Genomic DNA, 72,089 nt, shown 5'->3' with positions numbered 1-72,089 from the left:
GCATGGTCACGTTCAACTCCATCACATGCAAACCCTCCGGCTTCTCAGCAAAATTAGATAAACCACTTATCCGCTTAGGTGGCCACCGAGAAATATTAGCTTCAAAAATCGCAATGCGCGGACCAATTCTACATTTCAGACAGAATTTGTGCGAATGCGTTATTCCAAAACGAACACTTTCCCTCACTGAAAATAAGTTCAGGATGAACAGCCAGACGTGGCCAAAAGCGGATAAAAGGGATGTTGTTTTATTTGACATTTGCCATGGGTGCATTTCTCTCTCTCCATATTTCTATGAAGTGTCAACAAGGACAACTGAATAAGCACCATATTCGGATTTAGTGCAGGTTGAGATGTTTTTAAAAAATAGTCTTAGTTTAGCGAGGGTTATATTCATTGAAGAACAACCAATAAAGTGCATTTTATTTCGGCACACTATCTCCGTGTAGCAATCTTTATGATTCAAATACACGCGACGCGCCTTGCGAGGAATCCTGATGTGTCGAAAAGAATGGGACTGTAGAAAAAAGCTGAAGTTAAACTTTGCCTTAGGATTGGTCACAAATTAGCTTTTTGATGTTCCAAAAACAACTGTGCAGCGCCAAAACAAACAGGTTTCCTGGGAAAAAAGGACCTTTGCCATCAACATTTGCCAAGAAGACCTTCCATGTAAATTAAATTCCACGCAGTTTAAAAAAATTCTGCACTAGGAACATTATTGGGTAAGGAGTTGACAATTTAATCTTGCTTTTCCAACTCTTTCGTTACATAGAAACCAATGAGATGTAAAGTCTTCAAAGTTCCTGCATCAAATATCTTATTCATTTTTCTAACCTACTTTAACTGAATTCAAACGCTATAAAAATAAAGCCAGCGCCCAATTCAACAATTTTAGACCCCGAAACCACTGAGAATATTACTATAATTTGATATCAGCACATTATTTTATAATCAGGCTTTGTAATATGCATTATAGAGATTATTATGCAGTGCAGCCATCGTTCATTACACTGACCTATAGAATTTGCATGGCCTCACTCCTAGTTATTTAAAATCTCGTTAGAAAATACATTTATTTGTACTAAACAGATTGGCACAGGAAATGCATAACACGTGAGTCGCTGCAAATTTAAATGTTTAAGAATAAGATATAATTCAAATAGTGCATTATGGTTTTGTAACTGAATAGGTACACTGAGCGAACTTCGTGTTCAGAATTACTGCAGGGCGATGCAGGATTTGTTTGAAGGTTTGGGATTTTTGGGGAGAAAGAACATCCGAAAGGCAGTGGCACCATCTGTCGCTGTACGAATGGCCAAATTCCGACACATGTACAGTTGTCTTCATAATATAATTAAATACAAGGCGCCTCTGAGAACCAAGAGCGGGCGGTTTAGTTTGACCTGCGGTTTTGTCAGCAGCTTTGACAACCAGCTTCACCAGAACCCCGCAATAGACATTATAGCGGACCAGGGGTAAGCTGAAGACGCCACCTACATGGAATCCCTGACATTCCCAGCTAACGCGAGCAACCAGGCGCCCCCCAAAAGAGACAGGGACGCGGCTTTGTTTTGATAAAACCAGGCTGACTTTTAGGAAGAGTAAGGCTTATTTTTTTCTAACTGTGCATTGCGTCTTTGCTGCGCGTTCAGCAAAATCTAGTTTCTTGCCTCCGTCCTCTCGCTCCCACACGGGTGCACTCTCAGTAAATATGTCGCGGTGTGTTCTATCTAGTTTGCCGCTGATGTTTCAAAGGCAATAAGAGAAAGGGACGCGTGCATCGATTTAATAGCCACCCAAAACGAAAAGGCAAGCCGGCGATGGCGCTTTCGATTAAATAAAAGCCGATACATTAGCCCAGATCTCTTCACTACCTTAATGGCTTCGCCATTTTCTATCCATCTGCATTTCCCAATTAACAACCCTCTATTCAAGGTTCGCTTTTTTAATATACTGTGACTCTCAAATACCGCTTCTGGATCAAATTGACTCGTGTCGTCATTTTTAGCCTTCACTCGTATACTTATTTCCAAGAGTGGGTCATGTAAAACTAAAAGAGATGTTTCCAAAGATGTAATGGCCTACCTTGTTGCTGTAAGATCAGGCATGCATTGCAGACATTCGGTTGATATTCGATGTGAATCAAATGTAATGTAAATACAGACGTTTAAGGAGATAGTGAATTATTGCGACGCAGGCTATTTTCCTGCAGGAGTCCAACTCCACGGGAGGGCTGAGACCCGGATGAAGCAGAATTTCTGCACACTGATCTGTACTTCGAAGCCTGGTCGCTAAAAAAAAAATCAGAAACGCAATCGGATATAAAACTATTCTTAAAGTTTGAAAAATAAAAAAAAACAAGCATTAAAATAAGATTGTTGTCAGAGAAATCCTTCACTTGAGTTATTTGACAGATTTGCAGTTTAAGGGCGTACAGCCTGCTTAACATTGAACTTCAACTCGGCAAACTGCTGCACAAGCCTAAGAAATGTACTTTAAAAAAAAATGAAAGCTGTATCGTGTGAACTCAAATTGAAGCCACATTGAAGCTTCAGTCAAATGTTCATCCAAGAAAAAAAGATAAACATTTGGACGAGCCCAGTCGACATTTGCTAAGTCGATCGTGTCATTAATTGTAATGTAATGAAGCAGTGAATTAAAATATAATTGGTCGTGCATGGATTCATTCATTCTAAACTATCACTATCCACCAGTTAGAAGTTGATAACTATATTTGTGGCCAATAGATGTTTTTATTGTCACCCAATAGGTAATCAATACGGCATGAAAACGGCCAGCCATATTGTTCTTTGCACATTTTTGCAGGAATTTGTATTTGTATTAGTTCTTACCAGGAATTGCACTGCACATTGTTTATCGCAGTGCAAATGAAGGCACATACGTCTCAATTGCCTGAAAATGCAAAGGCACTTAACTGTAGTACCCCCAAGCCAATTTTCTAACGTGGAATTATTTAACTCATTGCTACACCATCACTTTTTGAGGGGAAAAGATTGCAAATGAGAAGACCATCTCCATGGATAAGTGAACATAGACATTTCCTGATCAAGCCTCTAAATATAATATGGGAAATTCCACTGGGGTTATTGTTACATAGCAGTTGCTGCCCTTTAACGGAACCCCTCCACATTGTTGCAATACTTTATCACAATTATCAATTCAAACATTGGTTGACTTTGAAACTAGTACGGCTGCGAGTATTGAAACATTCATATATTTTCGAGGCGACATCATTCCACGTTTTGAAATCAATGGTGTGAAATAAAATAAACTGCAAACTAAAAGCCTTGGAGGCGTTGATCGTGGGGGTGGGGGAGCGCTAGTTATGTGTTGATGTGGGGGGGGGGGGCTCTGCAATGATTTGATTTTCCCCTGATTACCCCTCAAAATATTCACGAATCTCAGAATCCAAACTGCAAATATTGGCCTCAGCAAAGTGCGTGTCTTTTAACGAAATCCCTGCGTTTGTTTTATGTGGGTGGCTGTTTAGTAGCCCTGCTCAGTGGTAAGGACAAGACAACGATTGCTTGTCGGCCATTTTTATGCCGAGTGTCTCGGAAATTTCGCAGAAAGTTCATTCAAGAGAAAGTACTTCAAGAAACGAGCACCTTACTGAAATAAGAAGGCCTTGTAATGATCAAGAGCGTGTTTCTAATAAGAATGAAAGGACACCCCAAGTAATAATAGGGATCGCCTTCAAATGAGTCACATTTGAAGATGGAAACTAATGCCAGAGTTGTATCTTATTGTTCCATTGTTATATTCTTTACTGGGCCACAACAAATGAATCAAAATGATCCTGAAATGAGAGATTCTACATGAAGCACTGTGATTTACAACTAAGCCAAATTAATACTTTAAATTTGTTTTTCTGATACTCCCTTTGTGCCCCATAGCTCAGTAGCAGTCTCGCAGGGGAATGCGTATTTAGTAAGGACTGGCATGAATGTAACACGGTTTGTAAATTATAAGCGAACATTTTACACCTTTGAGAAATTTGAGAGGACCGATCCTTCTTTCTCTCTGAAATGAGATACCAGACTACAAGTATATGCCAGGATAGTTGTCTGTGTCTGTATGTAGGCATGTGCAACTAGGAATGGGCCACATTTGTTATTGTCAGTATGTACTCCTTCCATTCCTGCTTCTTTTTAGCTGCTGCACATCTTCCCAATAAAAATTGTTGACATTATTTCGGGTATTTTATTACAAAGTTTGGTGCAACCATTTCAATAATTTCCGCAATCTGGAGCCCAAAATGTTAAGCTGCCCAACATGTCACGTGGAACACGGGGCGTCAGTGCCTTTTTAACACACTGCATGACCAAATAGACGAGACATTAATTAATCCTGAGCCTACCCCTCTGAATAATTTAGGCTTGGCCTTCCTAATACCGGTGTTTTGTTTACAAATGCTCATGAACAATGCTCCACTTCCCGGCATTTTTGAGGCAATTGCGTGCGGTTTCATTTCGAGCCGAAAATCCCGTTCACACTTTTATACGAAATGTCAATTTGAAGATAAATTGGGAGTTCAGGTCATGTTTTTGAACTTGGTGTGCACTATGATAAAAATAAAATGGAGCTATACCCTTCACTGCGGCAACTCAGGGCCGGGATTCAAAGAAACAGAATATCAGATTGGAACAAACCCAGTCATAGTCAGATGGTGTTTTCGGCGGTGTTTCCTTTCATGAAAACAGACACTAAAATACGGTTGTATGTTAGTAGGACCCTCTCCTCGAATGAAATGAGCGGCAGGCCAAGCAAAAACGAACATTGCATTAGCGAGAAAGGATGCAGAGATTCACTCGAAAGGGCCGCTTTTGAACTTGGAAGATCTTTACTTTGAACTTGGCTCGAAGAACACAGCTTGGAATTTCAGAATGATCGTCAGTAAAATATGCTGTACTCACCTCCAAAGATAGCAAACATTGCTACCGGAGCAGGCGAACTATTTTCCTGCATGTTTCGGATAGATTCTTCCAGCTTTCTAACCCTGAATCTTGCAGAAACAGCCGCTGCTGCAAAATGCACAGGTGCGGTGTGTTCCTAAAGACTTTAAAAAAAATCTTTTCAGTGCCCTGTGGGCGCACTCACATGAACGCAAAAGCGGCAGTCTTCTAATTGCACCCAATCTCTGTCAGGTTAGCATATCCCAAGCCGTGGTGTGATGCCGTTGTCTCCCAGATGAACATTCAGGACCCACACACGTCGCATGTGTGCGCACTAAACTTGCAATGTGACAATATGACTGAACCCCTTTCAGCTGAAAGAGCATATGGAATAACAATGCAATACTGAATTTGTGTTCAATGTCAACAAGAAAACTAACCGCGACTGTGTGCCAGAGGAGACAGCGAGAATTGCATTTTAATGAAAGTTACAATTAATGAATTGCATGCGCGTCCTTTCTGATACTTTATTAATGAGTTATGTAAATTGCTTTGGATGACAGTGACTCAGAATGCGGTTACATATATTTTATGATTGTGGGACTTAATAAATGTTTTGAGGTCAATGGGCAAAGTTCAGGTGGCGATATGCTGCTTTATTTTTTAAGAGTGTGTTTTCACATAACTGTCAAAGAATTTGCCACTGGAACGTATATTGTGTCTGCTTATATCTGCCCATGTAGAGCCGGAAAACTAACGTTTTACTTCTAATTCATTAACTATTAGAAACAAATCACATTAACACAGGAGCAACATCCATTCTATGATATTGCGTTCTGCAGGCAGAGAAATAAATAAGAAATTAAGCGTGCTCCATTGAAGAATGAAAATGTATATTTTTTGCTTTCGTGATACACAATCATTATTGCAATCTCAGACTTGGAGGTGTAATTACATATGATGTTTGACTTTATGTCTACATAGAAAGTCCGGTAAGTGAAATGGATGGATGTATAATTTTAAGGAAGTCTCAAGTTCTATATTATACAAAGTGTATTAGGTTGCATTCAAGGATATTTTTAGACGTGTGATATTATATGTTAAGTGGAATTATAGTGGTATATATATGCACAGTTACCTAGAATATACTCAAGAATCTTTGCAAATACTCGCAGTTATTTTTTTTTAGATTTAGATTCAGATCTAAAATTTAGATTTTAGGTTTTTAGACTTAGAAATGAAATATATTTCCCCGCGAAATGCAACAAACTCTAATAGATAATACTTTAATTATCCTTTGTTTTATTTTGTAAATTTAAGACTAATTACTCAGATAAAAGTGAAACATTGCATACACAAAATGTCCCGTGGCACAACCTGCCCTAAATATTATCTCAATTGTTATTAGCTTAATGTCGTGTGTGTGTTTGTGAATATACGTATGTATATAAATATTTAAACAATCTATGTGGCAATGCGAAATGAAACCGTTTATTACATATAATATACAAGCATGTATTTTGCCTGTTTACTTTATGTATATGTAAATGCACATATATATCAAAAGATATTTATATACATCAATTAATATGCACACACAACGTTAATATTCGCAAATATACGTTGGCGGGTATGTGTAAATTCAATGTTTGAGGCTGCATTAATGGCCTTAGTTTTTTTTAACATTTCCGCATTTGTGCTTTATTTTGGACACACATCTAAGTAGGTCACCTGTGCTATATGCATTCCTACATATCTAATTTCTGAAGGGTTAACTTTTCCGACCCATGATGTCTTATCTAGTGTACTCTATTATTGTATTGCAGGTATATTCTATTCTTCATGCCAGGAAAGCAACGAGTCAATTACAAATGTACATCCAAGCAGATCTGATTTAAATGGAACCAGATATATTACGAAGAAAATCACTCCATTTAATAAGATATGTTCGATGCGGCTAAATAGCATTTGGTTACATATTTTAAAGTAAATTCACCAATTGCATAAGTTGTCTGGCGAAATTTTGTTTTAAAAATGATAAAAAGCCTTTTTACAAACGTGTATGTGCTGTTATTTGGGGGGCGGGGAGAGGTGGTGGGTGCGGATAGTATTAAACATTCACTTTAAGCAGCCCGTGGTTCATCCTCGAAGTCAGGTCAGGACATTTCGCTAAATGTTGGTTTGCAGTAATCGCACTAATCATTAAATGCAGACTTCCATGTTTCCGATTATTAAGAATATCAGGTTTTGAATAAATGTATAATATAATACGAAGTTAACATGAAACGCAAACACATAATCCGTGTTTTGCAGTATATATATTACAGTATCCTACAATGATTGATTTTCAACCTCTGAAATGAATGTATGACGGCAACCGCGTGAAAAGAAGCAAAATAAATCAAATGAACTATTTTTTAATCACGATAAATAAACACATCAACTACAAATTAAACAATCACTCCAACTTCATTTACTGGAAACAAAGGCACATGGATGTGAATATTTTTATTTTTGTTTCTAAGGAACTGGAGTTAAAACTAGCGAAATGGAATTCAAAACGACACAGAAAGGCACTTCCAGGTCTTAAACGCCTGTCGACAGTGACTTCTTTGTTTCTTTTTCTAATGTTGACTGATACACCAATAAATAATAGGTAATACTATAATTATAGATAATTCAGTGCATACATTTAGTCCCTAAAAGTTAGCTTAATAATGTTTCATTTGGTGTATTTGTATCGCAATATGATGTATCTTATAACATTCTAAAGTGACATATGCTGGCTTGTCGGCGAGTGCGGCACAGGAGACCATTACTGAGGCCGTTTCCAGAGCGAATTCAATGATCCAAATGCATTATTGTTTTTACAATAAACTTGTTTAATCGCTCATGATCGCCACTGTACTCATAAAAGGTACGTTTATTTACTGTAAATAGAGATTCACAGTTCAGGATGGATGCATTGGCACAGAACGATTGGCAGAATCGAAAGCTCAATGATTATGTTCGAGAATGTCTGTTCCAATTGATTGCACTTTCTGCTTTGCTGCCCTTACATCATGAGGGTAACATTGACAATATGATTAATTTCACTCGAACCGTTATCTTGCAATAAATTAATAACACGAAATGACTCTAGTAATCGGAGATGTGCCGTTGACTGCTCAGTCTCATCTTTTACCTTTAGCTTATTTGATCTAAAGCCCAAGAACGACAAAAAAAACAGGCTGAGAGAAGGTTCTGCACTGGATGAGCCTCTTTGGAAAGCATTGATAATTGCCAGCTCCATCTATAAAACCAATCAACAATGGTTACCCCTAACTAATGAACACTGGTTAACTACTTTTCTTCAATTTCCGTGCAAATAGAAATCTTACGATATACTTCGACTCGGTGGATCTAGAAAACAACGATATTGGACCATTAGACCTGCCTTGAACAGAGAGAATGTGGGTGGTTCTCCTCAAATACTTTCCAACAAATATTTCAACGGATTTTACTAGAGGGTGGCCTGATTGGCTCGAATGCATCATGTGATGAATGTAGAATTTTTTAATCCCACCACATTTTGACAAATCAGCTTTCATTTTTGGGATTGACATCTCCCAGTTTGCGGTTTGGGCTGTATTAAGAACACAAGGGAGAATAAATGAGTTAGCAGTGATTAGAAATAAATGGAACAAAAAATCTATTGTTTCCATAAGCAACTCGCTTAAGCTGGTCGCAACTAATAAGTGCAAAGAACGCATTTTTACAACATCCACGCTTAACACAGCACTGTTTGCACGTCTGTGGGATTTATCTGTAATTATGTATTTTTAAACGAATGTTTGTTTGATGCAAATATACAAATGCAGATGGAGGGGTGGCTAATTTCTCCAGAAAGAAAACGTTTTGGAATTTCGCATTCAGTTACCCACACGTTATATTTGCGATGATGTATACTTCATAAATATCTAGGTACAGTTCTTAAGATCTCGGCTTATTCCCAGCCAAATTCCATGATACCACTGGCAGGAGAGAGAAAAACAACTAAGATACTGCCTGTGAAGTGCAGCATGCTGAAATATGCAACTTAATGATCAGGAGAGTGTATAGGAGTATGAACGTTAATTAATAAACCCGACCAACAGATTATCAGGAGCAGACAAACGAGATGCAGATAAAGACAGAGAGGTAAAGTGATGAAAGAATGAATGTGGACGGGTACGTATATAGGCTGATCAAATATATATTTCTAAAACGTCGTTAAAGTAAAACTATGCATTTCACAAATATGATCGTGGTCAACTTCATCTGATCAGTTTGGTTACTCTTAGCTATCTTAGAGGCTGAAATTTAAACCAACATTAAACCATTAATGTGCAAACACGTCACCCTAGCCCCTTATTTATATTGATTCTACACCTTCGGGCTTGTGATCCTAGTGCACCACCAGAAGTTGGTGATTATTTTTGAAGGTTTTATTATTTATGATAAGCAAATGATTCCTGACGAGCCGTTGAAATGGGAACATTTTAAATAATTTCTCTGAGCGTTTCCACAATTTAGACAATGGATAATTAATTGTTAGTGTCACTGACCTACATGTGACGGTCCCAGTTCACCCGTTGCTCTTTTATTGTTGAAACAATTATGTTTGGTTTCTTGCTTGTTCAAAGCCCGTATATATGAATATCCTCAGATTTAACAGTAGATGGCGCGCTTGCTCTACCAATACACCCCATGACTATTCATGAGCTGTTAATAGTCAAGGTCAAAGACTATCTGTTTTCGTCAAGGTCAAGGTTTAAGCCCCCCTCCTAACGCCCTGCCTACATATTAAAACGAAAGGGAGAGCTTATATTTCCAATCAGAATATGGAGAAAATTTATTGCCTTTAAACTTTCAGCAGAACCTAATACAAACTTAGGGATATACTTCCAAAAAGCGTTTCTATCATAATTATCGTGATACGTTCACTGGTTTCGATTAAAAGCAGCGGGGAATATTCTTGGATGCCTTTAGCTCTCAGTAATTTTGTTTTGAATATTTCTAAAACTTTAGTAGGGAAGCATGATTTCAAGATATTTTAAACGTCTAAACCAATGGCCTGGATGACATCAAGAATAAATCTAGCTGGTCCATACATATTGCTTTACATTTTGTTTTGAAATCTGTCAGTTGGCGTCATGCTTCTTAACAAAAAAACGACGATGTTGTTTATGAATATCTTTTATTCGTGAAATAATTTGTTGTAATGCAAGTAATTCACTAGATGAAAAAAGACAATAGGGTATACAAATTAAACAGCTGCATAATAATAATGCAAGACATTTTAATTTCATGATTATCATTCGTGATTTATTTTTTTAACTATTATTGGTATATATTAACTAAGCAGGAGGGTGCATGCAGATATAATAATGCAGCATTTAAAAAAAATACAATTGCAGGCAGATGTTATCATCTTTAGGAAGAAAGCTGTGCGCCTTAAGTCTGCGTGGAGACTATTGCTATGTGAAGTGGGTAATATAACAAGCAGACAGAGAAGACTTAATATTTAGTTCATTTACACGGGAGGGGGTGATTCTATGTTTGCAGACAGATTTTTCTTCCGCTCTGTAGAAAATGGCAATCTACTCTGCTATTTAATTACGAGAGTCTGGATGCTCCTAGATATATACAGAAGACGAAATGCAGAATGCTAGAATAGTACGTATTTACTTTCCCATATACACTGCTGTTTAGAATATAATCTTCTTTCTACCTGTACATTAATATCTTTAGAGATAGCGCATCCCATCCAAAGAAAATGCAGTGCGTAAACATACATTTTATTTATACATTTCACGATATATCCCATAGTTTACCTGAGGAAAAAAAAATGATCATGCACTCTAGCGTTTTGCTAACCTGAACCTTTCCAGCAACACACATTTTCTTTAGGTGCTTAGATAACGTTTGTGTGAAGGTACTGCACAAATCAAATTGGTACATTTATTCTCGTGAGGTGACATCGTTTTATGCAGTAGGCAATCAGCCCCGCATGTTTTTTACATTTCAAAATAGCAACACGTTCGAGTCTTGATTAATGGGCTTGGTTTACTTTTGCTGCACATTAGCTTGCTTTAGGATAATCTTTATACAATATCTCTCCGAGGGATTCACGTGTGATTTGCCTTTTTTAAAAGAAAAAGCAATGAGCAGACAGGGGGAGAAAAAAAATCTAGCATCAAGAAAATGAGCTGTGGTTGGGTTTTTTTTCTTCAGGCTGAAATCAGTTATTTTTTTTTCCAGATGAAGTCCGCACGTTTCTCGGATTGTCGCACTAGCTGTTACTTTTCAGTTTGGTCAGAACTTTCTTTTCTTTCACTCGTCTGTTTTGAAACCAAATAGTGACTTGTCTCTCAGAGAGGTTTGTTGATGCCGATATTCTCCTTCGTTTGTCCTTGGTGATGAATTTATTGGTGGCATATTCCCGCTCAAGTTCTTTCAACTGCACTTTGGTGTAAGGCACTCTTTTCTTCCTCCCACGCCGAAAAGAACTCGCGTCTGAAGGATGCGAAACCACGTCTGTGAAGAGAGAAACACACCTTATTATCCGTGGCATTGAGCACCGGTCACCGGGCAAAGCACGGTAACTGACGCCGGGGTCCAGATCACCATTGCGCCAAGAATATCGAGTGCACTTTTTGCAATGCATTTTACAGCAGGAGATATAATTCTGAACATGCGTGAGAGTTGAGAAGTGGTTATGAAAAATCATGCAAAAATAATATTTAGCCATTAAAGTTTGTGGTAACATAGCAATGCTGGTAGTGCGGAATTACGCATGTGATTTCTGGCTGCTAATCTCTGTTATATATTATCTCAGTTACCCGTATGTATTTACACACCGGAATGCTTTGTTCCTTCCATTGTGTTACTTTCTCCTGCGAATTGAAAGCCTCTTGTGTTTCTCTATACTTACCTGGCAGGCTTGATTTCCAGAGGTGGGTAGCTTGGGGTTGCTCTTTCGAGCAGCAGACTTGCCCGTTCCACCCATTGGTAATAGCCCAGGGCTGGTAGCTCTCCATGGGTAACAATGTTTCATGTCTCGGCTCCCCCGGAGCGCTGATGGTGGGGACCACAGGTACATCCAAGTAGCTGGGCATCGGTTGGTATGGCCCCGCGTAACCTTGGTAGAAAGCGAACTCCTTAGCCCTGGAGGTGAACTCCTCGCCGGCGGACGTGTCCATGTATTTGTCGGCAGGGTAGCCAGACAAGGAGGGGGGCTGAGCACACGACTTGATGCTGCTATGGTGGCTCATTCGGCAGGGGTAGTAACTGCTCCCAAAGTATCCATAAGGAAGGGCGGCACTGGACGAAGTTTGAGCAGCAGGACAAGGGCTGCACTGTTTGACAGGTTCAGCAATGCCAGGGGCTGGCACCTCACTCGACGAGTAGGCAGAGCTGGGGGCGAGGGATGCTGGATGAGCCATCAAATTCCTGCATTGATTTGCTGTGAAGTTCCCTCCTGAAAATCCATCCATGTTTTTATTAATTTCATCCAAGCTATTGTCGTAGACGAACATCACCGTGTCGATCCAGCGGGGATGAAGTATCACGGACGCTGTCATATCACGTCCACCATTGAGACTAGTGGCCGTTTTAAAAGCCCCTAAGACTGAAAAGAGATACTGAATCTCTCAGACTTAGCAGCATTGACGCGCCAGTGTCGCTGGAACCTGCCTTTCCATTGGCTGCCACGTGCGCACGTGATATGCAAAGCAGATGATAAATACATGAAGCATAAAAAGGTAGATACTCCATTAGTTTAATCAAGGAACGTTTGGGCATTTACGTGAATGAGTGATTGGAATTAAACACATTTACTGAAATAACGAAAAACTAACAGCGCACAAAATAAACCAGTACTGCATGGGCGTCGGGTTGGTGGCGGTAAATGAAAACGCATGGCCAGACTGAGAAAGGCAATATTTTGCATGTACACAAAACAAGACGAAGCGAAAACTGCTGCCTTTTGCAGGAATCAAAATGAACAATTCACACAATTGGAGGCTTTACCACATAAACCAGTTGAAATTTCGGCAACCGATTATTTGTGAATTTGATCATTACGCCTGCGTTTGGGGTCACTTTTTCATAAAGATTTATACAATTCTTTTTTATTTTGCAATCTGTACCTCTGATCAATTAAAGTACACTTTCCGCTAAAAGAATTGTCATTTCAGCAAAACCTGTCATTCGGATGGGCTAAAATGACACTTTCCCCGGCTTTTTCTTTTTGCATTTCGCTTCATAAATAAAACCTCAAGGTGCTTTAACCCAATGAGAAAATAACATTTAAAGAAATAGGTAGCAGCAGAATTTTATGGTGAAAGGGAAACATCTGTATGACCTTTCTATTGCTTCATGACATAACTCGTTCGAGCAAATACAGGAATGCCGAAAACAGCCCAAAATTATTCCAGAGCCCCAATTCCTTACTCCGCAATAAATATTTGAGAAAATGCATCGCTTTACCTAGGGTATAATATGTGTCATTAAACTAAACTGCAGAGCAAAGTGTATTGAAATATATCACTTTACATTTCCGAATTCTTCTTATAGAGCAAAGAAGTTAGTTTGAATTTCCATTCGCATTGGCCAATTAATGTTTATTTGCTATAATAAGAGCAACGTTTCTCATCAGCTCCAAGTATAGAAGTGCTGAGATCAAAGGGCGTTTATCAGACAGAGAAGGATTTTCACTAATTCCTTGTTTGCCGTATGCCAGCCGTGATGCAGAAGTATTTAAATAAATGTCAGCCTTCAAACTTCCCCCGCTAATGCAGCCGATTCGTGTTAACTTGCTCGGCACAAAATGTGTATTTATTGAGCAGGACCATAATTCACATAACTGGATTTCACATTGAAATATCAGTGCATGTGTTTTCTGACTACCTGGCACAATTAAATTCATGGAAAAGGGATAAAATGTGAATTATTTCACAATATCTAGCACATTGTTAAATATGTGCTAAAATCCATAAATATGATTTGTCTTATAATATGTAGCACATTGTTAAACGTGTGATTTGATAGATATATATCAACCATATTATAAATGCATTTGCAATTAATTTGCTACAATTTGGCCAAAAGCGTGAGGATAAGTGATCTTACTACAGCCACATAATACATGATAAGGAATGATAGCTGGTGTAGATGCATTTAAAAAACACAAGTGTAGCCGTTATCATTCGGTTGGCATGAGTCGTCACAAAGGGTGATTTTTAATGCAATTTCAGTCACATAATTGCATTTCAAGTCCTGTAATAAGTGGAATGAAAGCCCTCTCCTATCAGGCGAATTCGTCAAGCGTGTTCCACTAAAGTTGTCCTGTTTCTTTACCCCCCGGAACATGACTGTGTAGTGATGCAGCTGTTTAGAGCAATCATTTTACAATGAAATGCTCCCTTCTTGTTCTTTGCAATTCCTCCCTCTCGCTCTCTTTAACTCTCTCTTTCCTGTTTATCTCTTACTTTCTCTCGCCTCCTATTCCTGCACCTTTTCTATATTTCTTACAGGATTCTCACACTGGAATCCTACAGACGCTTGAGAAAAAGCTGCACGGCGTTCCTTTCAGCTTATTTTCGAAATTGGAAGTGATACCAACCTTGGTGATTTAGGAGCCATTGGTTCTGTGCTGCTACAGGCCATCGTTACTGAAGCAGGGACTCTGAATGTGGAATATAATAAACATTCTCCTCCGTGGCATGAAATAATGAGGAGAACACGTCTCCCTGCCGTACCCAGAAATTCCATTACCACCCCCCCCCCCCCCACCCCACACACACTTTTCGGAAATCCACCCAGAGTATTCAGCGTCTTCTGGGATTCTAATTCTGTAAAGATATCGAGGTACCTTCACAACGTGAACCGCTTGAGGAAATGATGAGAAGCCGGATCGGGAATATTGTTACTTTCGTTCTCTCAATGTACCTTTAATGATCACTCCCTTAATTCCATGAGCGGTGAGTATCCTTGCAGTTTATACATCAGTGATGATTATGTGATAGCATCACTGGTATCCGAGTGTATCTGTCACTGACTGACAATGCATCCTCGTGTGATTATTAGCTGGTTGAACTCCTTATGAGAATCTAATATAGTTGGTGTGGCTTGAATTTCCCCCTGTATTATAAACATATTAGAAGTTGTTTTGGTGATTCAATATTTTGAAGGCGAGCATTTCTTTTCACATCTCCCACGTTAATCGTTAAAATCGCATCCGCAATGTTAATCTCACAAAACACAGCGAGGAGGCTTTACATTGAAATATGTACCCCCCCCCCCCTCCACCCGCCCAATGACCGGATTAAATACAGGGGGGGGGGGGGAAGAAAGCGATCGCCGGCTGTGTTGTTTTGGATTACACTCAATTTGAAATACATTATTTGAGCCTCCGTCTTACACAGCATCGCATATAATTCCCCTTTCTTGAATTGAGAACATTGCCCCTCCCCCAACAAAACACATGTTAAATTGAAACAAACATTCGGCGACATACTTAAGTGCTGATAGAACCTCTAGGGCCTTCCACTTCCCAGCAAGTCTTGTGCGATGGTTATGTATGCTTTACAAATACAAACAGTTACATATTTAAACGGCCACATTTCGGGTTATACCACAAAATGGCAGCAACCAAATGGGCAGCTCTTTTACATACGGGTTAGACACGGCTAAAGGCCAAGGTCAAGTTGAAAGTTGCTGTCTAGCCAATGTGAGTGCTGTCATTCACGCGTTGACGACCCTGTCTGAATTCTTATAAAGGCAAGCCGTGAGAATTGACTTTTTCATTGCCGTTTTGTTTGTTTTCTTTTGTTTTCCACTCACAGCCCTGCAAATGAAAAAAAAAAGGTTCCACTGACCATACCGTCCTCATTTCCAGGCTGTTTCTGCATGGCTGGCAAAAGGATGTGAAATGGATGCAGTCGTTTTCGGATACATTGCAAATTATATAGTATTGCATCCGGTTTAAATGCACTGTTTACAAAACCTCTTGTTTTGAGCTGACTGTTTGCACGGGAGGCCCGTCAATATCACTGGAAAAGGTAAGGTATTCTATAGAGGATCATATTACGCTAAAGTACTGAGGGGCGTGATGTGATGCAAAGTGTTACCTCCAAGAATTGGTTTCAAACTATGTACAGATCAGGACATCACCAATAAGGAGTTTCTGTCCAGCGAGGTACTGTACGCTACAATTCCGGATGTGCTCATGAACTGCAGGACGATAGTACAAATAAATGTTTTTTTTAAATAACTACTCTCTGCTATTTCGTTCAATAAGGTCCTTGTGAATGCTTAGAAATGTATTACAGACTACCCATGCTGAAACACTCGACTATTCTAGTGATTGTTCTGTCAGGCTACAATGGCGGATAAATATCGCCTAGGTGCGCTTTATGTGCGCCTGGAGTCAAAACGGTGGCTGGGGTAAAACTGCAACTACATTGAGTGGACAGATACACGGTTGTACAGGCAAGCTGACAATTTGATGCGACCTAAAACATGTCTAGAGTTACTATTCAGTAAAATGGAATTCGCACTTTGGAATTTTCTTTGCATCAACTAGGGTGGGTTAAAATGTATTGGCTTTTGGGATCACCGAGATTTTAATTTGTCATTTCCACCTAATGTAAATATTTACGTGATCCAGGAGACTTGTGTATCTAAATTCTTCAGCATGAGTGAAGGTTTCCATGTTAATCCAATGGAACATCTCTGAATATTTTATCAATCGTGTTTCATTGGAATAATAGTTTAAAAAGATTCAACATTAAGTTGTCATCAAATAACATAGAAATGACCCATTAAGCGTATAACTGTTCAAACTCTAACTTTTCCAACATTAGGGTCCAAGGGTAGGGTCCAAGGGCACCCTACAATTAAAATGTTTTGCGTTCTTTTTTCTGTGGGCGGTATATGATAGGTTTAGACTATAGTGCCGAAGAACTAAATTGTCTTCAGTCTATGTGTTAGTTTGACATCAGAACACTTCCAGAACACTTTGTGGCAATGTTGTTTATTTTAATATTGCGCTTGTTTTCAAATTTGCTTATTAGTTTTACGTGATTGCCAACTTAATACATTTGAAAAGGAAATTACATACACATACTTCTAGAAATGTGCGAAAGCAGATCATGTTATCATGCATTCAATATTTCCATTATTTGTTCCCTTCATTTGTCAATTAATATTTGCCAATAATATGCAACGATTTAACGACTAATTTAATCAATAATTTGATGGGTGTTGTTTCGATTTCTGATTTTCTATCACACGAGCAATATTATCGTCACACCACATTCCAATATCGGCTGTCCTTCACTCACCGCTGCTTCCAATACCTCAAACCTTGGGTACTGCAAGTTAAAAATGTAAAGGCATTTCTGAAACAAAACCAGCAAGGAGATATTTATCCTTGCGATGCTCTATTGCAGATTTATTTTTTATATTCGAATAATTTCTAGGCTATGACCAAATTGATCACAATAAAGTATTACTCTATTGCAATGATCATTTTGCTAAAATAATCAGATGAGAGCATTTCACTGTAAGTTTTACCAGTCGTATATGGAATGTTTATACCGTTATTAGGTCAACTCGGGCACCTCCACACTTCATTTTACCCGACCAAGCATTCCATTTCACTTTCCAGAAATATTTCGAAATTCTATCCTGGAGTTTGACTGAGAGCTATCAAAATGATTAATCAACCTCGCTTTCCACGAGCTACTTAACTTACAATATCATAACATGCATATCTGTAAAGATATTTACACTACTGAAAAAATATGTGTTTTTTTCTCTTAACTCTGGCACATGTCGAGAATATACAGCCACCATTGTGAAAGCTGCCTCCTCAACTGCACCATTGAGCAACTGCGTAAGACACTCTGTAGGTGTATCCTACATCCTTGAGGAACGTGTACTTTTAAGAAGTGGATTTGGTCTGTCAATATTTCATACATGTCTATATCACTTAGAGTTTCAAGCCGTTTCAGAATGCAGCGATATTACAAATACTCTGCATATATATATTGTTCCCTTCATTGGTCAATGGTACAAATCCACAGACAACATATTAGAAGACGAATAAACTTAGTTTTTCACATTTACTGATGACAACCCATCATCCGAATAAAATAGTGTATATTCTTATTATCAAGTATAAATAAGAACAATGTACAGTACTTGGATTATAATAAGTGACAGCATTGAATTGTTGGTACGCATCTAACTAGGTTCTTTACTTTGACGTGAGCTGCTTACACTTTCGATCCCACTACCTTTATTATACACGGTATTATGCCATTGCAAAGGAAAATGCATGAAGTCAAGTGCATTGTAACAATTGTCAATGAAACTGTTGCGATATACATATCACTGACAAATTGAAAAGATAATGAGATTATGAGTGAGGTTTTTGGAAAAGATGAGAAAAATCAGTCACGTTTTACCAAAACTGTTCCAATATATTCCAACAAAGATCAACTGACGCCATGTTCAGACCAAAAGACTTGAAACATACAATAAACTTGCAGCCCTGCAAATGTAAGATTCAATTCAAAATTTACCTCATTTAAAATGTTGAGAACCAATAGATATCTTTGCAGATAACACCGTTAGATTCAAAAGACTGTTTATATCGTTCCGGCTTCAAAGCGAACTACATGGTCAATTCCTCTTGATGGTACCATTTGTAAACATTTATCGGAAATATTTACAAATATAGACATTTTAATTATAAAGGTCCGGTTTAGCACAACTAAATCATTTATTCCAGCTTGCTGGCGACGGATGAGCCTTATTGTTCTTGATACTGATCTTGAAACCAGATTTTTTTGCCATCCAAAGAAACTGTTGCCGGAGTGGACTCCCAGTACGCATCTGCGCCCGTCTGGAACATTTTGTTTTCATTTTGAATATCCTAGCCTTTACCTGTTGTTCTGCCAGTACCAGGTCGCAACAGTTTTTTGTGCGGTTGTCGTATTTCAAGCCTCAGTCAGCAGGTTTCCTCGAAAGCCCTGGAAAGAGTTGTGCAGTTTGCTATGATGGATTATTTTCTTCCCCTGTGTGGACTGTGCTCGTGGGTGGGCAGACCAGGGCGACAGAACACTTGGGCTATAAACTAATAATATCGCATTATTCGATTCGACTATTTTCATTATTATGTTTATTATTTATTATATACGGCCTTGCAATATACGAAGAAAACGTTGATTGCTTTAACTAAATGTATTTAAAGTTGCATAGTGATATTACCTAGATTATAACAACCCAAAGCCGTTAAGTATGCACAGTGAATACATATAAAAAATTTCCAGTACACATATGAATGCGCAGATGTCAGTTTTGAGGCAACTTGAATTTACGATCTAAAACCACGAACATTCTGTAAACAATTGCCACCTAAGACTCTATATATGGTTTTAAATTAATGTAAAACCCTTCAAGTCTACAGCAATAAACGCACGCAAGAAGATGCAATCAAAATTATACGAAATTATATAAGTGCCCCTTTTAATCAACAAACGCCAATGTTCATAATTTGTGGGTGTACGCTATTATTAGATCTGGAAATATACACACATCAATGCCGAACAGAAAACAAGAAAACAGCACATTGCTGCACTGTTATAACTAGTGCCCACACTGCATGAAAACAACCTTTGTTACATTTACCAAGTTAAATGTCAAATCTAAACACCAAAGTCAATTTATTGTAACCCATTGTACATGCTTGTAATTGCGAGACGTGAAATTAATTTCACAATCTTTAACAAGACGCATCATTTATTCGTTCTCCTTTAACGGCACATGATTGGCAAAGGCATCATTTTGTGTCACACTCTGCAACTCTCTATCCCTACTATGTACCAAATGCTAATTAATATATTAATATTAGATAATAACTACATTCTTTACAAATATTGTTTCCTGTGGGTGCCTTTTTGCACAGGACGACGATGAGCTAGGTGGAAGAACTTCAAATCAAGTTGTCTTGTCCTATTTAGTGTTTATTGTTTTGCATTTTCATCCATAACATTTGATTCCTTGCTATTGATGCACATGCGAGCGCAAGCTATTAGCTGAAAGGTTTTAGAACAAATACAGGTGCATATATATTCCCCACCATCTTTCTATTTTGTGCTGTTGAATATACTTTAATGAAACTATACATTCCGCCTTAATAAATCATTAATCCTTGGGGGGTGGGGCGGAGAACATTTTGTATATATTCAATAAATGGGCGATTTTATATACACGAATACTATTCCTTTCAAATCAATTCACCGGGTGCTTGGGAACAATTTACACGATGACACGGAATATTTAAACAAACTATCTCCTCTGCGACTGGCTTCGGCTTTCTGTATAAACATATCGAAACAAACATCTGCACATTTTCGTTCACAACTGCCTCTGAAAGTCTTCAGTGACTTTTATACGTTTCAGTGATAAAGGTGGGATAAAGGGATGATCGTTTGGTTTTCTCTGTCTTCGGGCCTGCAAGTAAGATGTTTCTCGCCCAGTAACAAACATCTCATCACCCACCCAGCGAATTGTTTAAAAATTATGTCATACATTAAGTCGTAAAGTGATAATCTGTTCATATTGTTTTGGGCACTTGAGTGGGGGATCGTATCAACATAAAGTTTTACTGTCGCTTTTAGATTGAAACGTTTCTTTTTGTCAATTTATGATGCCTAAATGCAACACTCTGTCAACATTATGCCACACACGATCTTAATCGTGGACTGGGTTCTCCGTTGCTTCGTGGAGGCAGAGTGAGGCTGCAATGTTCAGCAGATTGAAATTAAGTGCTCCACACCGAACATTAACTTAGGTTCGACATGTGCAGTAAGTTGCATCAGGCAGCATAGGACATACTTTAAAATTAACATAAATTATATGTGTTATTATGCAGAGGGGAAATGAGGCTGTTACATGGCGCAAAACTATTGCATAGTTTTTCCTGGTCCTTTTATGCATGTGGAATAATTTTCGGAATCGTTTTGCAATAATAACCTGGCCTGTGTACATTTCAGCAAAATGTCACCAGTCATTTTGTTTTGTCGTTTTAGTTCATTATCTCTTTGTCGAATCTTCCTTAACCGAATAATGTTTTGATTGTTAGAAATTGATCAGAAATTAATCCTAGTCACTGGTTCTGCCCAGCCCCGAGCAAGGGCTCGGAGTAAGTATTAATTACTCATTCGCTCCGAGTAAAGAATGAATAATGGTAACGGATTATCTCCAGGTCTGGTTCATTAGTATCAGTCTTAGTTTGACCAGCGAGATTAGAGGGTCATGGGAACCTATAGCTTCCTGATAAGCACGGGTGACCCCTGCATGTTCAGCCCAGACCCTGCTCGGCTAAGAAACTTTCCTGAAGCGCTCAGATGCCGCCAGTAGCAGGCACCCCACAATAAGGAGACTGTAGAAAACTGGATCGCAGCCGGGAGGTTACTGCCAAACACGAAACGCACACGGAAAAGGATCGTGTCTGACTCTGTGCAGAAGGAGCTAAAGTAATGTACATAGATTTCACATCACCAGGCGAGATCATTTCTATATTTCCCCTTGTAGTAGCGCAGGTTTCCCACTAGATGTCTGCAGAGTTACTTGAAGATATTACAAGAATCCTTCCTGAATTTAGAGTTTGTCTCCAAAGATTGCAGTCACGGTGCGGGGTACAACATTCGGATGTGTCTCGGTAACCGGTAGCTGTGTACAGAACTCAATCTTTTACCATGCTACCAAAAGCAACCATTCTGGTCACTGGTTAAATATCCTGCACCCAAGCAAATGGATGATTGTATTACAAAGTACATGTTTAAATAGCAAGGCATAACCGCCGCCGGAGGTTAATCTTTAATCTGTTCGAGTCAGGGACACTGAGGCGGCAACCGCATTTACATTGCCAGATGCAAAGTGTGAGCCGAGATCAGACTTGTTAATTTGCATGGAAGTCCAGACGCACGTTTACCTTTGAACAGAACGGCGCAGTTTGCACAAGGGTAGAAACGTCTGTGTTGGAGCTGAGTATATGAAATATGGCTGGACAAGTGGATCTGCTCCAGCTAATTTAACACAGAGACATGGGAGGTTTGAGGTTTATTGGCCGCTACAATGGGCAATGTACCTAGGCTTTCTTCAAAGACACCTACATTAGACTTTTGAACAAATATTTAGTCTCGAAGTAATAAAATGCTTAGTGCCGAATAAATGCAGTGTCCTTGGTGCCCTGGTCTAGTTTGAACGTGCTAAAGCAGTTATCCTCTTCCCTTCCTCCACTTTTTATTAACATTGTTCTGTGCTCAGTGTCCATTTACTCAGAGCCTTTCAGTAACATGTTTACTTTGTGAGCCTCGCGCTACTCTACTTCCGACGGAAAAATTAATAACACGGCTTTTAAATTTCTATCCATTAAATTGAAGACAGAAAGCGCAGCCATTGCCCGCTGTATGTGACGACAACATGGTTTAATTTAGGCTTCATTTCAATCCATTTTTTCGTAAAGTAAATTATTGCCGAGTTCCTCAAAGAACAACACCAAGTTAATCAATAATTCACTCAACCAATAAACAGAGCGTGTTTTTGTCGAAATAACTCGTGATTTGCATTTCAAGCTTTGGAAATTTTGGCACAAACTGAAAGTTTCTTTTGTCGAAATTTATGTAACACCTTGAAGCTGGTTCGCGGACTGTTTTTTTAAGCGTCCTAATATTTCTGGATCCGAGGGATCCAGTATGTACAAACTAAAGGGTTTTGGCCTATATCCTGCAGTATGTGGCGGGGAGAAGCGGCAGAACAATTCCCAGTGAAGTGGAACATGGAGCAGCATTAGCTGGGCAGCGTTCAGATTTGGTTGCTGTTTGTTTCTGATTGCTTTGGGCCATTTTGCAAAAGGCCCACCTTCGCCACGTTTTTGATAGGCTTCCGGGGAATGTGTTGCCTCTTGGAAATTCGAAACAAATCGGTTAAAACATGGGAGCAAGGGCAAACACACCCGCAGCTGATCGGCTGTAAAGCATTCGACTATCTCGGTTTTATTGCCAGTAAGAGTGTTATGAACAATCAAGAGCAAAGAACAAGATGCTGAGAATATTGATCCTTTCATCATTGGTGGCGTTTCTCACAGTCAACAGTGGGGCAGAAAATTCCACATCCCAGGAATATTTGGTCGTTTCTCGCGTGTTCCCAAGCCCATGTCGCCACTGCTCACAAGTTAATTGCAACAGTTTATGCTCTGGTTACAGAGTGATTATTTCAAAATATTTATTTTAATGGCCTATATGTTGCGTTCACATTTCCGAGAATTTACTAATCCCATCATTTCATGTAACGCTCGTAAAATCTTTAAACGAATGGAATTTGCAGTTCAAACGTGTGGTTACTTCCACATTGCCATGCACCCCAGGAAGTCAAAAATCTCCCGAGTGACTGTGTTACCATTACAGACTATAAAAATGCACTATAAGCTATGAATCATTGTTGAGATTAATGTCAGCATATAGCGTAAATGAAGGAGGACCATTTCAGCTCAGTATTTGATCATTGTAGGTAAGTTAGTGTAACATTCTGTACATTCAATACCAATAAATGGCGTTATCCTTCAGTGCCCCGTAGAAATCTTATATCAATTCCATTCGTATTAAGCAAAAAAAAATTCCACTGTTTAGAAATCTCCCCTATGTAATAAACGTAATGCTTTTGTGAAAATGCTATCGGGTGAAACACAAGCCCCCTGCCCCATAACAAGTACAGTGATTTTGACGGTAAGTTACGGGTTGTTCTTCAACGTTTATTTTTTTTACAACGCAATTCTAACGTGCAGATTTTGCGAGGCAGACGAATTTGGATACATCTGTGGGCTTTAATTTGTTTAGAAGGAGATGAAAACCATTTTTGAAAATATGCCCTATTCCTTAATTGCAGATAACTTTTTGCACTTCAATAATTCACTCGCTCATCGTTTCCGGGAATTATAATATTTATTTTTGAGAAGAAACTCGTGTTTTTTTTGTTTCGACCACCTCTGAAATTGCAGCGCGCCTCAAAATGGTCGACAAGCAACTCAGAACCCACCTTTCGATTGTTCACAACCTCCTGAAATTCTAATCGATTTTCTGAGAAGTTCATTTAAATGGCCTCTATGCAATTCAGCGTGGCTCTTAAGGAAACAATCTGGGACGTGTTTTCTACGCTGTAGTCTTCGTTAGCATAATATGTTACCTGAATTACTTTAATATCATTATCATGGACATTTCCACTGCTCTTGCAGTCTTAACAGGCATGGCGCACTTTACAACACTAATTTAACATTGATTAAATAGTCGGCATGCGTAAATTATTCGTTTCAATCATAATCATGGCAGCACCTATATATATGTATAAAATATTTTTAATAGCGATGGGAATACTGTAAACGCCACTGCTAAGAGCAGTTTAATTGGCACGAGGAAAACATGTAATTTGTCTAAACCTGTAGGTTTTGCCAATTGGGTATTTTTTCTATTATTGTTCAGTACTGCAGATCAACAGTAGGGGGAGCACGAAGACAGCGAGTGATACCGGGGCTGCCAGCGAACATGAAGCACAGAAGTGGAGAGAGAGTCTTGGTAGTTTCCTTGAATCGATGCCGCCAAGCTAACGTGTGCTTGCTTCGCTCTCAGGTCTACGATAGCACGTTCAGAGGTCTTGTTCAGCCTTGAAAGAATTGCGTAAACACTTGATCTTTTAAGTCACCCATTCAGGATTATTTCAAGGGGGGGTTCAATGCTCACAGCCCATTGCCATTCGATATGCAGGATATTATAATTGCAGCATTTGTTATTGTTTATAATTTCCATGTTTACGCGTTCTGCGTTTTGCTGTGATGCACAGCGTGCAAAGTGATAGATAAATAATATAATAGATAGCCGTGTATAATATACTTAGCAATATATTGTCATTTCTTTTTTCAAATGATTGGCAAATGATTTTTGGTAACGGATATACGCACTTCTTTCAATTACAATGATCATTTCGTGATGGTGGAATTTCAAAAGACACCAAACGCGGCTTTTAATCGTACCCATTGCACTGTTTATCTGTCAGCAGCTGGTACAACAGGGAACTAATTAAGCGTGTACAATTAGTATCGATCCAGAGGGAGGACAGTCAATACCGAGCCAAACTTCTGGATTAGATACTGATAGAGTGTCAGGGGAGCGGGAAACTGGTTCTCAGCCAATCTCAGACGCAGCCAATGTAAGAGGGCCAGATAGGGGGAAACTCAGCCAATGTCAAACACGGATGTAGCAACAACTTGCTTTTATGTAACACTTTTAACCAGGGAAAAGGTTCCAAGTTGCTTCACAGAAGAGCTATCGGATCAATATTAACACAGAGACAAAGAAAGACATGTCACCAAAGGCTGGGTGACAGAGGTAGTTTTATGGTCCGTTAAAGAGGTCGGAGAGGTGGAAATATAGAGAGGTTTGGTAAGGGAATTTCAGAACTTGGGGTCTAGACCGCTGCAGGCAGAGCCATCAATAGTGAGGCAAAGAAAGTTAGGGGTGCACAGAAATTTAGACTTGGAGGGACGCAGAGTCCTCACACGGTGTAGGGCTGAAGGTTACAGAGATAAGGACAGGCGAGGCTACAGATGGATATGAACACAGGGATGATCATTTCAAACTTGGAGTCATTGCTGAATCAATATGGACCAACGGAGGGACGGTGAATGAATGGGCCGCGGGAACCATTGGGCAGATGCATTTTCCATTTGAAATAAGACTATTGTTAAGATTGTAGTGCATACATACACTCCGTCTGATATGTGTGGCAATGCGACGCCCTGAATTGTCTTGTACAATACCTGCAATGTACGAAGTCTTACAACACCAGGTTAAAGTCCAACAGGTTTGTTTCGATGTCACTAGCTTTCGGAGCGCTGCTCCTTCCTCAGGTGAATCCTCAGGTGAAGGAGCAGCACTCCGAAAGCTAGTGACATCGAAACAAACCTGTTGGACTTTAACCTGGTGTTGTAAGACATCTTACTGTGCTCACCCCAGTCCACGCAGGCATGGGGAGAACGGCAGCACGGTAGCATTGTGGATAGCACAATTGCTTCACAGCTCCAGGGTCCCAGGTTCGATTCCGGCTTGGGTCACTGTCTGTGCGGAGCCAGTTGGCAATTTATCACGGCCATTCCACCTAACCTGCACGTCTTTGGACTGTGGGAGGAAACCGGAGCATCCGGAGGAAACCCACGCAGACACGGGGAGAACGTGCAGACTCCGCACAGACAGTGACCCAGCGGGGAATCGAACCTGGGACCCTAGCGCTGTGAAGCCACAGTGCTAATCACTTGTGCAACCGTGCTGCCCGGAAATCCTCCATCTTGATGTCCAAGCAATCTCACACACTAGTCCGTGAAAGAGTATCAGGGAGCTAGCTAATGACCCACCGATATCATATATCACACAACAGAAACCAGAGGAGTATCTAGAAGTGTGTAGAGGCTCCAATTCTAATCCCTGGATAAGGGCATATACACAATTTTGAAATTGAAGCCATATAATTAACACTCAGTTATTCCTGGACCCTAGACATTGGCAGATTATACTGGACTACAGAGTTAATTGGCATCTAATGTAAAGCACATAACGACAGGTAATAAGTGACAAAAGAGCCGATGCTCATTTACCAGAAATAAGCAAAGAATCAGATGCTTAAGAAACAGTTAATGCTGTACATTGTCCATCTTTAGAATATCAAAAGGTCAAATAGCTAATATCTAGCAAATCAAATACATTATTCGAACGGGAAAGATCAGGCACCAGTCGTTCCAATACACAGCAAATTTCATGGACAGGACACTAGAAGAGCGTTTGAAATCTAAGACCCGTCCAATTGCATAAAATCAAGAGTAGCAAATATGATAAAAGCAAATTACGAAACAAAAACAGAAAATGCTGGACAATCTCAGCAGGGGTCTGACAGCATCGGTGGAGAGAGAAGGGAGCTCACTTTTCGAGTCTGGACCATCCAGACTGGAAACAGTAGCTCTCTTCTCTCTCCACAGATGCTGTCAGACCTGCTGAGATTGTCCAGTTTTTCTGTTTTTGTGTGAAATTTATACTGTTGGAAGTAAACTACGGAGCTTAAGGCCCACCTGGCGAATTCAATACATATGTGACAAGGGAAAGTTACTGGCAAACATATTCCAGAAGATAGAGAAGGACAGCAAAGCAAATTGGGAGAAATAGGTGGCTATCTAGAATGCAAACCATGCGTATGGCGGGAACACACATTTTTGGTAAATTTAGTGTTTTGTTAAAGTGTATGTGTGTGAGCGGGGGCGGGGTTGATAGAGCTATTGAATGGACTCCAAGGGGAATCCCCCAAGTGACATTGTTTGAGTGCATCTTCATATCTTTCCAGTGATACTCTGATGTCCACCTCAGCAGACCTTGGTTTAAAGTCTTATTCAAAAGATGCTACACGTGGCAATGCAGAACGTACACTGAATATACTGAAGTGATTATTTGCTCAAATTCATACCAGGTATCGAACCCACAATCTTCTAACTCCTGGAGGAAAAGAGCAGCTGATTTGAGATTGGAAAATGAACAAAGGGATTTCAGAGCTCCGCCATCTTTGCACACTCCTGGCAGGGAACAACATCCACAGGGAGTGCGCTGCGGTAAGTTTTCCGCACAGAGCCTGTGGTTTTCCATTCATTCATTTTAATAGATGAAAAATCACGGGCTGTGCACCTACAATTTCCTGCAAAGTGCTTCCTGTGACTGCTGCTTCCTGCTGGGATGCGGATTCTGCCCTTTAGGGTACAGGTACAGAAGTCATTAAAAATGAGCTCGCAGGTGCAAAGAGAAGCATTTCAATTTTCAAAGAATGCTGGACCTCACAACGAAAGGTGTCAAATTTAAATGGAGGAAAGTTGTAAAGAGCCATTGAGACCTGATTCTAAATATTTTGCTCCGTTTGTTTGCACTTTCTATAAATTACAAATACTTTGTTCATGCCCCGTTGTCTCTACTGTTGCTCTTCTTGAACTAATGACTATTATTGTTATTCTTGTAATTGCTGCCACTTTCATCTTGTGCTTTTTTGGCCAAGATATTCCTTGGATCACAAAGGGAGAAAAACGACCTATTCACCTTCAGAATGTGAGACTTGCCTTGCTTGAGGTGAGGAAAGCTCTGATTGTCATTTCCCCTTCTTTCATTATATCATGAACATTTTGCACCTTCATAAATATGTAACTCTTCAAAACTGGATTTAATCAAATTTGAAAAATGAGCAATGCTCTCCTGTTTCATTAAAAAACCCTCAAGTTGCTTCTCAAGATTGGCTGATATAGTCAAGGATAAGGATGAGATATTCTCAACGAAAATGTTAATTGGAGCAATAGGTGGGATCCAATCAATTTATGGTCTGCAAGGAATTGTGAGAGTCCCTTTCACAGACTCACTTAGGTTTGGAGCTGTACCCTGGGCATAACAGGAAAGAGTGACTATGACAAGTATTGTGTTTAACCAAGTTTATTGAATATTGAATAATGATCATAACAATAATATAACAATTATAATTGATCATCAGACTTCCCAGTACCGGTCAGCCTCCACATTGCTGGAGGAGGTGCTGAAGGCAGGGGGACTGGAGAAGGGGGTAGTGTCAGCAGTTTCCGGGGCTATTTTGGAAGAGGAGAAGGCACCACTGCAAGGGATCAAGGTAAAGTGGGAGGAAGAGTTGGGAGAGGGTATGGAGGAGGGGTTCATAGGTCATAGGTCATAGAATTTACAGTGCAGAAGGTTCTGGTCTGAGGTGCTCCGGAGGGTGAACGTCTCCACCTCGCGTGCGAGGTTGGGGCTGATACAGCTGAAGGTGGTGCATAGAGCACACCTTACAAGGACGAGGAAGAGCCGGCTCTTTGAGGGGGTAGAAGATGTGTGTGAACGTTGCGGGGGGGTGGGATCTGAAATCACATTCATATGTTTTGGTCCTGTCCAAAGCTGGAGGATTACTGGAAGGAGGTGTTTAGGGTAATCTCTAAAGTAGTGCACGTGAAACTGGACCCGGGTCCTCGGGAGGCCATATTCGGGCTGTTAGACCAGCCGGGATTGAAAACGGGAGTGGAAGCAGATGTTGCAGCCTTCGCCTCGTTGATCACCCAAAGGTGGATCCTGTTAGGGTGGAGATCAACCTCTCCACCCTGTGCGCTGACATGGCGGGGGGACCTGCTGGAATTCTTGACTCTTGAGAAGGCCAAATTTGAACTGAGGGGAGGGGTGGAGTGATTCTAAATTCATGGGCGTTATTCATTGTGCACTTTCAGGAATTGGATCACATCAAACATTAGGGGGGGGTTTGGAGACATGGGGGTAGGGGGACTGTATGTGTTAATGGTGACTATGCATGATTCCTGATTCCTTTTTGTCATTTGTTTATGTTAACATGTGGGCTAATGTTTGGGGGTTTGGTGGGAGGACGGGTTCGTTGTTATTGATATGGGGATTAACATTGCATTCGTTATGATTATTGTAGGGTGTAAATTTGGGAGAAAATGTGAAAAAGGAGAATACAAATATTTTTTAAAATAATTGATCGTAAGAAAATAAAAATAAATAAAAAGACTGAAAGCACAAACAATAGTCCCAAATAAATGTGTCCCATGACAGCTCCCCATATTGGTACATATATTACCATCTCCTTAGTACATACATTGCCATTGTTTGAATTGGTGATTCTGTGCTAGAATTCCCACTTGCCATACAGAAGGCCTGGTTTTGATTCCCAGCCAATGCAAGAAAATGGGCTATTTCTCCCAAAATGAGAAATGTTCCCATGACGGCGTAAAAATGGTGGCGTTTTACTCCCAAAGTTCTGAGAAAAAAGTTGAACTAATTCAATGCCATGCAGGGGGCTAACAGGGACACGGAATGAATCTCGCTGCTTTAGCTGCGGATAAACACTTCCAGTTCGGAGTCCGCGCATGCGCACGGTGGCAGCATCCAGCTGCTGCACCCCCGCCGTGCTCCATGGCGGACTCGGACCGCGGAGCCGCACCGTAAAAAGAGACGCCCCGATCGGCCGTGCGCCCGAGCCTCAACCCCCGCACGGCTAATCCCAGCCGCCTATAAGGCTACCCCTGGTCTCCGATTCACCGGCCCCCGACCAGGGTGGCCACGGACTGAGTCCGCAGCCACCATGCCAGCATCCCGACTGGCAATAGGTGGTTAGTTCCACGCCGTCAGGAACTTGGCCGGTTGGGAGCAGAGGATTGCTGGGCGGGCCTCTGGCAATGACCCCCCGGCGGCGCGGTGTACTCCGCGGTCATGCTGATTTTTGGGCCCTGGAGAATCGCCGAACTGGTGCCGGACTCGATAACTGTGCGAAAGTGGATTCTCCGCCCCCGCGCCAGCGGCGATTACGGCATGGGGCTGCGGAGAATCCAGCCCAACTTCTTTTGGGGGTCAGTTAGCTCAGTTGGCTGGATTGCTGGTTCGTAAGCAGAGCGACATCAACAGCGCAGGTTCAATTCCTGTACCAGCCAACTATTCAAGAATGTCCACCTTCTCAACCTCACAGCGCCAGGGACCTGGATTCAATTCTGGCCTTGGGGGACTGTCTGCGTGGAGTTTGCACATTCTCCCTGTCTCTGCTTCGGTTTCTTCACACTGTCCAAAGATGTGCAGGTTAGGTAAATTGGCCATAATCAATGTGCGAGTTACAGGGATAGGGCGGGGGAGTGGGCCTAGATAGAGTGTTCTTTCAGAGGGTCAGTGCAGATTGACTGAATGGCCTCCACCTGTACTGTAGGGATTCTGAGGTGTCGCAACCGTAAAGTTAAATCACCACCAGTCAGCTCTCTCACAACAAAGGAGAGCAGCCTATGCTCCTCGGGGACTTTAGTGGTGGACACTATGGTCAGTCACTCCATTCCTGGCCCCTCATCCCATCTTCAGTGGTGACTATTCCACTATGGCTGCAGGAGTGAGTCCTTGAAGCAACCTTCCGCTTAAGCAAATTTTTGGCTCCATTCCAGTCTTTCAAGGCCTGGTACAGTAGTATCCAAACCAAATGTCAATTCTTATCAAGCCTTCTCATAGGCACTGCAGTATCATGCAGGGTTTGCAATATCCAAGTTGTTTACCCATTTTCTGATCATAGAATCCCTAAAGTCCAGAAGGAGGCCATTCGGCCCATTGAGTCTGCACTGACACTTTGAATGTGCACTCTACCCATAGTCACTCACCCAACCACTGCTCCATAAACCCCTAACCCATAACCCAATCCCTGGACACTAAGGGGCAATTTAGCATGGCCAATCCACCTAACCCGTACATCTTTGGACTGTGGGTGGAACGCACCCGGAGGAAACCCATGCAGACACGGGGAGAATGTAAAAACTCCAAACAGACAGTGACCTAAGGCTGGAATTGAACCCATGTCCCTGGCACTGTGAAGCAGCAGTGCTAATCAGTGTGGCACCGTGTCGCCGTGTCTTCTCATCAGCCATCAATCAGGCTAGGTGCCCATCAATTAAACTTCACCTTCCAATGCTTCAGATGATCACCGCATATAAGGGTACCCATCGCCCTGGCCTGTACTTGAACAGCCATTGAATGCAGCAGAGAAATTACTTCCGATAAACAAAAGGCAAGTTATTTTAGTATTCCAGCCTCAAAAGTGGAAAACAAAGATGTAGTCCAAATAGCAGCTGTGCATGGCCAGTACGAAAAAAAAGATGTGTTCATGCTCCACATAACTTGATACCCCTCTTCATCTAACCCTAATAGTACACATTTTTATTCTTTACTTCTTCACGTGCTTATCCAAACATCCCTTTAAATGCACCTATGTTGTTTGCCTCAATGATTTCTTGTGGTAGCTTGTTGCACATTCTTACTACTCTTTGGGTAAATAATTGTTCCTCGGTTCATTACTGGAAACACATGGGCCATTTAGTTGGCAAGTTTGTGTTGGTGCATCTTGGCAGTTTCCTTAAATTGGGCAATTTGTTTCCCACATCTGTTCCCACACCCTGTGTGGAGTTTTTAATGGAGTTTTGAACCTGGTCTAACGGATGGTGTTGCAGTATTGTCTTTTGGATAAGCTGCCCCGGAAGGAGAAACACAAGGAGCCCCTCCTACATCCTCCTCATGCAACAGCAGTTCACAAACAAAGGGCTCAAGAACAATGGGCGGGATTCTTCGACCCCGCGCTGGGTCTGAGAATCGCAGGGGGGGGGGGGGGGGGGGGGGGCGGGGGGGCTCCGACGCCGGTCCCCCAATTCGCCGGCGTCCAGATTATCGGCGCCAATGGCGCCGGCACAGTCGGGGGCTTCTCAACGCGACCCCCCCCCCCCTACTGCGATTCTCCGTGCTTGACGGGCCGAATGCCTGGCGAGTTTGGCCGAGTCCTTCCGGCGCTGTTCTCGTGTGGTCCTGCCCCGCAGGACCTCGCCGGTCATGCTGTGGGGACCGTCCTGGTGTGGGGGAGGGGGGATCCGACTCTGGGGGGACCTCCACGTTGGCCTACCGATCGGCGGGCGTGCTTAACCCGGGGGGGGGGGCCTATATTCCTCCGCGCCAAGCATTTACGACGGCGTCGACACTGAGCCCCAGGACCGGAGAATCCCGCCCCATGTTGCTCCATCACTAAGTTAATGGTTAGGTTTCCTGATATTATTTTAATGAAAATGAAATGAAATGAAAATCGCTTATTGTCACGAGTAGGCTTCAATTAAGTTACTGTGAAAAGCCCCTAGTCGCCACATTCCGACGCCTGTTCGGGGAGGCTGGTACGGGAATTGTCAGTAATTGGAATGATGTCAGGCATGTTTATTCCTCAAATAATATTTGGAAATGTGTAAGTGTGTATTGAGAATTATTACAGCTCCTGGGTGGCATTGTAGCACAGTGGTTAGCACTGTTGCTTCACAGCTCCAGGGTCCCAGGTTCAATTCCCGGCTTGGGTCACTGTCTGTGCGGAGTCTGCATGTTATCCCTGTGTCTGCGAGGGTTTCCTCCGGGTGCTCCGGTTTCCTCTCGCAAGTCCCGAAATGTGTGCTGTTAGGTGAATTGGACATTCTGAATTCTCCCTCTGTGTACACAAACAAGCGCCAGAATATGGCGACTAGTGGATTTTCCCTGTAACCTCAGTGCAGTGTTAATGTAAGCCGACTTGTGACATTAAAGATTATTATAATGGGTCCTCTATCTTTATGTAGCTTCATCCCCTTAATTTCCCCATTATCCTTTCTCAGCAGCCATCAGACACATAACTACCTTCCTGTGAGTTCACAGCAGCAGGCCCAATATGAACCAGGAGGTCTCTTAAATCTTAAAATTCAACTGGCCTCTAAAGTTTGGTGGGCTCAGCCGTCAAAATCCAGACAGCTGTAAATCTGACTGCATAGGGCTCCTGCTGGGTTCAGACACACATCCAGAAATCTGTCCTATTGCATATATGATTGTGGAAGATATATTGATGAGGAAAAGAACCAAATACATTACAAGCCCAATTTTGCCAGTCTCAACACCACTGGCAGCAAGAGTGACTGGGAAAAATCAGCTTTGCGGTTTTGTGTGAGATTCTCAGTGTGCCTGATTTTCTGATGGGTGATTATGGGGAACTAGGAGCAAGCACACTGCTGAAATGCATAGGTCTCATTTAAATGTCTAAAATATTTAATTTGAATCCTATGTTAAATTGTACAAGTTGAGATGAAGCTCCATCCACAGAATTATCCCCCAAACTGAGCAAAGTGAGTTCTGAGGCATGTTGAGTACTTCTTCTTAATGATTTTTTTAAAAAAATGAAGATAACTTTTCAAGTACAAAAACTTTTTGGCTGGAGTCTCTTTCTTTTTCTTCATTAATCATTTGGCAAAGTTTACATTTTTTTTTTTTAGCGTTGCCAATCCACCTACCCTGCACATCTTTGATTTGTGGGGGTGAGACACACGCAGACACTGGGAGAATGTGCAAACTCCACATGGATAGTGACCTGGGGCTGGGATCGAACCGGATCCTCGGCACCATGAGGCAGCAGTGCTAACTGCTGCACCGCCATGCCGCCCTCATTTGGCAAAGGTTTTTGGTGTCCTTGCTGTTTCCTCTTTGCAGTTTTTAAATTTTCTGTACTATTCTTGTCACTGTTACAAAGAACAAACAAAGAACAAAGAAATGTACAGCACAGAAACAGGCCCTTCGGCCCTCCAAGCCCGTGCCGACCATACTGCCCGACTAAACTACAATCTTCTACACTTCCTGGGTCCGTATCCTTCTATTCCCATCCTATTCACATATTTGTCAAGATGCCCCTTAAATGTCCCTATCGTCCCTGCTTCCACTACCTCCTCCGGTAGCGAGTTCCAGGCACCCACTACCCTCTGCGTAAAAAACTTGCCTCGTACATCTACTCTAAACCTTGCCCCTCTCACCTTAAACCTATGCCCCCTAGTAATTGACCCCTCTACCCTGGGGAAAAGCCTCTGACTATCCACTCTGTCTATGCCCCTCATAATTTTGTATACCTCTATCAGGTCGCCCCTCAACCTTCTTCGTTCCAGTGAGAACAAACCGAGTTTATTCAATCGCTCTTCATAGCTTATGCCCTCCATACCAGGCAACATTCTGGTAAATCTCTTCTGCACCCTCTCTAAAGCCTCCACATCCTTCTGGTAGTGTGGCGACCAGAATTGAACACTATACTCCAAGTGTGGCCTAACTAAGGTTCCATACAGCTGCAACATGACTTGCCAATTCTTATACTCAATGCCCCGGCCAATGAAGGCAAGCATGCCGTATGCCTTCTTGACTACCTTCTCCACCTGTGTTGCCCCTTTCAATGACCTGTGGACCTGTACTCCTAGATCTCTTTGACTTTCAATACTCTTGAGGGTTCTACCATTCACTGTATATTCCCTACCTGCATTAGCCCTTCCAAAATGCATTACCTCACATTTGTCCGGATTAAACTCCATCTGCCATCTCTCCGCCCAAGTCTCCAGACAATCTAAATCCTGCTGTATCCTCAGACAGTCCTCATCGCTATCCGCAATTCCACCAACCTTTGTGTCGTCTGCAAACTTACTAATCAGACCAGTTACATTTTCCTCCAAATCATTTATATATACTACAAAGAGCAAAGGTCCCAGCACTGATCCCTGTGGAACACCACTGGTCACAGCCCTCCAATTAGAAAAGCATCCCTCCATTGCTACCCTCTGCCTTCTATGGCCTAGCCAGTTCTGTATCCACCTTGCCAGTTCACCCCTGATCCCGTGTGACTTCACCTTTTGTACTAGTCTACCATGAGGGACCTTGTCAAAGGCCTTACTGAAGTCCATATAGACAACATCTACTGCCCTACCTGCATCAATCATCTTAGTGACCTCCTCGAAAAACTCTATCAAGTTAGTGAGACACGACCTCCCCTTCACAAAACCGTGCTGCCTCTCACTAATACGTCCATTTGCTTCCAAATGGGAGTAGATCCTGTCTCGAAGAATTCTCTCCAGTAATTTCCCTACCACTGAAGTAAGGCTCACCGGCCTGTAGTTCCCGGGATTATCCTTGCTACCCTTCTTAAACAGAGGAACAACATTGGCTATTCTCCAGTCCTCCGGGACATCCCCTGAAGACAGCGAGGATCCAAAGATTTCTGTCAAGGCCTCAGCAATTTCCTCTCCAGCCTCCTTCAGTATTCTGGGGTAGATCCCATCAGGCCCTGGGGACTTATCTACCTTAATATTTTTTAAGACACCCAACACCTCGTCTTTTTGGATCACAATGTGACCCAGGCTATCTACACCCCCTTCTCCAGACTCAACATCTACCAATTCCTTCTCTTTGGTGAATACTGATGCAAAGTATTCATTTAGTACCTCGCCCATTTCCTCTGGCTCCACACATAGATTCCCTTGCCTATCCTTCAGTGGGCCAACTCTTTCCCTGGCTACCCTCTTGCTTTTTATGTACGTGTAAAAAGCCTTGGGATTTTCCTTAACCCTATTTGCCAATGACTTTTCATGACCCCTTCTAGCCCTCCTGACTCCTTGCTTAAGTTCCTTCCTACTTTCCTTATATGCCACACAGGCTTCGTCTGTTCCCAGCCTTTTAGCCCTGACAAATGCCTCATTTTTCTTTTTGACGAGGCCTACAATATCACTCGTCATCCAAGGTTCCCGAAAATTGCCGTATTTATCTTTCTTCCTCACAGGAACATGCCTGTCCTGTATTCCTTTCAACTGACACTTGAAAGCCTCCCACATGTCAGATGTTGATTTGCCCTCAAACATCCGCCCCCAATCTATGTTCTTCAGTTCCCGCCTAATATTGTTATAATTAGCCTTCCCCCAATTTAGCACATTCATCCTCGGACCACTCTTATCCTTGTCCACCAGTACTTTAAAACTTACTGAATTGTGGTCACTGTTGCCGAAATGCTCCCCTACTGAAACATCTACCACCTGGCCGGGCTCATTCCCAATACCAGGTCCAGTACCGCCCCTTCCCTAGTTGGACTGTTTACATATTGTTTTAAGAAGCCCTCCTGGATGCTCCTTACAAACTCCGCCCCGTCTAAGCCCCTGGCACTAAGTGAGTCCCAGTCAATATTGGGGAAGTTGAAGTCTCCCATCACCACAACCCTGTTGTTTTTACTCTTTTCCAAAATCTGTCTACCTATCTGCTCCTCTATCTCCTGCTGGCTGTTGGGAGGCCTGTAGTATACCCCCAACATTGTGACTGCACCCTTCTTATTCCTGATCTCTACCCATATAGCCTCACTGCCCTCTGAGGTGTCCTCTCGCAGTATAGCTGTGATATTCTCCCGAACAAGTAGCGCAACTCCGCCTCCCTTTTTACATCCCCCTCTATCCCGCCTGAAACATCTAAATCCTGGAACGTTTAGCTGCCAATCCTGCCCTTCCCTCAACCAGGTCTCTGTAATGGCAACGACATCATAGTTCCAAGTAGTAATCCAAGCTCTAAGTTCATCTGCCTTACCCGTAATGCTCCTTGCATTAAAACATATGCACTTCAGGCCACCAGACCCGCTGTGTTCAGCAACTTCTCCCCGTCTGCTCTGCCTCAGAGCCATACTGCCCCTATTCCCTAGTTCTCCCTCAATGCTCTCACCTTCTGACCTATTGCTCCCGTGCCCACCCCCCTGCCATACTAGTTTAAACCCTCCCGTGTGACAAACTTTTATATGAATACAAATAGCATCTAAAGAGCTAGGGAGGATGGGACAGACTATATCAATGGCAATATTTTGCACAACTGAACCACAGAACTTAAGGTGAACCACTGCAATTATGTTCCTGCCATAACTCTAGGACCTGAGTTTCTTAATCATATTATTGGTACCTGGACAAATTTGGAAAGACCTGACATCATTCCAGACTACAATGCCATTTTCTACAGCTTGACATATAGATGACCTCATGGTCTAGGATTGCTCTTCCAGTTGCTGTAAAGGGCACCATAGGATTAAGTTTCCAGGCCACCAATTGAGATATCTGCCATATAAGCCAGTCTGCAGTGCATTTCTCCATAAGTAAAACATGGTGATAGTGATTATGTTTTTGGACTAGTAATCCAGAGGCTTGGAAAATCATAGCTGTGAGTTCAAATCCTGCAGGAACTAGACAATATAAATTTGGTTATTTAAAAATTTATGACATGAAAAGCTGGTATTAGTAATGATGAGCAAATAACTATTTGTTTATTGTAAAAACCTACACAGTTCATTCATGTTCTATCGGGAAGGAAATCTACCTGGTCTGGCCTATATGTGGCTCCAGATCCACAGCAATTTGATTGACTGTTAGCTGCTCTGTGAAACAACAATAAACCAGTCAGGTATCTCCATGACAAACAGGGATGAGCTATAATTAATGGTCTTGCCAATGATACCTTCAAGGTATGAAGGAATCTATAAAAAGAATAACCACTTTTCCAGTGTAAAATACAATGACTGGAGAAGACAGAGTTTTGAAAAGAACCTGAATTTATATGTCACTTTTCATGACTGCAGGTCATGCCAAAGCAATTTACAGCAATGTAATACTTAGGAAGTATAGTTAGTGCTGGCGTAGAAAACATGTCATTTAATTTGTACACAGCATTGACCACAAACAGCCATGTGATAATAAGCAGACCATTTATTTCAGGAGTGGCTGAGGAATATTTATTGGCCAGGACACAGGGGGAATGTCACCTGCTCTTCTTTAAAAAAATGCCATGTGAACTCTATTCTCCATCTGAGAGGGGAGGCGGGGCTGAGGTTTCATCTCAACCTTGGCAGGATTCCCAAGTGCTCAAGGCATTAAATTAGAACTTGCATATTCATCGCAGCTCCTCATTTTCTACATGACAACTAAGGATTTACACTCAGTTGCCGCTGTGTTGGTATATGACCGCATGAAGTGCATCATGCAGATCGGTGGCAATTATGCAGGAAGCAATATAACACGTTCAATATGTGGCAAGTCACAGATCTAGCATTTTTGGAAGGACAATATACATTTGGGAATGGCTATGAGAAGACTAGGGCTAACCTCTAATTCCGTGGTAACTGCTTCACTGAGGGGGTGCTATCGAGAAGAGAACTTTGGGCTGGAAATCTAAGAATCTGTGGCTTTTTCTCAGTTGCCAATTTAACCCACTGGTAAGATATTGAGTACTCTGTGTAAAAGAACATTGCAGGAATGAAAGGGTGGGCATTCCAACTTAGGTTTATGCCATACTCGATGGATCTCACAGAAAATGTGTACATCAGTGAAGACGATACTTATTGTCACCCTCCCTGATATCAACAAATTTATTCTTGATTTCCAGACAGGTACGTAGGACCTGGATTACTGCCTTGACTCAGTCAGTGATTTTTCACCATGCAGCTTTCACTTTTGCTTTTACTGAAGCAGGGCCTTTAGTTCTAAATGTGAATCCTTTGATGCATTTTCGACGGAGCAAACTCCAACCCTGCCACATCAAAGGGAAAAATCTTGTCCAGATGTCGCCACTGCGCAGTTGTGTGCAATTAACTCATATTTCTGCCATTACTGCAAGTTATTCTTTCATGGTGAATTGGAATCCTTTAAGAGCTGCTACCTAGGTAGATTTTACACTCTGAAGCCAAGTCTACTAGCAGACAAGCTCTCGCTACCTGTGCTTTTGCCGATTCAAATTAGAAGATAATCCCATCATTAAATTGTGCACTAATGGACCAGCACAACTCTGTCTATCTTTGCAAAATCAGGGCTTCTGTTTAAACTTAATGTAGTACCACTGGCTCCAAAAAATTAAAGTAGGTGTACTCAGTACATGCAAGTATTCTCTAAACTACAAATAGCATCCGCCTCTAAAAATGTAGCTGGCCCAAATCTTCTGTCCTCCAGACGGTTGTACGCCAGAGGTATCTCAGAAAGAGCACTGAGGGACCCCTCAGAACTCCCCATGCAAAAACGGCACAGGATTTGCTGAGGAAGTTTCAGCTTCCACTGAGCAAGTACCCTGCATCTGTAATCCTCTGAAACTTTAATTTAAAGCTAGGTTTCAACTAATTTACCAGAATAGATCACAGGAAAAATTAGAAGGATTAAAACCTGTTGTAAATTCTGGGAACTACGGAATGACCAGATATTCCCCCCAATCTCCCCAATCCACTTGACCCCCCCCAACTACTTCCAATGCCCCCCGACTAACCCCCAGCCTCCCCGACCACCCCTCCACTCACCCAACATCCCCAATCCAACTACCCTCCTGTCATGTTCTGTTGACTGGTCGATATAAATGATGCACTATAGAACATCTAGTTTAAATAATTTATTATGAAACAACTGCGTGGCAGGGTGGCATGGTGGTGCATATGTTAGCACTGCTGCCTCACGGCACTGAGGACCCGGGTTCGATCCCAGCCCCGCGTCACTGTCTATGTGGAATTTGCACGTTCTCCCCTTGTTTGCGTGGGTCTCAGCCCCACAACCCAAAAGATGTGCAGGGTAGGTGGATTGGCCATGCTAAATTGCCCATTAATTGGAAAAATAAATAATTGTGTACTCAAAATTTATTTAAAAAAGATGAAACAACTGCATGGTAAAGATAATTAGAATCAATAAAATAACAAACTTCTAACACTAACTAACTATTATAGAGCTACTGCAAAATCCGTCTACTCTCCAACATGACTTACTTCCATCTCCCCAGCCACAGTGTCACATGATGGGTTTACACTGCCACCTGGTGGTCAGAGGTCATGTATAATATTATGAACAGAATTTCTTTATGCATTTCATCATACCCCTTATCCCTTGAATGTCCTCAAGCCCTCCAACACCCCGACCCACTCTAATCCCTCACTGACTTACCTTACACACTTACTTCCTCTCCTAACATGTCAAAGTGACATTTAAACAAATTGACATTTAAACATACCCAAACAGCCTGTGCCACAAAAGGAGGGCATGATCCCCCCCTCCCTACCCCCGATGCTTCTGTATTGTATTGAATGCCTCCAGGTATAGCTAGCTATACTCCACATTTCTCAGCAGGCCTAGGTTGGAGGTCCTGGTCCTGAGGCGAGAAATGTGGAGCTCCAGTCCCAGGTAAGATAATTGGAGATGAATGGCAATCTGACAGTGATTGCCGCTCAGTGGAAGATTTGGCCTATCCAATGTGGGTTTGCTCAGTATATATTTTAATATACCCATACAATACACCCTTGTAGCCTATCATATACAGGGGATTTTAACAATTTGGTATCAGAGTATGTCTTCTCTTACCTGCTTCCTCCACTCTCACTCAACAAGTGCAAGGAGCACATTGACTCTTTGTCACGATGATTGAGGCCAATTATTCAGCTGCCTCTGCTACTTTCTTCCCTTTCCCAGCTACCAAGCCAAATTCATTCAAGATCCTCCCTTCTTCCCAAGGCCTGAACTCATGTTCTCTAACTTCTCTCCAATCTCACCTCATACCCTCGCTGAGCCCATCTTGTGCATCTCCCTCTTGCCCTCTCAAGCCTATTCCCACCAAACCACTGGCTATTGAACCTCCCTTACTGATGCCCATTAAATGATGCTATCAATGCTTCCCTTTTCTCAGGTACTGTCACCTACTCCATTCATTCTTCCATCATCACCTCCTCTTCAAAAAAAAACATCCTGTTTGCCACAAATGTTCGCCCCATCACCAGCCTCCCTTTTTTTTTCTGCATCTTTGCTCATTCTGTGGCCTTCCTAATCCATGACCATTTTTCTCACATCTTGAATCCTCCAATCAAGTTTCCATCCCAATACTCAAATATCCCTTATCAAAATCACAAATTGCATTCTCGTGACTGTAACTATATCATAGAATCATAGAATTTACAGGGCAGAAGGAGGCGATTTGGCCCATCGAGTCTGCACCGGCCCTTGGAAAGAGCACCGCACTTAAGCCCACACCTCCAACCTATCCCCATAACCCAGTAACCCCACCTAACCTTTTTGGATATTAAGGGCAATTTAGCATGGCTAATCCATCTAACCTGCACATCTTTAGACTGTGGGAGGAAATCAGAGCACCCGGAGGAAACCAATGCAGACATGGGGAGGACATGCAGACTCTACACAGACAGTGACCCAAGCCGAGAATCGAACCTGGGACCTTGGAGCTGTGAAGCAACTGTGCTAACCACTGTGCTACCGTGCTGCCCACATCCCTCCTCATCCCTCCTCATCCTTCCCAACCCATCTGCAGCCTTCAATATGGTTGACCACATCATCCTCCTTCCCTACCTTTCCACTGTTGTCCATTTGTCTCCCTGGGCAAATGTCTGAGGCGGACTATTTACAACCTTGGTGTCTTATTTGACACCAACTTTATCTCTGGCCCCATATCCTCTCCATTACCAAGACTGCCTCTTTTCAACTCCATAGCATGTCTGCCTCTACCCTGCTTTAGCTTATCTTCTCATCCATGCTTTATTAAAATGTCTAGATTAGACTATTTAAATGCTCTCCTGGGGACCTCCTACCCTGCACCTTCAATTAACTTGAGCTCATTGGTAACTGCTGCCCATGTCCTTACCCACACCAAGTCCCACTTACCCATCACCTCTGTGCCCACCGACTACATTGATTTGGCAATAACTTAGTTTTAAAATTCCCACCCTTGTTTTCAAATACCAATGTTGTCTCTCTCTCCCCCCCCCCTAACCTTCTTCAGCCCTGCAAACCCTGGGACCTCGGTGTTCTTTCAATTCTGATCACTGTTTCACACTCCTTCTGCTGCCTAGGCCCTAAGCTCTGGAATTCTAAGTCTCTCTCCCTCTCTATTTCTTTAAGACACTCCTTATAACATCTATGGTCAAATCTTTGGTCAGTGTCTTAATGTTTCCAAATGTAGTTTGGTGTCAAATGTTGTTCGATAATAATTTTAAAAGGTGCAATGCAATATTATAATATTTGAAAGGTTCTGTACAAATGCAGTTTGTTTTTGCTGCTGTCGGATGGTCTAGCCAAACCCATCAATGCTACAGTGGAAACGGATATGATTTGACAGCTGCCGTGGAAGCTCAGATTGTTGCCAACTCAGCTGTGGGGACCAATGGTGAAATGGGATTCCAGAGAATCACATCTGCTCTCCAGCAATACCCTAGTGGTGTCATTCCAGGAGAATGGCCTTGTCCCCATGGTAGACAATCATGAAGATCTCCGCCAAAAAGATGTCTTGTTTACTTCCTCATCAGGCATTCCACCGGTATCCTTCAATTGCAGGTAATCAGACAGTCCAAACACCTGCAAACCACACCAAGATGCTGCAGTCTTAAGCCAGTTCCTTCTATGACCAGAGCTGCTTGAGTAGGGCCCCTGAGGCCAAATGGTGCCCTCATAGAAGCTTAACAGCCTTCTGACTACTAAACTGTAGCCACTGAGGAAGCATCATATTGGAACACTGAAATAAAAAAAAGCTTGCTAGTCACGCACTCAGGGCTTCTAAAAGAGTGATCAGATTTCTTTCTCAAATTCTGGCAATTTCCCAAATTGTTAAATTTGTGCTGTGATCTAGATTTGGTGTTGGCTTTTGTCTTTGTTGTGGAGTGATCATCGGCCCAAGAAGTTTTGAATGAAGGAAGGCAATCATATGGTGGTTGTAAAGATTGTAACACTGTCAGTTAAAGGAGAATGGGGGTATGGATCCAGTTTAAACACATCTCAGTGAGCTTGCTGCTGAGAACTCAGGCAAGTGGAAGTTGTGGTGGACTCTGGTGCCCCCTGCTCCTCTCCCCCTTTCTCTTCCCTCTGCTGCTCCTCTTCCCTCTTCCTATTCATAGTTCCTCTATTTGTTGCTGCCTAGGTGCCCATAAAGGTTGGTCCCTAATGTTTCCAATATTGCCGGGCATCTAGAAAAAGATGTCTACCCAGTCGGGGCATACAGCAAAGCTCCTCCTGATGTCTAGGTAGTGGAAGTATTGCTTGAGCACACACATTGTTTGATTGATGATGTTTGTGGTGGCAGATTGATTCTCATTGGAGGCATGTTTTGCAGCAATGTGCAGGTTCCTCATTGTTGCCTAAAAGCTTGCTGTAATTTGATAGCCTGGGTTGGGATGAAAGTGGAACAGAGCACTGGCACAGAATAAGATTCATGCCTGCTGCCAAGGTAGCCTGCATGATGCACTGCCAGTGGTCACAAAGTAACTGTACATCGGGAGAGTGCAATTCCTTTCAATTAATAGAGAAGCCAGGCTAGTAATGGGAAATATGAAAGAAAAAAATGAAGGACATGCATTTATATAGTGCAACCATTTCCAAGCCTTGGGCCGTGACCTCCTTTTGAGTAACGGAATGAGCAATTGGGGTTGTGGACTTCCTGCCCTCCCAAGACTGTGTCCTGCACAGAGGCCGGAGCGGCCTCTGGGCCTGTCCTTGCCTTGCTTGTTTCTTGGTCTCAGGGTTTTTTCCCCTTCTCAAGACTACAGTTGGTTCATGCTCTCAGTGCTGCCATGCCTTTCCACTGGCCACCACCTACTGGCTAATCTGTATGTGTTGTTGGGCGATTACAATGTGTGAATGGGGGTGGAGGGGAAGAGGCTGATTAAAATGCGTGTATATGGTTTCCGGGTGCGGCGATGACCAGCTAAGTCGCACGTTTCGGCAGCTCCCGGTGGAACGGACTTTTGGGCTCTTAATAAGAGCCCCAACGGCAATTTTAACGGCTAAAAGCACTGTGCGGTAAACCAGAAGGGAATCCCCCCTGGATACGGATGGAAAAAGGAGAGGAAAGTGGCCGGATTGCGGTGGATCCTTTAGAGCAGCGGCAAGGAAGGCAAGCAAAAACCAAGATGGGGTCGGAAGGTGGCAGTTTAATATGGGGCCCTGAACAACACGAGTTTTTGAAACGCTGCGTGGAAGAGCTTAAAAAGGAGATGAAGAAGGAGCTGTTGGCCCCGATATTACAGGCGATTGAAGGGCTAAAAGATGAGCAAAAGACCCAGGAGCGGGAGCTTCGGGTCGTGAAGGCAAAGGCTGCCGAGAACGAGGACGATATACAGGGCCTGGTGGTGAAGACGGAGATGCACGAGGCACACCATAAACGGTGTGTGGAAAGGCTGGAGGTGCTGGAGAATAATGCGAGGAGGAAGAATTTAAGGATTCTTGGTCTTCCTGAAGGTGCAGAAGGGGCGGACGTCGGGGCATATGTGAGCACGATGGTGCACTCGTTGATGGGATCGGAGGCCCCGACGGGTCCGCTGGAGGTGGAGGGAGCCTATCGAGTTATGGCGCGAAGACCGAGGGCTGGAGAAATTCCTCGAGCCATAGTGGTGAGATTCCTCCGTTTTAAGGACAGAGAGATGGTCCTAAGATGGGCAAAGAAAACTCGGAGCAGTAGATGGGAGAACGCGGTGATCCGCGTATATCAAGACTGGAGTGCGGAGGTGGCGAGAAGGAGGGCGAGCTTTAATCGGGCCAAGGCGGTGCTTCATAAAAAGAAGATCAAATTTGGAATGCTGCAGCCGGCAAGACTGTGGGTCACATATCAAGGGAAGCACCACTACTTTGAAACGGCGGATGAGGCGTGGACATTTATTGTTGAAGAGAAATTGGAATGAGAGGGTTATTAAAAAAGAATGTTCGAGACAAAGTGGTGGGGCGAATATGGGGGGCGAAGAGGGGGGGGGGTAAAAAAGGGGGGAGAGATGATTTTTATGTTGTTAATCCTGCGACCCGGTAACTTTTCTCTCTTCCACAGGTTGTGGGGGAGGGAGGAAGGGAGGTGGAGGAGTTGGGGGCTTTGTTCCCGCGCTATGATAATTATGGCGGGAATAGGGAAGTAGGAAGGAGGGGGCGTCGCACGGTGCGAGCCGAGGTCACGGGGGGAAGCCGAGGTCGGCCAGAGTTTGCTGACTTCTGGGAGCAACATGGGGGGTGTAACTACGCTAGTGGGGGATCTAGCGGGGGGGGGTGGGAGGGGGGGATTTACTGGGTTGCTGCTGCTGGGGAGAAGGGGGAGCTGGTATGGGGGGGGGTGGGCGGGGCGGGGGGGCACCGCCTGGGGGGGACACTGCTGCGTGGGAACCGGGTGAGGAGCTGGGTAAAAGGGGATGGCTAGTCGACAAGGGGGGGGGGGGGTAAAGAGCCCCCCAACCCGGCTGATCACGTGGAATGTGAGAGGGCTGAACGGGCCGATAAAGAGGGCACGGGTACTCGCACACCTAAAGAAACTTAAGGAAGATGTGGTTATGTTACAGGAGACGCATTTGAAACTGATAGACCAGGTTAGACTACGCAAAGGATGGGTGGGGCAGGTGTTTCATTCGGGGCTAGATGCGAAAAACAGGGGGGTGGCTATATTAGCGGGGAAGCGGGTAATGTTTGAGGCAAAGACCATAGTGGCGGATAGTGGGGGCAGATACGTGATGGTGAGTGGCAAATTACAGGGGGAGGCGGTGGTCTTAGTGAACGTATATGCCCCGAACTGGGATGATGCCAACTTTATGAGGCGCATGTTAGGACGTATCCCGGACCTAGATGTGGGGAAGTTGGTAATGGGTGGAGATTTTAACACGGTGCTGGAACCAGGGCTGGACAGATCGAGGTCCAGGACTGGAAGGAGGTCGGCAGCAGCCAAGGTGCTTAAAGACTTTATGGAGCAGATGGGAGGAGTAGACCCATGGAGATTTAGTAGACCTAGGAGTAAGGAGTTTTCGTTTTTCTCCTATGTCCACAAAATTTATTCGCGAATAGACTTTTTTGTTTTGGGAAGGGCGCTGATCCCGAAGGTGAGGGGGACGGAGTATACGGCCATAACTATTTCGGATCATGCTCCACATTGGGTGGACTTGGAGATAGGGGAGGAAAAAGAACGGCGTCCACCCTGGAGAATGGACATGGGACTAATGTCGGATGAGGGTGTGTGTCTAAGGGTGAGGGGGTGTATTGAAAAGTACTTGGAACTCAATGATAATGGGGAGGTCCAGGTGGGAGTGGTCTGGGAGGTGCTGAAGGCAGTGGTTAGAGGGGAGCTGATATCAATCAGGGCACATAAAGGAAAGCAGGAGAGTAGGGAACGGGAGCGGTTGCTGCAAGAACTTCTGAGGGTGGACAGGCAATATGCGGAGGCACCGGAGGAGGGACTGTACAGGGACAGGCAAAGGCTACACGTAGAATTTGATTTGCTGACTACGGGTACTGCAGAGGCACAGTGGAGGAAGGCACAGGGTGTACAATACGAATATGGGGAGAAGGCGAGCAGGTTGCTGGCCCACCAATTGAGGAAAAGGGGAGCAGCGAGGGAAATAGGGGGAGTGAGGGATGAGGAGGGAGAGATGGAGCGGGGAGCGGAGAGAGTGAATGGAGTGTTCAAGGCATTCTATGAAAGATTATATGAAGCTCAGCCCCCGGATGGGAAGGAGAGAATGATGTGTTTTCTGGACCAGCTGGAATTTCCTAAGGTGGAGGAGCAGGAGAGGGTGGGACTGGGAGCACAGATCGAAATGGAGGAAGTAGTGAAAGGAATTAGGAGCATGCAGGCGGGGAAGGCTCCGGGACCGGATGGATTCCCAGTTGAATTTTACAGGAAATACGTGGACTTGCTCGCCCCGCTACTGATGAGAACCTTTAATGAGGCGAGGGAAAGGGGACAGCTGCCCCCGACTATGTCAGAGGCAACGATATCGCTTCTCCTAAAGAAAGAAAAAGACCCGCTGCAATGCGGGTCCTATAGGCCTATCTCCCTCCTGAATGTAGACGCTAAGATTCTGGCCAAGGTAATGGCAATGAGGATAGAGGATTGTGTCCCGGGGGTGGTCCATGAGGACCAAACTGGGTTTGTGAAGGGGAGACAGCTGAATACGAATATACGGAGGCTGCTAGGGGTAATGATGATGCCCCCACCAGAGGGGGAAGCGGAGATAGTGGTGGCGATGGATGCCGAGAAAGCATTTGATAGAGTGGAGTGGGATTATTTGTGGGAGGTGTTGAGGAGATTTGGCTTTGGAGATGAGTATATTAGGTGGGTACAGCTGCTGTATAGGGCCCCGATGGCGAGCGTGGTCACGAATGGACGGGGGTCTGCATATTTTCGGCTCCATAGAGGGACGAGGCAGGGATGTCCTCTGTCCCCATTATTGTTTGCACTGGCGATTGAGCCCCTGGCAATAGCACTGAGGGGTTCCAGGAAGTGGAGGGGAGTACTCAGGGGAGGAGAAGAACACCGGGTATCTCTGTATGCGGACGATTTGTTGTTGTATGTGGCGGACCCGGCGGAGGGGATGCCAGAGATAATGCGGATACTTGGGGAGTTTGGAGAATTTTCAGGATATAAACTGAACATGGGGAAAAGTGAGTTGTTTGTGGTGCATCCAGGGGGGCAGAGCAGAGAAATAGAGGACTTACCGCTGAGGAAGGTAACAAGGGACTTTCGCTACTTGGGGATCCAGATAGCCAAGAATTGGGGCACATTGCATAGGTTAAATTTAACGCGGTTGGTGGAACAGATGGAGGAGGACTTCAAGAGATGGGACATGGTATCCCTGTCACTGGCAGGGAGGGTGCAGGCGGTGGTCCTCCCGAGATTCCTTTTTGTGTTTCAGTGCCTCCCGGTGGTGATCACGAAGGCTTTTTTCAAAAGGATCGAAAAGAGTATCATGAGTTTTGTGTGGGCCGGGAAGACCCCGAGAGTGAGGAAGGGATTCTTACAGCGTAGTAGGAATAGGGGGGGGCTGGCACTACCGAGCCTAAGTGAGTACTACTGGGCCGCCAATATCTCAATGGTGAGTAAGTGGATGGGAGAAGAAGAGGGAGCGGCGTGGAAGAGATTGGAGAGGGCGTCCTGTAGGGGGACTAGCCTACAAGCTATGGTGACGGCGCCGTTGCCGTTCTCACCGAAGAAATACACCACAAGCCTGGTGGTGGTGGCTACTCTGAAAATCTGGGGGCAGTGGAGACGGCATAGGGGTAAGACGGGAGCCTCGGTGTGGTCCCCGATAAGAAATAACCATAGGTTTGCTCCGGGGAGAATGGATGGGGGATTTGGAACATGGCAAAGAGCAGGAGTAACACAATTGAGAGATCTGTTTGTAGATGGGACGTTTGCAAGTCTGGGTGCGCTGACCGAAAAATATAGGTTGCCCCAAGGGAATGCATTCCGGTATATGCAACTGAGGGCTTTTGCGAGGCAACAGGTGAGGGAATTCCCGCAGCTCCCGACGCAGGAGGTGCAGGACAGAGTGATCTCAAAGACATGGGTGGGGGACGGTAAGGTATCAGACATATATAGGGAAATGAGGGACGAGGGGGAGATTATGGTAGATGAGCTGAAAGGGAAATGGGAAGAGGAGCTGGGGGAGGAGATTGAGGAGGGCTGTGGGCTGATGCCCTAAGTAGGGTAAACTCATCGTCCTCGTGTGCCAGGCTAAGCCTGATACAATTTAAGGTGTTACACAGGGCGCATATGACTGGAGCACGGCTCAGTAAATTTTTTGGAGTAGAGGATAGGTGTGCGAGATGCCCGAGAAGCCCAGCGAATCACACCCACATGTTCTGGTCATGTCCGGCACTACAGGGGTTTTGGGTGGGGGTGACAAAGGTGCTTTCGAAGGTGGTGGGGGTCCGGGTCGAGCCAAGCTGGGGGTTGGCTATATTCGGGGTTGCAGAGGAGCCGGGAGTGCAGGAGGCGAAAGAGGCTGATGTTTTGGCCTTTGCGTCCCTAGTAGCCCGGCACAGGATACTGTTGATGTGGAAGGAAGCCAAGCCCCGGGTGTGGAGACCTGGATAAATGACATGGCAGGGTTTATAAAGTTGGAACGGATTAAGTTCGTCCTAAGGGGATCGGCTCAAGGGTTCACCAGGCGGTGGCAACCGTTCGTCGAATACCTCACAGAAAGATAGAGGCAATGGAAAAGAAGAAGACAGCAGCAGCAACCCGGGGGGGGGGGGGAGGAACCAGAAGGACTCTCAGGGATGTTAGTGTATATGTATAATATGTATAGGTTGTTGTTATAGGTAATTGTATATTGGACTGCTAAATTGTATTTTTGGAGAGTATTTATTTGGGACAAGGCAGTTGCCATTTAGTTTTGTTTTTTAATTTTGATGTTGTTTATATATTATTTATTTCTTGCTTAAAACTGGCCATTGTTATTTACATTGTTATATTACTGTGTAAAGGATACACAATGTACTGTCATGGTTGGCCAAAAATTTTGAATAAAATATATTTAAAAAAAAATGCGTGTATATGGGGGTAGCAGAGAGGGATTGATTAGAGTGTGTATGTGTTTTTCTCTGTGTGGTGGAGGAGACAGGAGAAGAGCTTCCCTGAGGCTTCTGTCCCTGTGGAAGATGGAGAGCTTGGTTGATGCCTCAGTGGCCAGTGTCTGCAGCACATTATGCTTTATGCCTGTACAGAAGCATTCCACTTTCCAGTTCCATATTCAGGTAAGTTAACTACCTTGTAAATTAAATCCATTTTATTTTAAAGCTGCATTGGGTGTCCCAGAATCCAAAGTTAAACAACAGCCTCAGGGTCTTTAAGTATCATCTTGTGTAATTTAAAATCCTCAGTGGAACATTAAAAGTTTAGTTGACTCACCTTACATTAAAATCAATGATGCCAAGATGGTCTTCAGGGAACCTTGGTATGACGTTGCTATAGATCAGTAACACTGAACATCAATAGTATCCACTACTTCCTGGCCAAAGTCCACAAGCTGGAGTGACTCAGAAGAAATAATGGACTGGTGAGTACATAAAGTAGTAACATCTTCACAAAGCACTTTAACCAGACAGATTTTTATTTTTATATAACATATTGAAATGTGCATACTTTAATAATTACTAAATATTATTGTGTTTCTTTATTGTGGTTTGGATTTTGCTAATGCTCAAGGATTAAATGGGGTCACATTGGAAAATTGTTTGGGGAGCACTGATATAATGTTTTTCATGGCCACTGGACATGTCAAACTGCTTTACAGACAATGGTGTACTTTTTAAAATGTAAGCACACCAAGCAAATTGCACTCAGCAAACTCCCACAAAATCAATGTGAAAATGACCAGATAATCTGTTCCTTTGTGATCTTAATTGAGGGGGAAACCGTAGCCAGGGTACCAGGGATAAATCCTCTGCTCTTTTTCAAATAATGCCATGGGATCTTTTACATCAGTATTTTTCAAGCCTTTCTTCCAGTGACCCACATTTGCCAACCTGTCGACCTTCAGGACATCCGCCAGCAGATGTTCATGACACACACCACGTTTACTTACCTTTAATGCAAAACTGGAGCCTGCTTTGTCCTCACGATCTCACTCCAATCAGGAGAGGGCAATGCACATATCAGGTGCAGAGTTTAGGCAGTTCTTTTGTGCCGTCTTCATCTTTGTGAGACCAGCAAATCTAACCTTGCATATGTAGGTCACCGTGAAGGACAATAGCAACAAAATGTGTGTTTTACTCAGTAGTGGATTCTGCAGGGAGATGCTACGCCAGAATGTTGACAGCCTCATGAGCTTTTCGCGTGCTTTTAATGTGCTACCACAGGTCAGGTACAGCAGCTTAGTCCTTTCATTTAGAGTCAGCTGTAAATAATAACTGACTCTAGGGTCTCAACCTCAAAATTAATTTCAAATTCTGAAACTTCTCTCATTTGCCAGTACTTCCCTGCGCTTAGCACACCTGGGCTTTGCATCCTTATTTGCATTGGCACAATTGACAAAACCAAACCTCAAGAAATTATCTTCTTACTGCTTTGTTCCTGAGTTAAGTTTCTTCTTTGTATGCTGTTAACCAGAGGCCCTGGAGCTCTGTACAGAGTTAAGACTAGCACTGCTCTTCCTGACCTAGACTCCCAGGGGCAACTCTCGTCAGCAGATTCAGATGACAGATTCTGGCCAGTGGGTACACTGCCTGTTTGTGTTTCTGGATGTCACTTACTTGTAAAAAAAAGACCCATCTTCACAGCCCTCTACCTTGCCAACAGCTAGAAAATGGAAGAGGTTCTCCTCTGTGATTTGGTGCCAAAAGCACGTTCATACAGGGCACTTGACATCAAGTGTATCGGCAGGGCAAGTGACCTTCTCATTGCTGCTGCTCTTGGCTAGAAGATCGAGCACGCCTCATTTCTTTTTCATTTAAAAGGTGGCAGCAGCCATCACATTCAACAAAAATTCTGATAACGGCCGTTGAGCGCTTCTCCCACGATTGGGACCATCGTGGGAATGCCGCGACCAATCGCTCCGCAACCCTCCCGACACCAACCCGCAACAGACCCGTGTGTTGTGACCCGCACTTTGAAAAGCCCTGTTTTACACACACCCTAGCAGGACAACAAGGCCTTGGTTTAACACCGTAGCTGAAATAAGGCTCTAGTGTCTGCTTTGATTTTTGTGCACAAGGTCAGGGATGAGACTTGAACCTGCTGATTCAGAGGTAGATGCGCTACCAACTGAACCATGACCAACACTTGAAGATGTATTACAACATGGCATTATCCACGTCACCCTGCATTATGAACACTATGTTCATACATTGGTGTCCTGAGAAATGTGAGATATTGTTGATGTCACATGTTGCAGCTTGAATGGAGTCTATAAATACTGAGGGTCAAGGTGACCTTGACACCCTTGACAGCACAGGCAGTGCCGCCCACGCCTTGGCTTGAGTACATATTTGTTGTTGCAGCAAATGGCATGGTTCAGTGGCAGTCTCCTGCGTGAAGAAAAGTCCTTCCTACATTGATCCTCTGAAAAGATGATGGAGGAGAACAGCTCCCTGTGGATATAGCGCCTGTTCAGTACTCCATTCGGCTTTTCCTGCTATGTGTTATCTTCCATGGTATTCTCTCTTTTCCTCCAGCATAAAAGGCAATCCTATGACACCCACATCCAAGTCTGCAATCAAACTACTTGTGAGTCAAAGAGAAACAACAATTGTGCCAGAAAACATCTCCCTGTGCAAAAAAAAGGAACTTTCCAGAGTGATACAATGCAATGAGAAAAGTCAAGTAGCAGCCAGGAATAATAAAGTAGCAACTAGGCTGTAAGCACTGCATGATTCATGACTAGATCTATTGAGAGGGCCTTCCTATAGCTTACAGCCCCTCGTGCTATGTAGGTTCAGCATATGGTCAGGAAAGTGCTTGCCTGGTAAATCAGTGAAGGAACAGTAATATATTTCCAAGACTGGGTGGTGAGTGACTTGGAGGTGAACCTCCAGGTGGTATGTTTCCAACTATTTGCTACCCTTGTCATTCGAGATGTTAGCGGTCATGGGTTTGGAAGGTGCTGCCTAAGGAGTCTTGGTGAGTTCCTGAACTGCATCTTGTAGATGGTACACACTGTTGCCACTTTGCGCCAGTGGTGGAGGGAGTGAATGTTTGTGGACGAGGTGCCAAATAAACGGGCTGCATTGTCCTGGATGGTGTCAAGCTTTGTCAGTATTGTTGGAGCTGCGATCACCCAGCAAGTGGAGAGTTTCCATCACACTCCTGACTTGTGCTTTGGTGATGGTGGACAGAGTTTGGGGAGTCAGGAGGTGAGTTACTCACCACAGGATTCTGAGCCTCTGACCTGCTCTGGTGGCCACAACAGCCTTCCTTGGAATTTAGCAGGCTGCTTACCACCCAAAAAAGAAAAAGCAGGCACTTCCATGGTCCAAGTTTCTAGGCCTACACATTTCAGTAAAACTGAATCAATTTTTCATGAAGAAGAATACATATCCAAAACACATGTCTCTCTCTATTGATAAAGAATAACCTGTTGTGGTTTTCTAGGTTTTTCTCTTATTGACCCAGATTTCCTGCATCTGCAGTATTTTGATTTTACTCAATCCATTTTATTTAATTCCTTGTTGTTTCATTGAACGTATCAAAGTACGTTAAACTACCGCTGTAAATAGGAGAATATCATTCTCTAGATTAAGGAGATGAAAATTGTTTCGGCACATGATCAGGATCAGGGATTGCAATGTGCGATTACCTCACTCAGTCACACTGAGCAGACTTTTCCATTTGTGAGATTAAGTGTCATGACAAGCGGACTTTGTGGTATCTTTCCTGCTGGGCAGCAAGCTGGGAATTCACACTCAATCATTCACCCTCAGAACCTCATTAATTAATTAATTAAGCTTTGGCGAGGAGCTCTCCGGATCACGTGGCAGGGTGGGAATGGATTTGATCCCCCCCCCCCCGCCCCACCCCAACCATAGCCAGGTCCAGGGGCAATATTTAAACAGCCCCTGAACACAGATATTTACACTCTCCAGCCCAGCTATGTGGAGGAATTGTTTCAAGATGGCTGTAACCACGAAGAAAGCTGCACCAAGGTTAACAATGACTCCCTTGTGGCCCTCATCTATGGATCCTGCCAGCACAGCAATGTGCTCTGCTCTAAGGGTGGATCCAGGAGGCCCACCATCCTCACCCCACCAGCCGGGAGGCGGTGACAAGGGAGGTCAGCTCATCGGGCACCCGCCCGAGAAACATCGTCCAGTGTAGGAAGTGGATATTCTTATTCATTCCAACAGGGTAAGGTAGCCTTCAGCTCACTCGAATCTGACATTCCCATAGTGGCACCATGCACTCAACGGTTACACTATTCAGGGATCTTGCACAATATCATCGTGGAACACACGAGCTCTGACTGTCTCAAGGGAAATTTTTCATCCCCAGCATATCATCAATCTTGTTGCAAAAAATCCATCCTCAGACCTTATTGGGGAGGGCTCAGCCCACACACAGAAGGCATGCATGCTTCCCAACCTCTTGTCCCCATCCCTTCTCATCACCTTCCATCCATTTGTCTCCATAATAATAATAATCGCTTATTGTCACAAGTAGGCTTCAATGAAGTTACTGTGAAAAGCCCCTAGTCGCCACATTCCGGCGCCGGTTCGGGTAGGCCGGTACGGGAATTGAACCCGTGCTGCTGGCATTGTTCTGCATTACAAGTCAGCTGTTTAGCCCACTGTGCTAAACCAGCCCCTCAACAAGAGGGAGAGATCCCAGTTTGGAGGAGGGAAAACTGACATCCAGGATCTCGCCACATTTGAGGAAGATGCAACCAAGTTGGAGGGGGAGGACGGGAATTGCTCCTGTGGGGAAGGTGAAATCAGCCTCTCCCAGCCAGCCAGTAGAGATGAGCCCTCCTTGGGTTCATCACATTCTGACATTGTGACTTTCAATGTTGTAGTATGCCTCTTCCTGAACTAAATCTATCTGCTATCTCTTACAGGCAGCAGCAGGTCCAGACAGACCAGCAGAACCAACCGATGCCTCTGATCCTAGACCACTCCAGGGAAGGATGATGAGGATATATATGAAGATTTGTCACTGTGTTCACCTGTGCCCTCCACTAGCGCAGAGACACACAACCGGGTGGGTCAGAGATCTAGATTAGGCTCAGGGTCGCATTCTGGGAAACACCTCACTGACATGCCTCTGCAGCAGTTAGAGGCAGTAACAGCCCAAGTGTCTGGCACTCTGAGGACTGCTGGAGGACAGGCACAGCTGAGCCTGTGGAAATGGCCATCGCAAACATGGTGGAGATACATCAACAGGCAGCGGAACATCAAGTAGAATTGTGAAAAGTAGCCAACAGGCGAGCAAGAATGATGGATTAGCTTATCTATGTTCTGTTTGAATCATAGAATCACTACAGTGCAGCAGGAGGCCATTCAGCCCATCGAGTCTGAACCAGCCCTTGGAAAGAGCACTCTACTTAAGCCCACACCTCCACCCTAACCCTGTAACCCTACTTAACCTTTTGGACACTAAGGGGCAATTTTTAGCATGACCAATCAACCTAACCCGCACATCTTTGAACTGTGGGAAGAAACGGAGCACCCGTAGGAAACCCACGCAGACATGGGGAGAAAGTGCAAACTCCACACAGACAGTCACCTAAGGCTGGAATTGAACCTGGGCCCCTGGAGTTGTGAGGCAGCAGCGCTAACCACTGTGCCACTCAGTCCCCCATATGGCTCCACATGCGAGTGCCTCAAGGTTTCCATGGGAAGGTGACAGCCACCTTGAAGACCTTGATCAAGCGGATTTTGCCGGATATGCACTCTGACCTGCCCCTTCTCCTCCTGAACAGGCAGGTTCTCTAAGACACTCATAGGGAGGAGGCCCAGCAGCTGGAGATTACATAGATTACATAGAACATACAGTGCAGAAGGAGGCCATTCGGCCCATCGAGTCTGCACCGACCCACATTAATCCCTCACTTCCACCCTATCCCCGCAACCCAATAACCCCTCCCAACCCTTATGGACACTACGGGCAATTTTTAGCATGGCCAATCCACCTAACCTGCACGTCTTTGGACTGTGGGAGGAAACCGGAGCACCCGGAGGAAACCCACGCAGACACGGGGAGAACGTGCAGACTCCGCACAGACAGTGACCCAGCGGGGAATCGAACCTGGGACCCTGGCGCTGTGAAGCCACAGTGCTATCCACTTGTGCTACCGTGCTGCTGGAGATCCCGGAACGATCCACCCAGGTGACCCCACAAGTCTTTAGCCGATCCCAATCCTCTTTGCCCGTGACCCCATCACCTCCAACATACAGACCGAGGAGGGTGCACCTGCCCCATAGCAGGTTACCCAAAACAGGCCGGGGTCTTCCAGGCCTCGGCCTTCTAGAGGATTCCCCCCAAAAACAACAGGGCTTATCAGTTAGCAGGCTGTCTCCACCTCTGCACCAAGATGTAGCGGTAGAGTTAGAAAAATTAAGAAACTTTGACATCAGTGCTCAGCAAAAGTTTATACCAACAAAAAGGAAGGACGATAGAAAGAGGGAAAATCGACGGTGGATATCTAAGGAAATAAGGGAGAGTATCAAATTGAAGGAAAAAGCATACAAAGTGGCAAAATTAGTGGGAGACTAGAGGATTGGGAAATCTTTAGGGGGCAACAGAAAGCTACTAAAAAAGCTATAACGAAGAGTGACATAGATTATGAGAGTAAACTTGCCCAGAATATAAACACAGATAGTAAAAGTTTCTACAAATATATAAAGAAAAAAAATTGGCTAAGGTAAATATTGGTCCTTTAGAGGATGAGAAGGGAGATTTAATAATCGGAGATGAGGAAATGGCTGCGGACCTGAACAGGGTTTTTGGGTCGGTCTTTACAGTGGAAGACATAAATAATATGCCAGTGACTGATGGAAATGAGGCTATGACAGGTGAGGACCTTGAAACGATTGTTATCACTAAGGAGTTATGATGGGAAAGCTAATGGGGCTAAAGGTAGACAAGTCTCCTGGCCCTGATGGAATGCATCCCAGGGTACTAAAAGAGATGGCTAGGGAAATTGCAAATGCACTCGTGATAATTTACCAAAATTCACGAGACTCTGGGGTGGTCCCGGCGGATTGGAAATGAGCAAACGTGACACCACTGTTTAAAATGAAGGTCGGCAGAAAGTGGAAAATTATAGGCCAGTTAGCTTAACTTCAGTCATAGGGAAAATGCTGGAATCTATCATCAAGGAAAAAATAGTGAGGCATCTGGATGGAAATTGTCCCATTGGACAGACGCAGCATAGGTTCATAAAGGGCAAGTCATGCCTAACTAATTTAGTGGAATTTTTTGAGGTCATTATCAGTGCGGTCGACAATGGGGAGCCAATGGATGTGGTATACCTGGATTTCCAGAAAGCTTTTGACAAGGTGCCACACAAAAAGTTGCTGCATAAGATAAAGATGCCTGGTGTTAAGGGTAAAGTAGTAGCATGGATAGAGGATTGGTTAATTAATAGAAAGCAAAGAGTGGGGATTAATGTGTGTTTCTCTGGTTGGCAATCAGTAGCTATTGGTGTCCCTCAGGGATTGGTGTTGGGCCCACAATTGTTCACAACTTACATAGATGATTTGGAGTTGGGGACCAAGTGCAATGTGTCCAAGTTTGCAGACGACACTAAGATGAGTGGCAAAGCAAAAAGTGCAGAGGACACTGGAAGTCCACATTAACCCTTACCAACTTTTACAGATGCACCATAGAAAACATCCTATCGGCCTGCATCACAGCCTGGAATGCAACTGCTCGGCCCAAGGAAGCAAGAACCTTCAGAGAGTCATGAACACCGCCCAATCCATCACACGAACCTGCCTCCCATCCATTGACTCCATCTACACCTCCCGCTGCCTGGGGAAAGCGGGCAGCATAATCAAAGATCCCTCCCACCCGGCTTACTCACTCTTCCAACTTCTTCCATCGGGCAGGAGATACAGAAGTTTGAGAACATGCACAAACAGACTCAAAAACAGCTTCTTCCCCACTGTTACCAGACTCCTAAATGACCCTCTTATGGACTGACCTCATTAACACTACACCCTGTATGCTTCATCCGATGCCAGTGCTTATGCAGTTACATTGTATATGTTGTGTTGCCCTATTATGCATTTTCTTTTATTCCCTTTTCTTCTCATGTACTTAATGATCTGTTGAGCTGCTCGCAGAAAAATACTTTTCACTGTACCTCGGTACACGCGACAATAAACAAATCCAATCCAAGTCTGCAGAGGGATTTGGATAGTTTAAGTGAACGGGCTAGGGTTTGACAGATGGAATACAATGTTGACAAATGTGAGGTTATCTATTTTGGTAGGGACAACAGCAAAAGGGATTATGATTTAAACGATAAAATATCAAAACATGCTGCTGTGCAGAGGGACCTGGGTGTCCTAGTGCATGAGTCACAAAACGTTGGTTGACAGGTGCAACAGGTGATTAAGAAGGCGAATGGAGTTTTGTCCTTCATTGCTAGTGGGATGGAGTTTAAGACTAGGGAGGTTATTCTGCAACTGTATAAGGTGTTAGTGAGGCCACAACTGGAGTATTGTGTTCAGTTTTATTCTCCTTACCTGAGAAAGGACGTACTGGTGCTGGAGGGTGTGCAGAGGAGATTCACTAGGTTAATCCCAGAGCTGAAGGGGTTGGATTACGAGGAGAGGTTGAGTAGACTGGGACGGTACTCTTTGGAATTTAGAAGGATGTGGGGAGATCTTATAGAAACATATAAAATTATGAATGGAATACATATGATAGATGCGGGGAAGTTGTTTCCACTGGCGGGTGAAAGTAGAACTAGGGGGCATAGCCTCAAAATAAGGGGAAGTAGATTTAGGACTGAGTTTAGGAGGAACTTCTGCACCCAAAGGGTTGTGAATCTACAGAATTCCCTGCCCAGTAAAGCAGTTCAGGCTCCTTCATTAAGTGTTTTCAAGATAAAGATAGATAGTTTTTTTTTAATAAACAATTTTATTGAGGTATTTTTGCATTAAAGCAATGACACTGTATAGTACTGTACAAAAAGGACAAGCAAATAACGCATAGTGCAAACCACAACTCCATTCTCGCAAGGACCTGCCTAAACCACCCCCTACTCTACTCTACCCTAGCCCCCCTCCCCCCCGCCACCCTGCTGATGGTTAATTCTCCGCGAAGAAGTCAATGAATGGCTGCCACCTCCGGGCGAACCCCGATAGTGAACCTTTCAAAGCAAACTTATCTTTCTCTAGACCGAGAAAGCTCGCCATGTCCAATAGCCATACTTCGGTCTTCGGGGGCCTTGAGTCCCTCCATGCCAATAGTATTTGTCGTCGGGCTACCAGGGAAGCAAAGGCCAAGATGTCGGCCTCCTTCTCCTCCTGGACTCCCGGGTCCTCCGACACCCCAAAGATTGCCACCTCAGGACCCATTACCACCCAAGTTTTCAAAACCCGGGACATGATGTTCGCGAATCCATAAGACCATAAGACATAGGAGCGGAAGTAAGGCCATTCGGCCCATCGAGTCCACTCCACCATTCAATCATGGCTGATTTCAACTCCATTTACCCGCTCTCTCTCCATAGCCCTTAATTCCTCGAGAAATCAAGAATTTATCAACTTCTGTCTCAACGTCCCGGCCTCCACCGCCCTCTGTGGCAATGAATTCCACAGACCCACCACTCTCTGGCTGAAGAAAGTTCTCCTCATCTCTGTTCTAAAGTGACTCCCTTTTATTCTAAGGCTGTGCCCCCGGGTCCTAGTCTCCCCTGCTAACGGAAACAACTTCCCTACATCCACCCTATCTAAGCCATTCATTATCTTGTAAGTTTCTATTAGATCTCCCCTCAACCTCCTAAACTCCAATGAATATAATCCCAGGATCCTCAGACGTTCATCGTATGTTAGGCCTACCATTCCTGGGATCCCTGTCAGTACCCCCTGAGTTTAGGGCACAACCAGAACATATGCACATGATTAGCTGGCCCACCGGCGCATCTGGCACACTTGTCCTCCAGCCCGAAGAATTTACTCATCCGGGCCACCGTCATGTGGGCCCAGTGCACGACCTTAAACTGGATCAGACTGAGCCTGGCGCACGTTTCGGTTGTGTTTACTCTGCTCAGAGCTTCTGCCCAAATACCGTCCTCCATCTCCCCCCCCCCCCGAGCTCCTCTTCCCACTTAAGCTTCAGATCCTCAGTCTGTGTATCCTCTGCTCCCATTAGTTATTTGTAAATATCTGAGACTCTGCCCTCACCTACCTCTCCCCTCGATACTACCCTGTCCTGCCTCCCCTTTGGCGGGAGGCGTGGGAAGGACGGCACCAGCCTGCGCATGAAACCCCTCATCTGTAAGTATCTAAAATCATTCCCTCCTGCCAGCCCAAATTCTCCTCCAACGCCCTCATGCTCGTGAAGCTCCCTTCCAAGAACAGATCACCCACCCTCGCAATCCCCGCCCTCCGCCACAGTCGATACCAACCGTCCATGTTCCCCGAGGCAAATCGGTGATTGCCGCAGATTGGGGTCCACACCAATGCTCTCACTTCCCTCTATGCCTCCTCCACTGGCCCCAGGTCCGAAGAGCCGCTACCACTATAGGGCTGGTGGAGTACCGCGCGGCTGGAGCGGCAGACCGCCGTAACCAGTACTGCCAAACTGGTACCCCTGCACGAAGCAGCCTCCATCCACTCCCAAACCAACCCCGTACCCACCATCCATTTCCTTATCTTCGCTATGTTGTCTGCCCAGTAGTAGTTGCTGAAGTTCGGCAACGTCAGCCCCCCTTCTCCTCTGTTCCTTTCGAGCATCATCTTCCTCACCCGCGGGGACTTCCCCGCCCAGACAAATCCCATGATAATTTTATTCAGCCTCTTAAAGAAGGACCTCGGCATGAAAGCGGGGAGACACTGAAATATGAACAAGAATCTCGGGAGAATCGTCATCTTAACAGTCTGCACCCTCCCCGCTCGTGTCATGAGAATGTCGCATTAAGAAATGTTTGGCTGCTTATGTTACTGCAGTGATGTCAGAGTGTGGGTGTAGCTGAGCTCTGGTTCTGCTTTTTAGTTTCACTTTGAGAAAAGCTTGGGTGTCTCTGTCTTTTTGGTTTCGTTTTTCATAGTGTTGCAGCTGAAGTCAGCCAACGCAGCTGTACTGTTGATCTCTCTGCCATGAAGGACTATCTCTTGATCATTTGGTGAATTCAGAAATTTTAATGTTTTCAGTATTGAATGTAAACCCTGATGTGCTTCTGTTTAAAGGTTGTTAAGTTTTTTGGATGTTAAAAGGACAGCTTGAAGGATTACTTAGTGTTGTATTCGTTGGGTGTTACCTTTGAATTAATGGTTGCTAAGATATTCACTGTTTGTTTTAAAAAGGTTAACTTGAGTTCATAGAATAAACATTGTTTTGTTTAAAAAAAATACTTTTCCATTTCTGCTGTACCATGCCTCTAGAGTGGGCCGTGTACTCCCCATACCACAGTGTATTAAAAGTTGTGGGTCAGGTGAACTCCATGATACACTTTGGGGTTCTCTAAACCCTGGCCCATAACAATTGGAGGCTCGAGGGGGATAAAAGTCTATCTATTGGATTGGCTTAGTGAACTTAAAGACAGTGAGGGGTGAGCATATTGTGGTTGCTTTTCAGTTGTGGTATTTTAGTTTAAGTGGGGAGTGTGTTGTGGACAATAGCTCTTTCAGAGGCTCAGAAGTTTTTGGGGGTGGAGACGGTCACACGCAGTACCTTACGGACAGAGACTAAAAGCAGACTGTTAGATTTGGCAAAAACATTGCAGTTAACATTACCTGACAAAATGCGACAAGATGAGGTAATTATGGCGGTGGCTAAGCATTTAAAGTTGCCTGAGATACAGTCTGACTCATTAGAAATGGCAAAGATCCAGTTGCAGATTAAGCAACTTGACCATGAAAAAGAATTAAAGCAGCTTGAATATGCAATGAAAGAAAAATGAAAGGAGAGAGAAGAAAGAAACAAAGAAAGAATGGCTCTAGCAGAACAAAAAATAAAGAAAGGGAGATACAGATCAGGGAAAAAGATAAAGAGAGAGAGTTTGAACTTCAGAAAATTGCCATGAAGCATGACAGTCAGTTAAAATTGGCAGACGTAAAGGGAAACATACAGTTGGATGATAGCGAGAAAGAGCGTTATGGTCGAAGGCGTGGTGGGGATCTATTTAAATATGTCCAAGCATTGCCAAGGTTTGACGATAAGGGGATAGAAGCCTTTTTCATTTCATTTGAGAAGGTAGCTAAACAAATGAAATGGCCACAGGACATGTGGGTATTACTGATTCAAACAAAGCTGGTAGGTAGGGCTAGGCAAGTGTTTACATCACGATGAATTAGTTCATAAATCAAAGCTTGGCTTCCGACATCAGTTTCAGCCTGTGAGGGATAGAAACTGGGAACATGAGAAATACTCAAGTGGTAAAAGTAAAGGTGATCTGATGGGAGATAATAAGGAGAGTGTATCTCAGATTAAAAAAGAAATCCAGGAGGGTGGAAAAGAAATGAATAGTTTCAAATGTTTTCACTGTAATAAACTAGGCCATGTAAAGTCACAGTGTTGATGGTTGAAGAAAAGCACTGGGAAGGCTGATGTGGTAAAACAGGATAAGACAATGGGGTTTGTTAAAGTGGTAAAGGAAAGCCCAACTGAAGCGAAGGAGGTGCAAAATATTGTACAGCCTGATCAAGAGCTGATTGATAAGAAGGTGCCAGATCTCTTTAAAGAATTTACTTGTGTGGGTAAAGTTTATTCATGTGTATCAGGAGGAGTAGGTAAAGAAGTCACAATTTTAAGAGATACGGGAACTAGTCAATCTTTAATGGTAAGAGATGAGGAGTTATGTAGTTTGGGAAGAATGTTGCCAGAAAAGGTGGTAATATGTGGAATTCAGGGTGAGAGGAGTAGTGTTCCATTATATAAGGTAAGGTTGGAAAGTCCAGTGAAGAGTGGTGAAGTGGTAGTAGGAGTAACAGAGAAACTATCTTGCCAGGAATACAGTTTATCTTGGGTAATGATACAGCTGGATCGCAAGTGGGAGTGATGCCTACTGTGGTTCATAAGCCAGTGGAAAATCAGACAGCTGAAGTGTTGAAGGACGAATATCCTGGGATTTTTCCGGATTGTGTAGTAACAAGGTCGCAAAATCACAGGTTAAGAAAAGAGGAGAAATCAAAGAGTGAAGATGAAGTGGAAGTGCAATTATCAGAAACGATTTTTGATCAGATGGTTGAAAAAGAACAAGAACAGGTGGAGGATGAGGCGGATATTTTTAGTTCAGGAAAATTGGCGGAGTTACAACAAAAAGATCTAGAAATAAAACGGATGTATCAGAAAGCATACACTGAAGAGGAATCTGCGTATATACCAGAGTGTTATTACTGTAAAAGTAATGTCTTGATGAGAAAATGGAGACCTTTACATATGCAGGCGGATGAAAAGTGGGCAGAAGTTCATCAAGTAGTATTACCGGAAGGGTATAGAAAGGAGGTGTTGCGGGTTGCACATGAGGTACCAGTAGGAGGTCATTTGGGAATAAGGAAAACTCATGCTAAAATCCAGAAACATTTTTATTGGCCTGGACTACATAAAGATGTAGTTAAATTTTGTCAATCATGTGACACATGTCAAATGATAGGGAAACCTCAAGCAGTGATAAAACCAGCGCCCTTAATACCCATTACAACATTTGAGGAACCTTTTACAAGTGTCCTAATTGATTGCGTAGGACCGCATCCTAAAACAAAAAGTGGGAATGAATATCTTTTGACTATAATGGATGTGTCTACTAGGTTTCCAGAGGCCATTCCAGTACGTAATATTACAGCTAAAAAGATTGTGGAGGAGCTACTTAAATTCTTTACTAGATATGAAAAATAACCAATAGGCCGCTCTAGCCCTTCGTCGTCGTCTTGTAGAAGCACCGCACCTACACCCACATCACTAGCATCAACTGCCACTTTGAATGGTTTCGTATAATTTGGGATGGCTAACACAGGAGCAGTGGTTAACACAGCCTTCAGGCCATCAAATGCCTGTTGACACTCCGCTGTCCACTGGAATTTGTTACACTTCTTGAGCAAGTCCGTCAGTGGAGCGACCACACTGCTAAAATTGGGGACAAATTTCCTTGGCCATCCAATCGGACAGGGTCGAATGGCCCCATGGGATGTGAAAACAGAAGTTATTGGGGAGTTTCCGATACCCTCGACACAACGGGAAATGATGCGATTTCTTGGTATGAGTGGATTTTACCGGAAATTTGTTCCCAGTGTGGAGCATGGTCCGATATGGCAATTGCCGAATATTCTGCCCCCACCATTCCGGTCAGCAAGTCCCTACTCATGACAAAGAAATCAATTCGGGAATACACCTTGTGTACGTGGGAGTAGTACGAAAACTCCCTCGCCAACGTCCGGCTAAATCTCCACGGATCAGCTCTCCCCATTTGCTCCATGTACCTTCTCAGTTCCTTTGCCACCGCTGGCAACCTGCCCGTTTTTGAACACGACCGATCCAGGCTCGGGTCCAGGACTGTGTTAAACTCCCCACCCATGATCAGTTTGTGTGAGTCCAAGTTGTGGATCTTCCCTAGTAACCTGCTGATAAAATCCACATCGTCCCAATTAGGGGCATACACACTAACCAAGACTACTCTCACCCCTTTGAGCTTACCCCTAACCATAACAAATCTGCCGCCCCCATCTGCAACTATACCCTCCGCCTCAAATTGAACCCTTTTATTAATCAGGATCGCAACCCCCCTAGTCTTATTGTCGAGCCCCGAATGAAAGACCTGACTAACCCAGCCCTTCCTTAGCCTAACCTGGTCTGCCACTTTCAGGTGCGTCTCCTGCAGCGTGACTACGTCCACCTTCAGAACCCGCAAATGCGCGAACACACGCGCCCTCTTCACTGGCCCATTTAACCCTCTAAAATTCCAGGTGATCAGCCTGGTTGGGGGGCACTTCGCCCCCCCCCCCCTTTGCCGATCAGTCATCCCCTTTCCTTGGCCAGCCCCCCAGCCGTGTGTCACCCATCCTCTGGCCCGCCTCCTGGCCGGCTCCACCCATGACTGTTGACATGTCCAATTTCCATCCTCATCAGCAGATCAACTCCCCCCCCCCTCCTTGCAATACCATCCTACCACTGAACCCCTGCTTTTATCTAACTATATGAACACCCCCCACCTGGCTTCCGTTGACTAGCCCACCCAGCTAGCCTGGTGGCTTCCAGCTTCGGCGCCAGCGCGTCTCTCACCCATTGTTCCCTGGCTCCCTTCCCCCGGCCCATCCATACCACTTCCCAAACCAGTCCTGCTTATACAAATACTCTATACAAGTCAGAGACATCCCCAACAACAGAGCAATTTAAATCAAACAAATAGAGATAAGTAGTACCAGGCACTCTCAGTCCTTCCCCTCCACACACAGAAAAAGATTGCAAACAATTCCCCCGAAACCCCCATCATAACCGCACCTTTTTAACTATTTTCTTTTTTATATTTTCCCCCTACCAAAACTCCAACCAAACAAGTAACCCAAAAAGGAAACATTCAAGGAAACCACGAAAAAGAACAAGAAAAACACATTGCAACCAAAATACATCCACCTAAAAAGGAGGAAAAAAACGAAAAGAACAGACCCAAGCATGCAGGCATCTCTCACAGCGAGAGAGAAACAAAATAGACTTTAAAGTTCTACCATGAGTCCAAGAGTCTTCAGCTCAGAGCCAGCCCTTGCTTCTTAAAAAAGTCCATCGCCTCCTCGGGTTCCTCGAAATAGTGGTGCTGACTCTCATACGTAACCCACAGTCGCGCCGGAAAAAGCAGCCCGAATTTCACCTTGTTCTTACACAAAATCTCCTTCACCTGCCTGTAGCCTCCCCTCCTCCTGGCCACCTCAGTACTCAGGTCTTGGTAAACACGCAGGGTGCTATTGTCCCAAGTACAGCTTTGTGTTCTCTTGGCCCATTGCAGAACCCACTCCTTGTCCAGGTACCTGTGGAACCAGACCACCATCGCTCGTGCGGGACCCCCTCGTTGTGGCTGCCTCACCTGCACTCTGTGTGCCCTGTACATCACCGGCGGGTGAGGGAACACCTCGTTCCCCAGCAGCTTCTGAAACATACCCTCCACATACGTGGCAGCATCCATCCCCTCAGCCCCCTCCGGGAGACCAACGATTCTTACATTCTGCCGGCGAGATCGGTTGTCCAGGTCCTCCAGCCTTCCTGGAGCATTTTTTGTTGATCCCTCAACCTCCGAATCTCCACGTCCGCCACCGTTTGAAAGTCGGCCTGCTCCTCCACCGTTTTTTCCAGCTTCTGGAGCTTCTCAGCCTGATCATCCAGCCTTTTTTCCAATCAGTCCATCGACTTCTGGAGCGGCTCCAAGTTATCGCGCTTCAGAGCTAAAAAGCCCTCCTGCATGGCCTGTAGCAGCTGCTCCATTGTAGGCTGGGCTGTCGGCGCCTTGCTCTGGACATCGGCCATATTGGTCTCACAGCATCGACCGTGCCCTTGCTTGACCACTTCTTCTGCTGTTTACGGTCCCTCCAGCTTCTTAAGTCCAACTCATTTGCTGGAAATTTTGGCAAAATGTGTTAGACATTTATACTCCACTATATGGAGTTGGACATGCTCAATAGCCTTAGCGTATTAGCTGTAATTGTTTCTCAGAATGAGAAGATTGTCTTCATTGGAAGTGCCAAAGCATAATACTTCAGCTGTGATGGCCTCTCCAACAATGCGTGCATTGCAGTGTCCTCTAAAAGTTTCCCATTAAGGTGGCAACAACTGCGTCAAGTCCTTTGATGAGGAGTTTGCGGTGTTGTATCAACTTTCACTTCCCAGAGCACAACAATACAGGTTCTTTTGTGGCCTTTCCAAAGATTAGGACCTGGTGAAACATAAGTGTTGAAGGTGTAAGTCCGAATGCTGATCTTACTCTCGATACTACTGGTTGTAATATCAGTCCACTGGCATAGCACTGAGGGGCAGGAGGAATGTGGCCATGTGTCTTACCTGGGGGCGGGGTCTTTGATTGGGAGCTCTCTTCCCTCTCCCTCTGTGCCCAGCTTCCTCTGTCTGCTGCCTCCGCTCCATCGGCCTGTCTGCTGCCTGTGCTCCATCTTACTGTCATGTTGCAGTCGGACAAGGGACTGAAACAAGTGTCGCCATCACTGGAAGCAGGCTTCGTCCTGAGTGACCAGACAACACCCCCTCCCTCCTTGTCAATAACATTGAGCACATTACTTCTACTCACTCGGCAGTAGCAAAAGAAAATGAAAACATGAAAACTGTAAGGACAATTGAACAACTAGCTGAAGGAGCAAGCTCCTCAAATAATAATAACAATCGCCTATTGTCACAAGTAGGCTTCAATGAAGTTACTGTGAAAAACCCCTAGTCACCAAATTCCGGCACCTGTTCGGGGAGGCCGATATGGAAACTGAACCCGCGTTGCTGGCCTTGTTCTGCATTACAAGCCAGTTGTTTAGCCCACTGTGCTAAACCAGCCCCATTCTCAATGATAGGGAAGCCTGGCATTTCAGTTCAAAAGACAAGTCTGAAGCAATTGGAACTTTCATAACTTGAGGAAGCCGGCTTTTATGTGAGGTCTTTAACAAGTGTTGCCTCCTCCCCCTACCTGGGAAGCGCGTACTCCATGGGGGGGATCAACAATGTTTTTTTCTGTGGTCCACGTTGGGGTTACAACAAGAATCATTTATAGGAGTGGCCACTGCATGATCCTTGTGGAAACAAAGTCCCGTCTTCACATTGAGTATACCCACCATCGTGTTGTGTGATATTACCACCGTGCTAAATGGGATAGACTTTGAACAGATCTAGCAACTCAAGACTGGGCATCCATGAGGTGCTGTGGGCCATCAGCAGCAGCAGAATTGTATTAAACCACAATCTGCAAGCTCATGGCCTGGGACAGCCATCAACCTACCATTACTCCCAAGCCAGGGGATCAACCCTGGTTCAATGACAAGTGCAGGAGAGCATGCCAGGAGCAACCTCAGGCATACGTAAAAATGAGGTTAAGCTACAACACAGGACTATTTGTATGCCAAACAGCATAAGCATCAAGTGATAGAGCGAGGCAATTCCACAACCAATAGATCATATCTAAGTTCTGCAGTCCTGCCACATCCAGTCACAAATGGCGGTGGACAATTAAACTACTCACTGGTGGAGGAGGCTCCACAAATATCCCCATCCACATCTGTGCAAAAGATAAGCTGAAACATTTGCAGCAATCTTCAGCCAGAAGTGCCATCCACACCTCCTCTGGTCGTCCCCAGCTTTGCAGTCTTCAGCCAATTCGATTCACTCCACATGATGTCAGAAACATCTGAAGGCACTGGATTGGCAAAGGCCGTAATGTTATTCCAGCAATAGTATTGAAGGCTTGTACTCCAGAACTTGCTGCATCCCAAGCCAAGTGGTTCCAGTACTGCTACAACAGTGGCACCTACCCGTCATTGTGGAAAATACTCAGGTATGTCCTGTGCACAAAAAGGACAAATCCAACTCGGCCAATTATCTTCCCATCAGACTTCTCTCAATAATCAATAAAATGATGGAAGGTGCCATCAACAGTGCTATCAAATGGCACTTGCTCAACAATAACCTTCGCATTGACATTCAGTTTCAGTTCTGCCAGAGTCACCGAGCTCCTTTGTTCAAATATGGACAAAAGAGCTGAACTTAAGAGATGAGGTGAGAGTGACTGCCTTTGATATCAAGGCAGCAATTGACCACGCCTGGCATCAGGGAGCCCTTGCAAAACTGGAGTCAATGGGAATCAGGGTGGAAACTCTCCACCGGTTGGAGTCATAACTAACAGAAAGGAAGGTGGTTGTGGTTGTTGGAGGTCAATCATCTCAGTTCCAGGACATCACTGCAGGAGTTCCTCATGGCAGTTTTCAACTTCAGCTACTTCTTCAATGAACTTCCTCCAATCATAAGATAAGGGGGACAGTCACTAATGTTTAGCACCATTCAAAACTCTTCAGACACTGAAGCAATCCATGTCCAAATTCAGCAAGGCTTGGACAATATCCAGGCTCAGGTTGACAAGTGCCAAGTTACATTCATGCCACATAAGTGCCTGGCAATGACCATCTTCAACATGAGAGGATCTAACTGTTGTGTTATGCTGCTTCGGATAACACAGGCTGCTACTTGATGCAGTCTTAACTAAAGGATGCTCCAGACTCTGAAATTAGTTCAACATGTTTACTGAACTATTAACACAGTTCTCAAATGAGTTTGACTCTCTGCTAATCTAACTGTAGTAACTCCGTATAACTGTACCAGCTTGCTCTAAGCCATGTGCTGGGGTGTGATGCTGCTGATCAATCCTGTCTAACTCTCTAGATGCCTTGTCTGTGGAAAGAGGCAGGGTGTGAGTGCCTCATCCCTTTTATAGTGTTTATGTCATGCCCCCTTGTGGTGATGTCACCTCTGAGTGTCCTGACTGCCCATTGGCTGTGTCCTATTCTGAGTGTTCATTGGTTACATGTTTGCATATCATGACATCTGCCCCCCACTTTTTAAAAAAAATGTATACACATGTGAATGTGACTGTCTAATGTGACTGACTGAGGAATACAGAACAGAACAAACAAAACAAATGCTCATAAGTCCAGTCTCTGAGGCTTGCGTCTGATCCTCGTCGACAGCCAGGGTGGTGGTGGAGGGGATGACAGTGTCTTGACAGGAGAGTGGGAGGCACGACTGGTGGCCTCGTGATTCGAGGTGTCTGGAGGTGGCAATTTGACAAGTGGAAATGGAGGGGAAAGTGGTTGTGGGCAAGCAACTTTTCGCAGTGCCCTTCAATTCCTTCGCACAATGGAGCCATCAGCCATACGTATGACATAGGATCTGGGCGCGGCCTGTCGAACAACGAAAGCCGGAGCAGACCACCTACAATCCGGCTTGATCCTGACCGTGTCTGCTGGGTATAGCACGTCCAGATCGGTGGCATGTGCGTCATAGCCCTGCTTCTGGCTGTCGCGAAGCTGCTGCATCTTCTGCAGCACCGAGAGGTGATCAAGGTTGGGCAGGTGTATGGCTGGAAGCAACGTCCGCAGGTCCCTGTTCATTAGGAGTTGAGCTGGCGACATGCCAGTGGACAAGGGAGTCGCCCAGTACGCAAGTAGTGCAAGGTGTATGTCGGAAGCGGAGTCCGAGGCCTTGCGGATGAGCTGCTTAACGATGTGCACCCCTTTTTCGACTTTGCCATTGGACTGCGGATAGTGCGGACTGGAGGTGACATGCCTGAAATTGTAGCTGTTGGCAAACGTGGACCATTTTCGACTGTGGAAGCACGGGCCATTGTCGCCCATGACGGTGTTCGGGATGCCATGCCGTGAGAATGTCTCTTTACACGCTTTGATGACGGTCCGTGAGGTGAGGGCTGGCAGCTTCAGCACCTCAGGATAGTTCGAAAAGTAATCGATGATTAAGATATAGTCCCGACCATTTGCGTGTAAATTAGGTCCATTAGGACCATTAGGTCAATGCCAACCTCGGACCACGGAGAGGTCTTTAGGTCATGTGGTTGGAGCGTCTCCTTGCTCTGCGCTGGTTGGAACCTCTGACAGGTTTCGCAGTTCAGGACCATGTCCGTGATGTCCTGGTTGATGCTGGGCCAGTAGACAGCGTGCCGGGCCCTGCGTCTGCACTTTTCTACGCCCAGGTGTCCCTCATGAATCTACCGCAGCACCAGGCTCTGGAGACGTAGCGGGATGACTATCCTGTCCAGCTTGAGCAGGATGCCATCGATCAGCGTCAGGTCGTCCTTGACGTTGTAGAATTGAGGGCATTGCCTTTTCTGCCAGCCATTGCTGAGGTTGTGGATGACTCGCTGCAACAGGAGATCTTTGGCCGTCTCTTCTCGGATGAGAACCATCTTCTCATCTGTTGCCGGGAGAGTGCTTGCACACAGTTGTACCAAGTGCTGGATGATCTCCAGTGGTTTACTGGGTGAGTTGACGGAGCGGGTAATGCATCGGCGATGATGAGCTCCTTGCCAGGCGTGTACACCAAATTGAAATCATGCCTCCGGAGTTTGAGCAGAATTCTCTGCAAACGAGGTGTCATGTCATTCAAGTCGTTTTGGATGATGTGGACCAGAGGCCTATGATCCGTGTCAACAGTAAATGTTGGCAAGCCGTAGACATAATCATGAAATTTGAGGATGCCGGTGAGAAGACCTAAATACTCTCTTCTCAATCTGCGCATATCTGGTCTCAGTGGGTATCATTGCCTGTGACGCGTATGCTACTGGTACCCAGGATGACGTGTCATCTCTTTGAAGCAACACCGCCCCAATGCCATCCTGACTCGCATCTGTGGATATCTTGGTCTCTCGGTCTGGGTCAAAGAATGCAAGGACGGGTGCAGTGGTGAACTTGTCTTTCAGCTCCAGCCACTCTGTTCAGTGCTCCGCCTTCCACTCAAAGGCAGTTGATTTTTTCACCAGGTTGCGTAGGGTCGTGGTGTGTATGGCCAAATTCGGGATGAACTTGCCAAGGAAATTGACCATTCCCAGGAAGCGCAGTACTGTCTTGTCCTCGGGGACTTTCATTGCCTCGATGGCTTTAATTTTGTCTGTGTCCAGACGCACACCATGTCGCGAAATTTGATCGCCCAGTAACCTATGTCCCAAAACAGCACTTGGTTTATGTCCCAAAACAGCACTTGGATCTGCTTAGCTTGAAGCCATGTTCTTTGTAAATATTTGTAAAATTTCATAACAAAAACAGAAAAAGAACAATAGGCGTTAAACATTAACATAGTGCAAAAATAGGTATTTCCCCGAGCGGCTCTGTCTTCACAGACCATCAAAAATAGCAAAAAACAAACACAACACGAACCCCCCCCCCCCCCTTACTGCGGGCGCCCCCCCTCGGAAAGCTGCTGCCGACATTTTAAATTAAATTTCCCCAAGAAAGTCGACGAACGGCTGCCACCTCCGGGAGAACACTAACACTGATCCTCTTACCTCAAATGTTATTTACTCAAAGCTGAGAAACCCAGCCATGTCGCTAACCCAGGTCTCTCCACTCGGGGGCTTCGAGTCCCTCCACATTAACAGAATCAGTCTCCAGGCTACCACGGAGGCAAAGGCCAGAACGTCGGCCTCTTTCACTCCCTGAACTCCCGGGTATTCCGACACTCTAAAGATCGCCACCTCTGGACTCGGCATCGCCCGTGTTCCGAGCACCTTGGACCTTGCCCTGGCAAACCCCCGCCAGAACTCTTCAAGCTTCGGGCATGCCCACAACATATGGACATG

The 72,089-nt window shown here is 44.3% G+C and overlaps 1 protein-coding gene and 1 long non-coding RNA gene across 3 annotated transcripts; one reads left to right on the top strand and one right to left on the bottom strand.

Annotated features, from left to right (window-relative positions):
* Window positions 1-10,154: 10,154 nt before the first annotated feature.
* On the bottom strand, window positions 10,155-12,583 carry hoxa13b (homeobox A13b). The gene is made up of 2 exons (XM_072509417.1): window positions 11,872-12,583; window positions 10,155-11,474 (listed from the first exon to the last, which is right to left on the bottom strand). Exons 1-2 carry the CDS (start codon window positions 12,518-12,520, stop codon window positions 11,230-11,232), a joined length of 894 nt encoding a protein of 297 aa, XP_072365518.1. The 5' UTR covers window positions 12,521-12,583; the 3' UTR covers window positions 10,155-11,229.
* A 2,233-nt stretch (window positions 12,584-14,816) lies between these two features.
* Window positions 14,817-61,127, top strand: LOC140425292 (uncharacterized). Of its 2 annotated transcripts, XR_011947812.1 has the most exons (6): window positions 14,817-14,920; window positions 15,785-16,000; window positions 24,488-24,634; window positions 27,513-27,651; window positions 54,699-54,841; window positions 57,461-61,127. It is a non-coding gene; the product is annotated as an uncharacterized lncRNA (long non-coding RNA). The 2 variants fall into 2 exon arrangements; XR_011947813.1 differs by lacking the exons at window positions 14,817-14,920; window positions 15,785-16,000 and adding an exon at window positions 22,617-23,522.
* The last annotated feature ends 10,962 nt before the right edge of the window (window positions 61,128-72,089 follow it).

Source organism: Scyliorhinus torazame, chromosome 6, assembly GCF_047496885.1.
Source record: "Scyliorhinus torazame isolate Kashiwa2021f chromosome 6, sScyTor2.1, whole genome shotgun sequence".
NCBI lineage: Eukaryota > Metazoa > Chordata > Chondrichthyes > Carcharhiniformes > Scyliorhinidae > Scyliorhinus > Scyliorhinus torazame.
Note: the sequence above shows the minus strand (reverse complement) of the source record. Positions and strands in the feature narration are given on the sequence as shown.

Bases quoted from the DNA above. Each gene is read 5' to 3' on its own strand.
- hoxa13b (XM_072509417.1), bottom strand. From the start codon at position 12,520: ATGACAGCGTCCGTGATACTTCATCCCCGCTGGATCGACACGGTGATG. The intron at 11,475-11,871 runs GTAAGTATAGAG...CTCTCTTCACAG, and splicing joins CTGGAAATCAAGCCTGCCAG to ACGTGGTTTCGCATCCTTCA.